The sequence below is a fragment of the Cydia pomonella genome, chromosome 2 (genome assembly GCF_033807575.1).
Source record: "Cydia pomonella isolate Wapato2018A chromosome 2, ilCydPomo1, whole genome shotgun sequence".
Taxonomy (NCBI): Eukaryota; Metazoa; Arthropoda; class Insecta; order Lepidoptera; family Tortricidae; genus Cydia; species Cydia pomonella.
Window position 1 is genome coordinate 16,093,181 of NC_084704.1, and position 68,056 is coordinate 16,161,236.

The window sequence follows — 68,056 nt, forward strand, 5'->3', positions numbered from 1 at the left end:
TCTCAACTTTTTAAGTCTAGTGTTATTTTTCTGAGCATTTTTGATCGTTTCTCACAGCGCATACACAAATTACGGACATATACGGTCTGATTCGAACTTTACGTTTCTTCAAACAAAAACGCACTTTTGAGACTGACATCCGATCCATATCGTATCGTATTGACCTATTGTTTAACGTATCTTAAAGTTCGAATCAGGCCGATAATCACTAGAACAAGTCAGGCCTTCGTATTAAAATTTAATACCACTCCAGTAGGGCTAAGATCGTCGGCTCTTTATCATTTGTCATCATGCCTGTCACGTTCTAACAAGTATGTTAGTGCGAAAGTGACGGGAATAGTGACAAACGATAAAAATGGAACCATGCTGCCACTGCAGGTGTATTGCTTGTTTAAAGGAGTTTTATACGTACAAGTTTGGACTATATTATATAAATAATTACCTATATATAGCTATTATATGTATATTATATGTCAAATATCCGTATTCGTCTCACGAGTATGATTACATCAATCTGTTCAACCTGCTTCATATTAAAGGCAGGGCACCTGCGCATGGCCCACATTTTTCCACAAACACCTGACGTTATCGATCATGTTTATTCAGCCGATAAATTAAAGTCGCAAGCTCTATGCGCCGGCGCAATATTCGCAACGTTTCTTGGAATAAGCATGTTTGCACTCTGATATTGGAAAGATATTCAATTGATCGAATATGGGTCATCTTGATTATCGAGCATGCACGGTTAGGGTGCGTCTTGGAATGCTAAATTGACTGACTCATTGGGTATTTCAAATCGAATTAAGTAGGTAGCGAATTTTTGGTTTTTGGTGTTACTAGTAGGTACTAACTTTTCCAAAATGTGTATTTGGTATTAACTTGATACTTCAATCTATTCCATAACAAATTTAAACTTACAAACATTTGGTATGTAAGGGACATTAGGATTTTTGTTTAATTAGCCTATTTAAGTAAATAAATTTTACATAGGCAGAAAAGCACAAGAATATGCATTAAAACTAGTCTAAAACAGCTTATTTAGCTTAAAAATTGCTTATTTGGCTTAGCGGCCAAGTGCGAGTCGGACTAGCCCATGAAGGGTTCCGTACCATTTATGACGTATTAAAAAAACTACTTACTAGATCTCGTTCAAACCAATTTTCGGTGGAAGTTTGCATGGTAATGTACATCATATATATTTTTTAGTTTTATCATTCTCTTATTTTAGAAGTTACAGGGGGGGGGGGACACATTTTACCACTTTGGAAGTGTCTCTCGCGCAAACTATTCAGTTTAGAAAATCATGATATTAATATTAGAAACCTAAATATAATTGACGACCTCTCCATAGAAACCCCACACGTATGTGTTTGATGAAAAAAAAATTGAGTTTCAGTTTCTAAATTTTTTTTTTCTATTTTTGTGTGAAAATCTTAATGCGGTTCATAGAATACATCTACTTACCAAGTTTGAACAGTATAGTTCTTATAGTTTCGGATAAAAGTGGCTGTGACATAAACGGACAGACAGACGGACATAACGAATCCATAAGGGTTCCGTTTTTTGCCATTTGTCTACGGAACCCTAAAAAGGGTTCTTTACATAATTGCCGAAAATTTTTCGCATAATTTCATTTTGACAAATGATCATTGATCAAGTGGCAACTCAACACAATCATTTCTTTTATTTCCAACCTAACAGTTAGCAACTGTATGTTTGGATAACAACTTAAAAAACACTTTTTAAAACGCAATGTTTTAGGTAGAATGACTTCTTAAGTCTTATACAAAACATAAAAAGTTTATTATCGTAATTTAAAATCGTTCAATGCAAAAATCGTTATTTTATTAATAAATATTTGACCAATTGTATTATTTAGCACAATAAATGTATTCCAAATGTTGTATGTTATAATAATAATCTACTTAACAATATTTCTACCAAGTAATACGTTATCATATAGAATATTTTCTACGTGTTAGCTTCGGCTCCGCGCATACCTCCCAAATGTCCGAACCACTATTGTTCCATGATGGAAAATACTAACAAATAAGTTGTGTCCTATACAACGCTTGAAACCTAATAGGTAGTTATGATTAAGACGCTAAAATCTTATTAGGAATTAGCTCGCTTGAAATTCATTAATAAATGGGTTGTTATCTAAGTATGGAGTGAGCACTCTAAGCTTACTTTTTTCTCTATGCCTTCATTGAATAACCTGCAGTCCACGACATCATTTATAGCGTGAGTGAGTCCCTAAAGTTTAAGACGTCGGTTCAATTCTAGTTAGGATCGGTCACTGAATGTCTCGGTAAAATTTTCTTTAAATTAAAGTATGTGACTCGAATTTCAGTTTTTAATTAATTCGTTATAATATGTTTTAATGAACTCCCCTTAATATCCATTATTTGACTCGGACCACCACTGCCGGGACGACAAGGTTACAGGGACTATAGGTTTATCAAAAGTTGGTTCAGAATCGTTCAGATACATTACTTACCTATGTGAAATGTTAATTTTAAATAAATAAGCATTATTGATCTAACTCAAGAAACCTACACAACGCCAGGAGTTTATACTAAGAATGTAGGTACCATAAATAATGATGTTAGTAAGATGATGCCCAGTTATGTTTGTTAAGGAAACAACTCTTTCTCAGATATTGACTCATTTGAAATTTCCAAACTACTTAATTCCATTTTATTTATAGGTAACTGAAACGCGGTAACTTTACTTGATAACATAACTTATTTATTGTGAAACACTACGGGTAGGTATCAATGAGTAACGCTATCACGCTTATCGGTGAATTGGCATTTGCATAAACAACGCTAGACGAAGGGAGTGCCAGTGTGACATCATATCATATTTAGATTTTTCTAAAATAAAAAATAAACTAGTTATTTCACAAATATTGACGCCCAAGATTAGGTATTTTTGCGAATAAATAACTAGGTACGAGTATACAAGAACAATTTCGTCCTCTGTGTGTAATAAGGCCCCTATTAACCCTTTTATTTCATTTGCCTTGTTTTGTTGAATTGGTGTCATGTACCTAGCAGGTAGATTGGATGCATAAAGCAAAACAAAGGAAATTATGAAGGTGGGAGGATACATTTCGTTGAAGATAGCAGCGAATGACTTATGATGAGTGTTAACAATATTTTATCCACCAACTTAGACAGTCAACCTTAACGAAAGTAAAGCAAAACCTTAAGAAGTACCTAAGAACCATAAATAAATTGAATTGATGAAATCAGGTGTCCCGAATTAAATAAGTAGTCCAATTCCAAAATGCAGAATATTATTAATTTTTGACTTTTATTGAAACTACTAGTGAAACCTGAGCTTCAACTAGACTAAGCAAACCTGTTCCGTCAATACCTCTACCTAGGGAAACATAAAATGCTACCTATTAATTTAAGCACACCTAATGTATTTTATCCTAATATTGTTTGGTATGGCTTGTTACTTCATGTCCTAATATATTATTCACTTACAAACCTTGTCATAAAGATAGTTATCCTGACCTTGCTGAGGTCGCAGTTGGAACCTAACCTAACCCACTTTTCTGACAACAGTTTGTTTTGGTGGGAGTCGCAGTTCTAAACCTAACCTAACCCACTTTTTTGGTACCATTTCATGTTCGCGGAACCCGCAGCAGTATTCTGAAGTTAGCTATGTATTGAATATTGCATGCAAGTCGTTGAACCACTTGAACCGTCTAAATGGGTCTTTATTAGGAATTGCGAGGTATACCTACCTAGTACAATATTACAAACCTGGAGAGGCGTGCCGGCCAAGAAATATAAAGGTAAGTAAGGATGATTCAAGAAATATTCGTTTTACGAGTGACTTTCAAAATACGATACCTATGCATGACGCATATTTGTAACTAAATGTATCATTGTTTAGGCATACCTACATACGAGTGGGTATGGAGATAATGGAATCCCTCAAGGATCCATCATGGTTTCGTAATGTGAATTCGACTTTATTTTATTCTAAAGAATGCATAGGTATTGATTAATGCTGATAACTTAAAATAAATCACATACCTAATATGCGGATTGGGCTGGTAACTACAGCTATAAATAATAACGAAATCAATACAGCAAGCTGTACCTACTCATAAATAAAATAAAAATAGGTACGTGATTTCTTTATTAATGTCATAAGAGGGTTTAACACAGTTATAGTTTTTATATTTAATTTTACACGTTTTATTTTATCAAGGCCAATCCCATGAAAGCCTTAAAAGGTTAAGTTAGCTTGATACACACAAATCACGAAAACATGTTTTATTTTCCTTTTACTTGAGTACCCTGCATACCATAACCGTATAATTTTCGTATGAAATAGCTTTGGTGATATATCCAAGGATCTGACGATCAAAAATGTAAACGGTATTACCTATATTTTCAGAGTATTTGAGATAACAGGTAAATACCTTCGCGATGGCCATCTCTTCCGTTGCAAGTTTTGCGTTGTCGGCCATATTTATGTTTCCTTCTAATTTCCTGGCTTTTAAGATCTTAAACCTTAAATCATTTGACATTTATTTCTAGTCGAATTATTAGGATAATTCTAATTAAGATAATTTTTCTTTTTTTAGGTAATTATTTTTTTATAATACAGGAGGCAAACAAATACACGAAGCCTGGGCGATTACCGCCGCCCATGGGCACCCGCAACACCTGCTAGAGGGGTTGCGAGTACGTAGCCGGACTTCGGTCCGGAAGTTAGGATATTCCAGAAGAAAGGGATTTCAGAAAGATTCTTATTGTAGGGATGCGTTTTTTATAAGTATGATGTCAAGTATGTTGCCACTATGGACGTAAAGATTTAAAGCGTACCTACTCAGAAAAACTCGTACCCTTACATTAAAAATATATCAAATTTTGGGTTTGAGAAACAATTTTTAACTTTTGAAAATTGCTTTTTTTTAATCTCGTTTTTTCAGTTATCTACCAATGTACCTATTTATTTAGTGTCGTCTTTTTAATGTGGCATTAATACTATAAAATAACTCAAATGTAATTTATCCACAACGGACACTACAAATTCGTTGATAGAGGTCGGAACCAATACGGTGTAGGTAAAGTTATTCATCAGTTTAGTGCAAAATTACGATGGTAACATACCAAAAACCTCGCCCTGAATAAATAAGTCTAAGCCTAGATATTACTCAAAAACTTGACATTACCTGACTAAGATCCATGGCCACTGTCTTCTTCCGCTACCACAAAATGTCGCCACGATTTTTTAAACGAACTTAAAACAATTAGAATCCAATCCTGATGCAATATTTATTATTTATTTCGATTGAATAACCGATACGCGTGGCGGCACCGACCGGCCCAAACGGCGTAAGTACCAACGTCCCCGCGCCTGTAGGTGCACTGGCGCGCTGAAATAGCACGCTCCTACGCACCTCGCTCGATAGGTTATCTATCAAACAAATACTGACAGCACAGCCAACTTCTTACAGCTAGTAAATCTCAACGGTGACCTATTTTTCTCCGTAATGAGGACTGTCTGGTCATTGAATCGTGACATTGAAAAAATCGCGATAATTGAGCAAGATGACATGTACATGTCGGCGGCGAATCGTAAGATCAGGCAGATCGTAAAAGTCCTAGCCATATCATGAAACCTCAAAATCTTAGTCTTGCTCCTTTAATGATTGGCGGTCGGAACATTACGATCGGCCGCCGATGTACATCATTATGACATGTATAAAACACCAGTTTTTATAATATTTTTTTAAGTAAAGCAATCGTTTAGCACTGAAAATTGATCACTTTGTAAATCATGAGCATTAATTAAGTAGCATATTTAGTAGAAAATGTATGATTGTTCAGATAATAATCAGCATAATTACATTTTATTGTAATTATTAATTGACAACTAAGTACTAGCCATAATACTTAATCTAACAGTTTCCCTAATTGAGGCCTAAAGTTAATCTCAGAATTATAATACGTAGGTTTATTACCTAATATTTCATATTTTGTAAATAAAAACTTTATTACTATGAAAAGAAATATTTTTATTTATTTTCCTAATTCAATATGTCTGAAAAGAAAAACTGATTATTATTTTCCGCCCTTAAAAAATAGATCGTGACGACAAATCCCTAAAATAGATGGTAACTAATTAGGTACTACCTATCCTGCCTAACTGACCCAGCGAGAACGAAGGTCTCCTTTTCAGCTTGGGCACACCTAAATGTATATTGGCTTGCAAGTGTATGTCTGGCTGTTCTTCTGTACGGTCGAATTTCTGAATCGATTCTCGTATATTTGGTGAGCTGATTTGAAATATAAGTACATAGATTTTTTTGCGATAAAGTTTTTGGATTTTTTTCTAAATGGCGAAGCCATTGGGGATGAGGGTTGGCCAAGTGTGCTCACAGAGCCACTGGTACACTACCCTTGAAATATGTGTTCGTATCAAATGTAAGTACTTTCTGTAGGTAGGTATACCTCTTAATACACAAAGAAGAGACTTAAATTAACATACGCATAGCAAAGTCTATGCACCAAGAGATTAGTATTTTCATAAGAATCAATCTCAAATTTGAAACATTATATCGATCAAGGTGTGCGCTGTTTGCGATATGGTATCGAGAAAGTTATCGTATCTTAAGCAAACAACTACAAGGTGTGCTTAGGCACCACTCGGTCACTATCACTTATAACGCGGTCAAACAATTTTATAAAAATTCATTATTATTATTAAATGATTAGTCCTAAATTCTGTGTTTATCTTTAATTATAAGCACAGAAGCAGTTAACAGTAAAAAGGACTAAGAGTATTTGATTATAAAATTGCTTTAAAACTTAAGAAAAAAATCGTGCTTCCTAGTTAGATAGCTGAAATAGATACCTACTGCGCTCAGACTGCACTATATAAGTACACTAGTTTTAGCCCGCGGTTTCGCCCACGTAAAGCAAAAAAAAAGGTTCTCAGTTTGACCCGTATGTTTGTATGAACGCATGTAGGTATGTATGTTTGTTCGCGACTATTAGATTTAGAATCATGTTCTGAAAAATGCACGAAGAATTCCACAACTTTATACTTGTTAAAGTACTTCCTTATGAACAACATTTTTAGCCATGTTTGAAACTGGTAGCAATAGAACCAAACTTTGAGGTAAACTTACACGGGAGCACGCCACATAGAACTGACCGTGGGAGGAACAGCCCTGTCGTAGTATCTATTACGATAACGCGGGTCTCGTTCCATACCTCTAAAGCTAAAAAAGAACCCTTATAGGATCACGTGTGGCTGTCTGTCAATTCATCTGTTACAACCGATTTGCTCCGAAACTACTGGAATTGCAATTTGGCAAAAATACTTTAAACATTTTTCATGTCCATAATATTTAATTTTAAAATCATTCAATGCCATTTTCGTAAATAACGTCCTAAATAACCATAAAACGACACCCATATTGATATTTAGTCATTTCAACCCCATCGCACCCCAACAGGGGATTTGTATTTCACGTCCACCTCGTTAGATTTTACAGCGAGATTAATAAACGACCAGATAAACCATAGAAGTAATACCCATGTTGATTTTTAGATTTTGTCACCATATTTCCCCCTTTTAGGGGTTGAATTCTCAAAAAACCTGTAACACGTGTTTACTCATTTATCGTTAGGAACACTCTTGTAAAGTTTAGAATAAAATAGTCTAACTAATCTTGTTTCCTCATACAAACTTTGGACCCCCATTTCACCCCCTTAGGGGGTGAAAATTGAAAAATCCTTTCTTAGTGCACCCCTAGACCTTGTAAAGAACCTACGTGCCAAATTTGGAATCTCTAAAATCAGCGGTTTAGGCTGTGCGTTGATATGCCAGTCAGTCAGTCAGTTTCTTCATTTATATATTTAAAATATTAAATATTAATAATATATATTTTATCGTTAGATTTTAAAATCTTTGTGATTTTTGTAATTAGCGACCCGATAAACCATAGAAGTAATACCCATGTTGATTTTTAGACTGTCACCATATTTCCCCCTTTTAGGGGCTGAATTCTCAAAAAACCTGAAACACGGAATAAAGGAATACTCTTGTAGAGTTTCGAATAAAATAGTCTGAATAATCTTGTTTCCCCATACAAACTTTGGACCCCTATTTCACCCCCATAGGGGGTGATTTTGAAAAATCCTTTCTTAGTGCACCCCTAGACCTTGTAGAGAACCTACGTGCCAAATTTGGAATCTCTAAAACCAGCGGTTTAGGCTGTGCGTTGATATGTCAGTCAGTCAATCAGTCAGTCAATTTCTTCTTTTATATTAGTTAATGATTTTGTAGTGACTGGATATCAAACGTCAACTTTAACCATCAGAGTTGCCGTATAATACGGATACGGATCTAAATCAGCTTTCAAATTCAAAGCACGATTTTGTCTTACACTCTTTATACTTATACAATATTTGATCCGAGTATTAGTCTATTAGTAGATTAATTTACGAATGAAAATTGGAAGTATCAAATGGAATTAAAAGTGTTATTGTGCGATGACTTACCTCTGCTACATGGGTATAGTGCGTTATTTTAATAACCTTTTTTGGCGGGAAAACGTATTACTTGAAAATACACACTATGAGTGAACTATTCTGCGCGATAAATCGGCCATTCTACTTTATGTTGTACATACTTACGTCTTTGACACTTTTTCGTAAAATGGTAATTTTTTAAATTAGAAGTCTTGGCCATTCTGTTTTGTGATAATTGTGATGGAGAAAGAGACTTAATTAGGCTATCAATCCCGATATTAATATATGAATTTTGATCAATAAATTCATATTATTTGATTCAGATATTACAATTTGAGTTTACAAATTTTATACACGACTATCTAAGTATGATTACTTTTTCTGATAGATTAATGTTCATAAAAAAGTAGAATGACCGAAATCATATTTCATCCTAAAAATTAACTAACAAAAAAATAATATTCTCTCCCATATATCTGTTACTGGTGATTTTCTCTCAATAGCGTGTAAAGCGAGGTTTTGGAGGTTTTTTTGTAGTTGGAAATGGCTATGAATCCGTACACTGAGCATCGTCCCACAAAAATTAAGTAGGAATTTACTATTTTTCATTTGTTTACTCCAACTTAAACCGTCGATGACGAAAGCGGCACAGTCATAACACAGTTATTAATAATTATTATCTATTGATATTCGTATTTGAATAATAATTGCCGTGAGTGTTTGATACGGCATTAGCCAGCATTGTCAATACACTTGTCAATATTTACTCGTGCTATCGGGCGACGCTCTGCGCGCGCGCTGCTCGCCTGTCAGGTGGCGGGGCACTGGTTTTTAACCTGTACGAGTATGTATGTACAATTGTATAGTGCATGTGCAAAGATGAATATTCACATTTTATTTCTAATTTTCTAATTACTTGATATCACAGGCCATGATGATTGACATGATTATCACACGTAACTAAATTTAAAGTTCTAGAGATCAACTTTAAAAAGATCATATTAAAATCTTTATGTTTTAGTATTTTAGTACCTACTTTCCTACTTAAATAACACGAAACTGATAATCTTAGAGGCTTATTCGATTATCATTAGGTAAAGGTAAAACAAACGGTCAAATGCGAGTCCGTTCTACTCCGCACCGAGGGTTCCGTACAAACTTTCAATTATCTTATGTTATGTAACAATAAACACGAAAGGCGCCATCTATCGGTAAACTGGCTAACTAATTTGCGCGACCTGTGTGTATGTTGGTTTTTAGTATGTAAACCGATTTCAACAATTTTTAATCTATTTGAACGAAGGTTTTGATGTAATCTCATAGAAATTTCAAGTATATAAAGGAGGTTAAATGAAATTAGAAAAAGCTTTTTGACAATTAAAAAAAAGTATTCCAGACAGAGCTGCGATTATATTTTTTTCTGTAATATTTATGATAATGATAAACGTGTTTATGCTTTACCTTAAGGCTGACTGGTAGAGAATGCCTTTTGGCATTAAGTCCGCCTTTTGTACGATAAGTTTACTTTTGTGCAATAAAGTTGGGCAACTTTCGTTTGAAAACTTCGGAGATAACGGAAGGAGGATTGGTAGTTTTTTTTTCACGTTTTTCTCCAAATATCTTTTTTCTTCCACTTTAAAAAATCATTTTTTTGGAAAAGTATGTATAATAGTGTGACCGCTTAAAACTACAATTTTTAATACGATGTTGATATAATTTTATTCTGATATGAATTGTATCAGCATATTTTTTTAATGAATTAAGCCTCTTACATATTTTATTTATTTATTTATTGCCTCATTTCATGTCACTTATGGTTTAGTCAACATTAGTTAACAGGAGTTCTGTGTTTTTACAAGACGATTTAATGTTTGATTTTTCTCAAAAGGCATTTGTATCAAAATAATATCAATAATAGAGACTCTCGTGTGTAACTAACTGTAGGTACACGGAGAGTCAACAATAAAAAAAAACTGTATTTTACAGAACGGTTTATTGGGTTTATGGTTATTATTTTTGAAAATAATAAATTATATATTTAAATACCTAATCATAATACCGTTACCGAAAGTTTTGTTATTAGTTACTATTGCCAAACAAATATTGATATAGATAGGTATAATCAATATTTGTTAGGTAAATTAATTGCTAACGTACCTACTAGTAACAAATACCAGGCACATACGTTTTAAATGTATTTTATCCATTACAGGAACTTGCCTGTTCGTAATTTATTACGTATACCTATTTGAAATATTGTTAATACAAGTAGTAGTAGATAATTGAAACTGTAAAATCTCAAACTACCGTTAATATGCGTCGTACCTAATTAATTATCCTACCAGCTACCCACAACCGTTGAAGTTCAATTACATAGTTCTTTGACAGCAGTAGCCGGTAGAACTACTGAGAACCGTTAGTAGGCGTGAGTAGAGCCGGCAGTCAGTAGGTGGCGGGAGGCGGTCACGAGCAACCTGGAACACGAGGAGAGGTGTGTGAAGCGCCGCGTCATCATGTCGTCGCCACTCTGCTAAACGCTGAGGTGGCCAGGGGCTACCAACATTTTCTTTTTGATATTAATTTGAAACTTTTATCTCTTATAATACAAATGCATATAGGATGTATATTGTATCAGTCGATAATGGTGAAGTTTTCGTACTGATTGTCACATTAATATTAAGAGGATATTCTCCATAGAAGCGTAGTCCCCATTTTCCTCTCTATATGTTAATATTATAGAATATAATTTTACAAAAATATAACGGAAAGTAACAGCAGTGCCTTTCCAAGGCAAGCATCTCTAATAGCCGCATTTCATATTCACTAATTAGGCTGTAATTAAATAATCCTAATCCATTTTAAAGTAAGACACAAGTAAAGTAAAACGAAATAAATAATACTAAGTGCTAGTAGAAATATACTACATATCAAAACATGCCATATTACTAACACACTGTAATCAGATAAATATGTGGTAAATGTACAAAACTGCAGGCAGGATTATTAGGATCATTTTAATGCTCCTAATTTGCTATAATTAAACAGTTAGTAATTAAATATGTTACCAAAATATACCAAACCACTGACACGTCATCTACCGTGAAAATAACAGATACATAAAAATAACATATTTTGGTTGCCCATCTCTGTATGAAGCTGCGCCCGCGCCGCTGTGGGAACATTTCGGTTAAGTGGCCCATAATCACGCGCCCCAAACTACGGCCAAACTACAAATAACATGAAATGCCATAATTGGGGGAATACCGGTATAGAACTGGTTAGCCATTAGATTGCGTTATACCAACCTATTTATGACACCTTACACGTCTGCATTGAAAGCAAAGAGTTTGTAGGTATTTAACGTATTAAAGTATTAGAGACTGGAAACGACAGTACTCGATGAAGTTAGTAGTTATGGAAAGAAAGTAGCTACTAAATAAACATCTTGTTTTGATACTTAGTTATTATAATCTCTGTGCGCTAATAGCAATCTTCGTGAAGCGAATGCAGCGATGACAAATTTATAGTGCGCACAATAAAATCGCTCGTAAAAATATTACTATCCCCTCCGCCTCCTGGCACTCCCGGCCCCGCGTTCCCCCGAGAAATAACACACTTTGTCTTAGGACATGCATGTCAGAAAGTTGCCGATCGTTGAAATATTGGATGAGTTGTAATGGGAATAACAAGGTTTACCTCGCCCGCGATGTGATTTGCTTTGGACCGAAAATAGGAAAGTTACAGGGAAAAATATGCATTAATTTAGACTAAATACGTTATCAATAAAGTTAGTAAAAACTATTACAAACTAAGCAGGGTTATCACGAAATGATTAATGAAATGGAAATGTGATAGTTTACTTTAATATCTACTCATTTCAATCGATTTAATTAGCATGCAGAAAATAGCTAGGTATCTCTTATTTCATAGGAAAAAATCTTTGTAGACCTCTAAAACCACAAAATAGCTCAAAAATCTTCGTACCTCCTGAGCCTATTTCGTTCCGATATCATGGGCTTAATCGGGCCGCGTTTACTGCTGATGCGATCGTCGCAAGGAACGGAACACGGCGTTACTGGGATTGCGCGTTATGACGGATAGGCCGTTACCAGCGCAGGCCTGGCTGGTTAGCCGACTTTGATCTCGGTTGAGCTGCCCTGGAAATAGATAACAATATTATGTTATTTTTTATAAGAATATAAGAAAACTTACACGCTTTAAACGATGTATTATTAATGCTGCTGCAGTTACAATGAAAACGTAATCTTTAATATAATATATCTTAATTTATCGATATTATTGTAACTCTAATCACAAAATACATGACAATGAATAAATAAACTATACATATATATTAATACATATAAATTGTACTATACATATAAATGCATAAACATGTAATTATTTTAATATAATTACATATATTAAATTAATAATAATTAATGTACCTAGTTGGAAGAGATCCCTCGAAGGGATAAGTTTGCTTTAAAACTAGTCCAATGTATCTCTGTTATGTGTTCATTACTTAATTACCTAATACATGTAGAGACAGTAAAGGGTGTGTCGTAGAGCTTTGGTTGGGTTGTATTTAGGTATTCTGCTCTTACAACCTCCCATGGACAGATTTTTGTTTTCTCTACAGAATACTATATTTTCTACTGCATAGAATTTAATAACTGCAGTAAAGCAATTAATATCACTACATTTATTTCACAAATCTCGCAAATTTACTTATAATTTAGAGTCGGAAAGTTGCTTGTATCTATTTGTGCTATTATTGGTGCGTTAAATTGGCGTTTGCTGTCAATTGCAGAAAACCGTTGAGTTTTAAATCTAATTATTTGTATTAATTTTCTTCAATTTTTCGTAGGCGGTTTTCTATACAAGGCGTAAAATACGTGTTATCGGCTACGCTAGTAGTGCATAGCTTGAGCTGGCAGTAAGTGTATTAGTAAATTTAGCTTAGCAGACATTCATTGACTAGCGGAACGAAGTTCGCCGTGACCGCTAGCTATGATTGAATTCTCTGTTTTCTGGTTTAGTTTAAATAAGTAGTAATTTAGTCTCCTAAACCCTTCAGACTAAGAGTGAACTGAACTAACTAAATCAGCTACTAAAGTCAATATGAGAAACAAAGATTCGTCACAATTGCTTTTAGCCAATATTTGTTGATATTCAAATAATTCAAACCGCTTTCAGATTTATGTAAGCTTGATTTCATGAACGTTGTGAAACATTTTAATTTGTCTATGAGAAACAACTCCAATTCGTAGGAATACACAAATCAAAATATTATAAATATAATTAAAGGTATTATAACATATAAATTAAAACGAAAACGATAGGTCTAATCAATATTTATATGTTACCTAATTGCATTAAAACTTTTTTATCGAACCTAAGTAATATAAAGCCTGACCAGTAATATATGTAGTAATTTCATTGGAACTAAATTTTTCATACTAAACTGAACTGTCACCCTATACATGAGAATGAAAGCGCCCTCTTGACAATGATCATATATGGTCGGGTTTTAATAGGACATATAAAACTAAAAAAAAGTTTGCCTACCTGCCTGAAATATATTTCAACATCTCAACCTAGAATGAAATAACACAAACAAACATTAGTATTCCTTTACAATTCTCAACACAACCCTCAAAGACAACAACCCCCGCACGCCATAAATACTAATTGAGGCTGATCATGCAAAATGCCGCGCACCCCGCGTGCGCTCCCCTCGGCCCGCCCTGCACCCAGCTAGGGCGCCGCTCAGTAGGGAGCCCCATAAAGACAGAAGTTCGCTGGTACTTCACGACATATGCTTAAAAATGTGTAGTACGTACTCGTTTTTTGTACAGTTCACTAGCCCGGAAAAGCGTTAGGCGTATCAAAAGAATTTTGAACGTGGCACTACACAAAGGTTACCTGGAAGAGATCGCTTTCAAGCGATACAACCGCGTATACAATATTTGATTCCCTTCTCATATTTCTTTCTACCGGTCCTGTTGTATCTGGGTTGTGTTTAAACTGTCGCGGGTGATAACTAACTGCTTTGGCTCAGAGATCCAAAAAGAATCTTGGCCTCCGAAACGAGTGAACGCCACCTGTCCCGATCCAGCACGGTTTCCTGCCATGAATTGGCATTCAGCCGACGCAGTGATAAAGAATATTATTTATCCTCACTCACCCTCCTTATTCGCGAGTGATAAAGAATATTATTTACCCTCACATCACACAGTTACTAGACGCAGTCGTTAAATGCAACGGACTCATAATAAAAGGTACTGGCAAATCTCCGGGACATCATGTAACCAGTTACTGTCATGGTTCTTCTTTAGGCGCATAGTACAACAATACCAAAATATTACCACTAAAATAGTCCATAGGCTTTTACGGCAAATGTTTGAAAATCTGAAGGTGATATATTTTTGGCCAGTACTGTAGGTAGGTACGTATGTACGTACCAAATATATAAGTCAGTTGCGACTCGCTCGATGTCGAACAACACATCTCTAAACGAGGGTAGATACAACTTGTGTAGAGGACTCAGAAATAAAATCATAATTTGTGTGTGTTTTCAAACGAGATGAGTCGTAAGCGACCCATGCCCTCAAAATCACGAACCAACAAAATCCAAAACACCTCTCCGTCAGGACTTCTAATCTACCACGAGAGGCTTCTGAAATAGGCCGCATCGCACCAGCTCCCTTTACTGGCCATATTTATGGACGGTCGTCGGACACTTCGTTTTTTACGATATACATAAAACCTGCCGTGAAAGATTTACGCGAAATATATTCCGACTAATGCTGATTGTCCCCTCGCGGATAATGTTATTGCTGCGTTCTGCGTAATCTGCCGAATGCCATGGAGAATAAATCGGTCACTATTCAAGCCAGCAAACTCTAATATTTGTGATTAGGGAACAGATATGGACTGAATTAGCCTCCATCAACGAGCGCGCGATCAATTTTTTGATACGTCAGTCACCGGCGGCGAGTCATTTCTTGCGACAACATTTGATTTGAGCCCACAAATTGAATTTGTGGCACAATGCGACCGAAATGGAAAGCAAACGGGAACCCAAATAAATATTCGCTCTGGCAACAATCGCGTCACACAATTACGATGGAAAACCTTGGATAAACAAAATCGGAAGTGCTGGGGTTTTTTTTCGCTGGAACAGAAAAAGCGGACGCAAACACGATGTAGCGAATTTGGAAAGTCCATTCGGTTTATTGACACAGGGGGGGTCAGCCCCGCCTGCCGCGATTTACAATAAATTTCAAGCCGAGAATATGTTAGCAATATGTAGGGCCGAGGTAGGGCTGTCACCCATTCATATGCCCCTAAACGTCTTTATAAAGTCCTTTCCGACACAGTTTCGCTAGTCACCAATTCATAGCTATAGTTTTTATTTTTTTAATTCCTCCCAAATTGACATCATTACTCGAAGATAAAAGACACTAAGTTGTCACTGCCAGCCCTGCAGTCTAATCACTCAACCCCCTAAGCTCACTTTAAGAACTGCCAGAAGGTCACATTTTATATCCCGGGGTGCATGTATGCATGCATGAGAAACTCACTCGGCCCCAAATGCCGTGCAATCGTGTAAAATTATCAAATTTGTGCCTTTACATTTCTTTACATTTATAGCTTGGGGTGGACTTACCACGATAATGTTTAGTTAGAAAATAGACTAAAATTTTGGAGAGCAAGCAAGAGGTTATTTACAGGCATAGTATGAGCTCACATAACATAGTCAGGAACATAATTCGCTAACTGGATTAGGTGTTTTCAGAATAATTTGCTTTCATCTTTAGATTTAATAAGGACGTGTTTAAATCATGTTTAATTTAACACCATTCGCTTTATTTGTATAATCATATGAATAGGCATAAATTCAGTTTAAAAATAAAGAGGTAACAAAAAATATTAACGGCAGCGGCACCAGTCATTGGACATTAAAGAGAAAATTTGGAGCATTTTTGATGTTTCAAGGACACCTGTAAAATTTCTACGTTAAAAGTTGAATATCCTATTCATTCCTTTTGTTTTCTATGTATTTAATAAGAGATACTGCATTTGTTTTCAATATTATTAACAAATTATTTTGTATGTATGGCGCCATTAATTTTCAAACGAACAATATCAATGAAAAAACAACGTAAGCAGATCTATATTTTTTAAGCTCTAGTTTATGGTTGGTTTGCCAGCGTTTAAAACTGATGGTAAATCCCTACTTATTTTACAGAATTTGTCTATACCATTCCATTACTGGTGCCAGTCCCATCACAGGGGTTATTAACAGGTTATTAATTTTGTTCTTTTTATAACAGCGATATGCTTAGCAGCAATCCCTTGTAGTTACCACAAAATGCCTTTATTTATTTATAACTTTTAGAAATTGCAAATTTAAAAACACACACACTTTTTTTTGTCTAAATATTTTTTTATAATTCAAAATAGTCGTTAAGGTAATCTGGGTACAAACCACGTTTGTGATTCAAGAAAATATATCAATCCTTGCCTACACAAGCAGACCAGCGGAATATGAAGTGTAACAACATTATTACGGGGGTGGTATACAGCTTTTATAAGAAAAGAGCTTAAGTGTTTTAGAAAATGCAGTGAATTAGGCTGTTCTGGATTGAAACCACGACATTTATGGCGGCTGCAGCGAGCTAGATTCGCCCCGGGAGACCGCCTGCGGGGCCATCGCTTATGCGTGGCTACTTTGTTTATTAGCATCTGGGTAGTTGGTCAAATATAAGTATTAAGTGTATTTGTGTATGTACTTAATTTTTATTCAGCGCATGTCTAATCAGCAAAAACGATTAATAAGCAATGTTCAAAATTATCAGATGTGCTGTACTCCCATGGCAGTACCAAATTATTATTGACCGAGCGGTGCGAGATATGTCCAGATGTTTTCCTCTACAGAACATATTTCTCAACCGCGTTTTGTGAAATTTTGTAAGTAAATAAAATCAATAATTGTACAGTTTTAAGAACTTCGGTCGCTTAGTTACTTGACTCTGCTGTTGACTGTAACTAACTACCTCTAATATTTACCACCCGGTGCTTACCCTAGACATTTAAATTCGACAATTCATTCAAAAATGTATCCTCTAACGTAAACTGAATGACTTAAACTAATACTTGGGAACCGCACTTATTAGCTACTTACTAACTGACTAACTGTAGTTTTAAATAAACATATGTACTTATTATTTCCCCCTTTCAGCTACATATATTACAAATACATAAATAGACAGGTAGTTAAGAATATAAATGACAAAGGCAAATTGCACATAGGATAAAATAATTTAAGTAATAAAAAAAAAAACGAGTTGTTTGTAAAGAAAGAGCACGAATATGAACAAGAAATACAGAACAAAAGTAGCGGAGCTTACGTAGCCCGCTCATTACGCGAGCAGCAAAATTCCACTCTTTATTTATGAAATAAAAATGAAAACATTTCTACGGAGAGACGAATGGCCGCCGGCCCCGGGCCTCCCCGGGCCGCCGCCCAGCCCGCCGGGGGCCCCCCCAGGGCGGGCGCAAAGTGACAGTGTTATATCATTTGAAAGTGCTAGATTGTGTGGGTTTAAATAATGGGATGGTTTGAGATGAATATTTACGAATAGAAAACGTTTTTATCGACTTTTATTATAATGAAATAGTTAATTATGCAATTGTGTTGTACAGGGGTGATTTCTAATAAACATGAAGAGGTTCACTTATGACACGATTAATCGCTTCGATCAATCTGACGAGAACCGTGACGATCGGTCGATTCTAAAAAGCCAGCCAACACACGGAGAAATTGGTCGTTACTCGATGCACGATCGAGGGATGCAGCAGTCATATACGGAGCAATTAGTCGTTACGATCGATGCGCGATCGAGGGAACCGATGTAATGCGTGCGGCGCCTGCATCAAGACTGAGACAAAAATCAAATCGTAGATCGCAAAGAGCCATACAATGTCGATTCATCGTTACGATATTCATGATTGCACGGGTTTTCGTTGCAATTTCCGAAATCGTCTTCGATTAAGTAAATCGTTAACGATAGTAACTTACGGCCCGACTCGAAGAATGATTAAGACACGTTTAAGATCTTGGAAAGATCTTTAAAAGATCGATAACTAAACGACATGTCAAAATTGACGTTTATTTCGATTCCACTGTGATCCCAATAAAGTGACATTGGTTGCCCGAATCGAGCTGCTTCTGTCAATTATACGAAAACAAACGAAATGTAAATGAGAAATTATCTAAACCGGAACTTATAGTTGTCGTATGTTATTCTTCGAATCGGGCCGATAGACTATATCAATCCGTCGGTTTGATCGGTCTGTAACGAACGGATTGATCGTACCATGAGTGAACCCCTTTACAGTTACGATACGTTACGCGCTTGCTTCACGTTCTCAAAACAAATGTTGAATATACCTGTAGGCGCTTCTTCAATCAGAAACGTCACTTTGGATACTGACAGACTATATATGTAACAAATTCAGATCAAATTCATAACCTCATATTACAATCAAAATACGCCAAGTGGGATTTTAATATCGTTGTTTAAGAAAAGTCTACCCATTTTGTAAACGTGTTCTAGATTAGACACTTAGGTACGTACTTTTCTGTATGTGTAAGGCTAATACAATCGGCACTCTTGTAGAGACGTAATTATAGTGTAGTTTAATTTCGCTACAGCCAAGGGTGGGGGGACCGGAAAGATTTTTCAATTACCAACTTTGTGCCGCTCGCTCCAATCTCGAGTTACAGAGTACAAAGAAGATATAGATGTTTTCTGTTTCAAATGATATTGATGAGATATTGCTTTTTTAATGATTTAGAAGAGTTATGATACCACGACACTTCAATAATCAAGGTGAGAAAAATAGTTGTGCTCGTTACAGCCGAACTAAATAACCGGCAAGGAACGGCATAGCATCATGAATCATCGCTAATGACACACATACATCTCCGAATAGTTTTCGCTATACAAATTATTTTATTTTGTTCTTGTTCTGATACGTTGTCTTGTTATGGCAATGTGCATGACACGCAGCACCAATAAATGCGAACGAGATGCCCAATGATAGCGCATTTCACTTTCACGTGCATCAATCTACGTGAGGGTGACAATCTATCATCGTCGTATTATAACAAGAACAAAATCTTAATATTTAATTAAGTCATAATCAGCCAGCAGTGCAAGAAAAATACATTTTCTCAAACATGCAATGAAATATTGATGTTATGTTCCTTATAATAGGCTGCGAAGTATGACGTTTCAGGTGCGGCTAGGACAAGAGGTGGTTAATGGAATTTCATACAAATCTTGCAGGCCTAGGCCGGCAAAGTCCTCTTTTTTAATTTCCATTCCACATAAATTTGTGGCACAGGCATCATGACATTCTGCCACTATACGTATTTAAAAAAAACAATAAACGATTTGGTATGTACTTAGTGCAGTTTTATTTACATAATAAATCCACATGAACATAACAAATAAGACATTATTATCCCATAATTATTTTCTTAACTATACATATACACATTGAAATATTAATATTTCATCTAAATATTGACATCTAGTATGCTTAGAATAGCGGGCGCCAGGAGAGGTAACTGGTTATCACAAACTCTGAGACTGCTAAGGGAATCAGTACACGATATTCCTGTTCTTGGGATGCCTTCCGACACGGTGGCACCCAAATTTTGTCCACACAAACTTTACTCAGTGGAACTCCCCGAAAGAGAGGACTATTCAAACAGTCAAATCAAGTGAAAAGAAGGAAACCTGAGGTGGTACACTGATGGCTCCAAATCCGGATCTGAATTAGGCTGCGGTGTGTATGGCCTAGGAAGGGCATTAGCTTAAACCTAGGACGTTACTCCTCTATATTCCAGGCAGAGGTATACGCCATCCTAGTATGTGTGTCGATCAACTTGCAACGCAACTACGGCAAAAATACAATCTATATCCATTCGGATAGCCAGGCGGCACTCTTGGCCCTAACCTCTGATGTTAATACATCAAGGCTGGTCGACAACTGCAGGCAGCTACTGAACAACCTTGGAGCCAGGAACATGGTTGTTCTACGTTGGTCTCGGGGCAAACGGGTATCGCAGGAAACGAAAAGGCTGACGAACTCGCGCGAGCAGGGGAAGAACTTCAGTCCTGAGCCTTTTTGTGGTATTCCCAAAAGCCTAACGCGGCTCACCCTAAAGACCTAATGTCACTACAAAACCATTCAACTCTGGAGAGAAACTACAGGCTTGAATCATTCCAAGGCGCTTATGAAGACAATCAGCTAAAAGGTGGCCTCGAACGCCTTAGCGCTATCTAGAAACCAACTGCGCAACTTGGTAAGGGTGTTTACTGGGTACTGCGGCATAAATAAGCACATGCTCACTATGGAGAAACGTGACATGGGGCGGTGTAGACTCTGCATGGAGGCAGAGGAGACGCCTTTGTATATCCTCGCAGAGTGCCCTTGCCTAATGCGCACTCGTGACTCAATCCTGGGCAAACACATATTACGTCCGGAGGAGTTAAGGTTTCTCAAGATCAATAAGATCCTGCAGCTGTTTGAAGTTGCAGGTTTGGATCGAGAATTGTAGTAGGTGGCGATCACAATAGATCAGGAATGGTCGGAGTGATATATATAGGCTGTAGAGCCTTACATAGCCCCTGACAAAGAAGAAGAAGAAATATTGATAACAATGGCAAGTGTCAATTCTAAAGGTTCGTCTCTGAAACGTGCTTTCGTACTTTTTTGAAGTAACATGATAATAAATATAAATATATGAAGTATCTGTTTTCTATTAAATTATTAGTTTTTGTTTTGTTTACTTATAATTTCTTTAAAAATAAAACTTTGATTTTTTTGTTGTTTATTACCTTGGCATAATTTTACTTCGTAATTTTTTTATATCGCTACATTTTTATATTGCAAAATTTTATTACGTCAAATTTTATGTGATAAATAATTGTGTAACAAATGATTTTCTAAGGCAAATAACATTATTATAGGTAGGTTAGGTTTTTTTTTATGACCCTAAAAACGGACGGAGCATGCTTATTTTGGCACGTTTTATTGGATACATTAATAAAAATTTAAAAGAGATTCTTACCTGTAGATAATAACTCAAAAATGAAATGCTATTTTGAGCCACAAAGTATGTAAACAAAAGTACCCTCTTAATTTAGCTGAATGGTGCATCACCCTACCCGCAATAAAATCATACTGCAATTTGAACCTTGCATTCTAACAAACTAGGTTAGATTTCATAATGCCATTCAATATGTTGCTAAGTCAACGTATGCCAATCAATACGTTTGACGAAAACATAATTGACATCTTTAAAAAATCCCATATAATAATTTGTGTAACAATAATTTATCAAATCATTAGTTGGGGAATGATATCAGTGCGAAACGTTGAGTTGGGAAATAATAATTTGACCAAATAAAAATATGGGATACTTAGTTCGGGGAGTTAAAAGTTTGCTAAATAATTTTCGTTGAAACATTAGTGAACCATTTAAAATTTATCTAGTTTTATGTTGGTTGCAGTAAATTTCGCGCCATACTTACCTGTATTGATTCACGTGAGCTGGCGGCATTATTACTTAAAAACAGTTCTGTTAATTTTCATAAATACTTTATGTTATTATTTGCTCTTATTTATTAGCTTTTAGAAGCAGTTGTTAATACTCGAAGAGTACTCAAATCAATATCAATATATACCTAAGTACCGCAAATATTCTTAATGCTATGCTCTATTTATTGTATATTCTGTGTACCTACTGGTTGGCTTTTACCCATCATCGGTCCGATCTAAACGAGGCAATGCCGCATTCCGTAGCTACTCTGTGCGTCTTGGAATTCTTAATATCTGTGCGCTAACTACGGACGGTATAATATCGCTACCCCCACTCCCACCCCCGCAACACCCTTAGCTTAAGCTAAAACTGAGATTACGGGGACACAGTTTAAGTTAGATTGAATTTTAAAGTCAAGAATTATAATTTAACGGGACTCATGTATGACGATTGGTGCGCATGGTTTTGGTTTGGTATTATGTAATACCTACTCGTACTCTGCATGTTTGAAATTATGATGATGTTTACCAGATTTTTACTAATACTTAATCACGCGATAAGATAGCCAGCTGATAGTGTTCAGGGTTTTAAAGGGTCGGCAACGCAAATGTAATACCTATAATGCATTGTTAATATTGTTATTCCTTTATTCCATTACAATTTTTATCAAATATATGCGAGATTTTCAAAATTGTTAGCTATTGACAGTTTAACGTTATCGCAACTGATACTAGAATAGAGGTCAATGCTTTTTTTCCTCAGAGATGATCTAAATTTGAATGCCATAAGCAAATCGATTTCGATGTTATTATTACGCAATAATAATATTTTCACAGATAAGAAACTTTTTGTAAGAAACAGTTTATCTTAATGCAGGCCTTTATTTGTGGTTTTTGAACGCATGATAGAGAGTTTATAATACATGTATGTATGTAGATAAAAATTATTATAAACGAGGACCACTTTAACACTTAGTACCCTGCCAATAGTAGTGTCATTATCATTAGCATTACTTAATGCTTGCGGTTCAATTGTTACTGGCGATAACGATTAAAACAATAATGAAAAATAACTGAAGGTATTCTTCTACCAAGATGGTTATCTAAGAGAGAAATTACCGTAACTAGAACGGCAATCCACGTGCAAAAAAAGCTAACATGGCCACAACCAATCTAATATGTAGGCACAGATAAAAACCGAATCACAATAACGAATGATACAACTAGGCTTGGATTTGATTCCGAAACCCACTAAATGAAATCCCGCAAAAAATCAAGAGCAGTAACAAGCGTCGTAAACGTCCCGCCAGCGCGAGCGAACATGTACAGTCGCCATCAGATATTTCGAAGCAGCCAAGGTGTCCAAATATTTCTGAGCAAGACTAAATTTCAATACATTCTGCACACTGAAAATGCCATTTATATCATAACTATTGCAATGGCAATCAAATCTGAGCACGGTTTTTTTCAATAACTTCTTTGCACACGTCCAGTCGAAAATATCTGATCGCACAAAATGTCAAACGTATCTAAAATTTCACAAAAATCTGCTCATTTGAGGACATTATACTGTATGTGTTTACTATTCGTCCTATAATTAACTAGCTAATAGTGTGGAACAGTCACGTCTGAAAATATCGATACGCAAAATATGCCAAAAATATGTATACACTACCTTAATTTATGGGCATTAAAGTCATGTATACATATTTTTGGCATTTTTTCGTATCGATATTTTCAGACGTGACCGTACGTGTAAAGATAAGACTAGGTAACATTAAGTCTCAATCACTTATGTATTCCTAGTACCCGTACAAATACTCTACTTACCGTCTTTTAAAATTTCTTGAAGGAAATGTTTTTATTATTTAAGCACCTATATTGTACTTTATGTTCTTACATTTATACGTGTTTTTGCATTGCTTATAAATGCAACTATGTGGAAAATGGACATCAAAACAGTGACTCAAATACTCGTGCTTGTATACTTAGTATTCTCACAAAATCAACGAAAGACGCGTAAAGAGGGACACATATATATCCTTTGACGTTACGTTACTCTTCTCGTGAATTGTCAAAATTTAAAATACGAAATTCACTTTATAGTTTGTTCAGGCTACCTTATCTTATTTAACCTTAATGCAAAAGCTAAGGCATTATCACCTGTATGCCGACGACCTTCAAATTTACTCGCAGGGTAAAACTGATGATCTTCATACTGTCATTAACACCATAAATAATGATTTAGTGAAAATATTGGACTGGAGTGTTGCTTTTGGCCTCAAAGTGAATCCTTCAAAAACGCAAGAGTATTATTTTTGGAAGTCCAAAATTGCTATCGAAGATAGACTTCAATATACTATCCCCAATTTATTTTGATGGCGTTCTGATCCCGTATTCGAAGCAAATAAAGAATTTGGGACTTCTCATGGATAGTACCCTATCATGGGTGCCTCAAGTTGGCGAAGTAAGCAGGTAGTTTGCAGTGAGCTCTCTTAAAAGGCTACGAAATCTTCTACCAATACCGACCAAAATTGCGCTTGCCCAAACCCTCCTTCTCCCCATTTTGGACTATGCTGACGTTTTATATCCTGATCTAACGGAGGAGCAACTTAATAAACTTGAGCGCATCCAAAATATCTGCATCCGGTTCATATTTGGGTTACGCAAGTATAACCATGTTTCTCTTTTCCGCTCACAGCTTAAGTGGTTGCCTATTCGTTTTCGTCGTAACTTTCATATTGTGTCTCTCCTATATTCTATTCTTTTCCTTCCAGCAACTCCCCGCTACCTCAAGGAGCGTTTTAACTATCTAAATTCTGTGAGGCTGTCGCGCAGCCTGCTTCTCTCCGTCCCATCTTCTTCTACAAAATTTTACAACACTTCATTTTCTTTCAAAACTCCTTACCCGTTGGCATTAGACGCGCTCAATCTCTTGCTGTGTTAAAAAAATCACTCAAAGAACATTATTTAGTGTTTATATTATAGTACATAGTTATTTTTACTCTGTGGCTGACATGCTGCTGTCATATTTAGCTATGTTTTGGTTAATTTTATATATATGTTTATTTATGTCTATTTGTATTCCTTATATGTGTACGTTTATTCACTGTAATTGTTTGTGTGAATGTAGGCTTCATAACAGTTTAGCAACACCTACTTTTTCGATTAACTTCTCTATTTCCGCTACCCAAAGGTTGTCTGGAAGAGATCGCTTTTTAGCGATAAGACCGCCTGTTATCTGCCTCTACATTTAATCAATTGTTTATTTTTCTTGTATTTTTTTACTGAGGTGTGCCAATAAAGAGTATTCTATCTATCTATCTAAAGGTATATTTTACTTTAATGTGCAGATCTTTGTGAACGCCCTAATTACTTAGATACGTTTGACATTTTGTGCGATCAGATATTTCCGACTGGACGTGTGCAAAGAAATTATTGAAAAAAAACGTGCTCAAAAATTTTGTCTTGCTCAGAAATATTTGGACACCTTGGCTGCTTCGAAATATCTTATGGCGACTGTACAGTTAAGAGTAAATCAGAGCACTTTTACCGTGTGATGATATTTTTGCTTTATAACCAATTATTTTTTACAGTATAATGCGTATTAAAATGTGTGCATATTATAAAATTACTCAGCTCGTGATTTATTTTTTAAAATTAATCGCTTGCATGTGTTTTTACCCTAATCTCTGTTTGTAGGTAATTGTCGCTAGCGAGTGAAAGCATTGCATTGATTGAGATAATTAGTAAGTGAACGACTGTTTTTTAGGGTTCCGTAGTCAACTAGGAACCCTTATAGTTTCGCCATGTCCGTCTGTCTGTCTGTCTGTCTGTCCGAGGCTTTGCTCCATGGTCGTTAGTGCTAGAAAGCTGAAATTCGGCATGGATATATAAATCAATAAAGCCGACAAAGTCGTACAATAAAATATAAAACTTTAATTTTTTTGAGGGTACCTCCCCTACACGTAAAGTGGGGGTGAATTTTTTTTGCTTCAACCCTGCAGGGTATCGTTGGAAAGGTCTTTCAAAACTAATAGGGGTCTTCAACAAACATTTTTTGATAAAGTGAGTATATGAACAGTTTAGCTGTTTTTGAGTTATCGCAAAAAGTTTCTCCCATAGTAAAAAGACTTACTTTAATTAGGTACTGATTATGCAAATTTGCCTATTTGTTTAACTCGCGTGAAAGGTACCGTTTCATCCCTTGGTTAACAATTGACTATACTTTAAGCTCCAGTTTAGCTTATTGTGACGGAAGAGTAACTACGGAACCCTACACTGAGCGTGGCCCGACATGCTCTTGGCTGGTTTTTTATTCATAATTGGGAAACAAACAGCTTTACAATAAAACAAAGTATGAACTATGAAATGACAAACAATGACTAAAACATATTTTGTATATCTTTTCCTTCTAAGAGTCAAAGTTGATAAAATATTCCCTGTGCATTATTTTTTACAGTTCGATAGGAAAAAATAAACTCATATAACGAGGACATTCTCACCTAGTGATGTTTTAACGGCCTTGTGGAAAGCCAGATATGTCACTACGAGTATCACAACTTATCACTATCACAACTCTCGGTATACCTAATAACAATTAACCATTTAAAAAAAAGTTGCTGCCGGTTTGTATTGGTTCTCGTTTTATTGCCTTTTATCATATTGTAAGCAAAGGTAGGTACAAACTTTATGTTGAGGTACGCTGTTAAAACCTGACGGAATGTCCGATTTAGTTTTTAAATTGGATTGCGCGGAGCTCTCGAGCGTACGTTCAAAGGCGTTTGAACAGCTTTACAGCTTTTACAAAGCGAGCTTTATTGCCGCACGCAGCAACACGTAACGAGCGAGCTTTGATCAAAGACGAAGCAAAAGTCGAAATATACGATTTAAACAATTGGCTTTGTTTGTGAAAAAATTAGGTCAAAAGTATTTATTAGGTACGTATGATTTATAGCTATTGTAATAAAAATCTTCATTGTTTCACATATTAGGATCGAAGTTGTTTTCTTGGGATAATAGATTTAAGGTGGATTCTGGAAAAAGGTTCAATTTCCATAAAAAAATCATTTCCTTTTTGTGTATGTATTGCATAATATTATGTATTTGCACATGTTGCAAGAGGAGTTTGTTATACTATGCCGCTAATATTTAATATTTTTATAGGTTATAATATGCCAACGAATAAACAGTCAACAAAATTGCACATCATATAACTGACAAAGGAAAATAATATATATAATATGACATATGTTGTCAGCTCGTTTGTTGACTATCACATAAAAAATAATGAAATTATTTAGCAAAAATACGACAAAAAGCTGTAAAATATTTTTATTTATAAAACCCGAGAGCAACCACGGCTACTTGATTGATATGATACAATTCTTATTGGCAACCTTGTAGATTTTTCCCTCAAATGAATTCTTTATTGTTTAAGATTTTTTTTTTTATACCTACCAGACAGATTTTCTTAACAAAAGTTTTTTGCGGAAACAGCAAAACCGTTCACAGGGTGAAGTATAAGTAGGTTTTATAATTTCCTATCTTTTTATAGCAAGTGATAGGTAATAGTGTCACGTCTAATAAAGTGTAGGTGGTCCGAAGGTGGAGTAAAGACGGGCGGGCCGAGTGCATGCTGTAAAATGCACTTAATTGAGTTAGTTTTATGAAGCGCCGTTACGTGGCCTTTATGGCTCCGGTTGATATTACTCATCCATAATAACTTTGTAAAGGACACTACAATTTTAATTATAATGGTATTAAAAATTAATTAAACTAACGATAATAATTCAGAAAAGTTCGTTCCAATTTACCATGTTTATTAACTAACATTATCTACATAAGTACAGACTAGACTCGTATGCTCTCGATTTCTTAAAATTGAAATCTATGTACCTGTTTCTTGGAATTATTATTTTTACTGAGCGTCGCAAATGAGTATGGCGTTTATATCTAAACATTTTTAAAACATATATGTAAACATAATTAAAAATACACATTCAGAGTCTATTGCGCAGCCACGAGATTTTGTGTCGTGTATTCATTTAAACAGATATTTCGAGGAAATGTTTAAATTATACATACATATTGAAGCTTTGGATTTATCTTGCTTTTGATTTGTTTAATTTTTAGTTAAAATATCTAGTTTCTATAAATATCTATATGTACCTATAATTAATGCAGCATCCACATGCATCCCCTATGCAAATAGCGGCTTAGCGCCTGAGGGGTGCATTATCGACCTGCGGTACATTAACGCGTTTCTCTGCAGACTTTTAACTACAGACCAATCAAAACAGGTCCTTATGTATAGATGAGTACGGATAGTTGTGGAGTGGTTTGAAAGTAAATAGGTTTGTGAACATGCTACGCCGTTGCATGCATAATGAATGTTCTCCCTAGTGAGCAGTAAGATTGCAATTGCAAGTGCAGTTTTGTTTTGGTATGTTCCAGTAGAATGCATATAATATTACGTACATTTAGTTAGATTAGGATGAATAAGTGAAATTAGCTAAATTAAAATGGTAGGCTTAAATATTTTTAGTAGTAGCTTAGTAGTAAACTCTTTATTGTAGAAAAATGAAAACAAAACAGGAAATAAAACACTTATCATTAGTACAAAGACGAACTTATCCCTTTAAGGGATCTCTTCCAGTTAACCTTTCAGCAATTGAGGGAGAATTGGCGACGGTAGACATCCGTACTGAACAAAGTGGCGCAAAAAAATTAAATAAAAAAGAAAATAATGCTTATTTAAGTCAGTGAATAATAAGCATTAAAGTACTAACGAAAAATTTCCACTTAACTTTAGTAATCCATGGCGCAAAGACTTATTACAATTTAAAAACTCAGCTGATTCCATCACAGATTTATTACGTGAGTCAGTTTTAGACGTTTTTACGTCAAAACAAATAACAGCGAGTAATTTTCAAAAACAGTTCTGAAATTTATTTATTGGGTGTATAATTTAATTAAACTAACGATAAAACTTAAGGTTGGACTGCACCTACCAAAATTGTGTATTTCGACGACGGTGCCAAAAACAATAGGTAGATATTATAATTCGGTTTGTATACCTACATTACCCTTTTTTTGCATACCTATTGTAATGTAAATCTTATTTTATCTCAGCTTTGAGTAAATTACCATTTACATCACTATCGAGACCTTACAATACTTAGAAACGCATTGCAATATTTTCATTCTGCGCATAGTGTACTTCATGCGGTCGATTCTTCTTCCACTCATCAGTGGCCAGTAATTTATAATATAAGCGAAGATCTCTTGTGAAATTTTTAGTTTAGGTAAGCCTCGTGATTGCAAATCGCAGTCAACCCAAGTCTGGAAGAGAAAAACAATGGGCACTAAAGTTAGTTGCCTGAAGCACTTTCAAAGAATTATACCCAATTGGCAATACCTGTCTCGTTCATTACCTAAACTGCCTGCGCCCGCGCCGTAATCAGTGCGATTGTCTCAAAAACGGTAGCCCTCCAGTTTCAACTTAATTTGCGCCAGCTAATCCTCACCCTAATTATATCCCCCCACACCTAACCAAATCTTAATGACCTGCTCTTACGAGACTGTGTCGTAAGGGCAGAGCTCTTGGCGCTTGGCTTTCGAGCTCAGTTGGTAAATTGATTCCGCCAGCCTCCCCGCTTAATAAATGTGATTTTTAAAAGTTAAAGTTTCTATTTGGGTTATTTCATTAGGTTGTAATTCGATACTATAGAGATCGACTCAATATAAATTGTTAATTATGTAATTCTAAAAGACTCTCATATATTATTCATTGGTAGAATTAAACTTAGGCACACTTATTTATGCTACGTTCTGAATTAAAAAATAATTGCAAGAATGGATTCTACGAGTACGATCAAACATTGTTTTGTTCCGATTTATTTTCGTGATTAAGTATAATTCGTGTTAAAATGCTAAAAACAGAATACTTTTACTACTATATGTATATGCTACGAGTATATAGAACAATATTACATGCGTGATTAAAAGCATATTTATTTACATATGCTGATGATAAATATCAACTTAAAACTTCGGTTACCTAACATTTTGCCCAGTCTCTTACAGTAGTACATTAACTCTAAGAGTAACATGCGCCAACATTCTCTTTGCATATAAATATATGTAGAAAGCAACCCCAAGACTGGACCTACCGTAACGAGGAGTGAAGTGTCGCCAACCTTAATTACGATAAGGGGGTGTATGAGGGAGATATGGGAGTGTGGAGGCTGGACAAACGAAGACAGACACATACTGGATATATAGGTACATATATGTTTATGATTTATTAGTATGTTATCGTATTACAAATAACCTATCAAGCAAAGAATCTACATAGACATACTTTAAATTAAAATTATTTTGAACGTACTAGTATCGAATCAATTGATTTATTGGCCGAGCGAAGCGAAAGTCTCCGTTTCAGCTGTGCACAAATTTTATTTCGACTGTCCGGATATTCTCCTCTACAGGTCACATTTTTTAGTACGTCAGTAGCAAACAAGCCTATGGCTCGCCTAATGGTAAGGAGTTAACGTAGCCTATGGATGCCTGCAAGTCCGGTGTTACATGCGCGTTGCTGACCCTAACACACCGCACCCTCGTTGTGAAGTTTTGAGCACGTTCTATAATTTAAAAAATATCGATTCACGGGCCGATTCGAATAATGATTAAGACACGTTTAAGATCTTGGAAAGATCAAGATCTATTACTAAACGACATGTCTTAATTGACGTTTATTTCGATTCCGCTGTGATCCCAATAAGATCTATCTACGATATTTCTAACGTCAAACTGACATTGGTTGCCCGAATCGAGGTGCTTCTGTCAATTATACGACATACAAACGATATCTAAATGAGAACTTATCTAAAACAGAACTTATCGTTATCGTATTTCATTCTTCTTTCATTCTTGAATGTTGAAAACATCGTTTATAATGAGAGCTAATTGTTCCAACCTCAAGCTGAATTTATCTGTAAAATTCAAGTGAGTGAATTTAATCAAATGGCCAGTCTTCGCTAACAGTTGTTGGGCACTTAATCGAATGAATATAAGCGTAAATATTGTATCAACACGTCTCCCTCGCCGGCGGCGGAGACGGGGGCTTCGGGGGCAACACAATGCATATCCGAACTACAACTTTTCTAGTTCGATTAGTAGGTAATACTTATTCTGACCGACATTAAAGTGGAGTTCCATATAAATTGCAAATAATCTAAATAAATATGACAGAATTCGTTAGCATTTGACATATAAACTAACTTTTTACGAAGGTTAATATTTTAAGTAATAATTGATATAATCACAATATTTAAGTATATAGCCTGTTGATATAAGATCATGGTTGTTCTTAAAAAGAGGGAGATTACGAAGTAATGCAGGTAAAATGGTTTGCTTAAATTATTTGCAATTTCTATTGAACTTCACTTTAAAGAACCTATGAATAGCCAGTACAGTGTGTATTTGCTTTGTATTGATAGTTAATCGACTTACGCAGCGGCTTACGTAAGCGAATAACTCACGAATGCGACGTGGCGCGGCGCGGCGGCCCAACGGCATTCGCGTTCACAACGAGATCGCCCACGTAGGACACTTCCATAGGTGTCAAAGGATTGATTTCACCCGCGCCGCGCCGCGTCGTTTCGCGTTCGCGAGTTATTCGCTCACGTAAGCCGCTGCGTTATTCTTCCTTATACCTACTGAAAAAGTATAGGCTACGGAACCCTGCAGTGGGAATGAAAAACCAACATACACTAAGAAAATCTACGGTCTAGTTAGCTATTGATATATTTATGGCTTTACAGTATTGTTATTAGTTAAGAGAATACCTTAAATGGAAAAAACAACTTCATACATATTTTTGCGCTTATGATGACTTATAAACAGGAGGCTTATTCTAATTGTAATAAAAGGTTATGAATGAATTTGATTTAGACTTCAATGGCAAAAGTGAAGTTATTTAGTTGAAAAAAGGTCTATTTTGACTTTGATAAAGTATATCATTAACGAATCCAGATCCAATTGATAAACTGTTATGACAATTAGAATAAGTCACTAGGTAAAAAAAAAACAAATGAAAATAAGTAGTTGGAATAGTTGAATATATTTTTACCACAGTAACAAGCGTTTTGATGTTTCATAAAAAGTGATTCGTTATTAAATTAGTCTACTTATTATTATACTGCCAAGATTTCACAAAAAAAGTGGTCCATAAACAACACCGCATCTTAACTCACTCGAACGTCGAAACGTGTCCATGTGTACACACACTCATGACTTATGAGGGGGTGAGGCCGCCGACTCGGGCGCAGGGGGAGGGCCGGTGCAGTCGCCATAGCAACCGCCCCCGTCTAATCAATTGCAGAAATATGTATGGAAACAAACCACCCTAACTTGAGCTGTATGCCCCCGCCATAATGCGAGATTTAAGGACAGAAATGGGGGATTAGAATGTAGGTTGAGAGGGCAAAATAGGACGGTTTACCGTTACACACACTTGGATGCGGCAAGAAGACGTATAGAGTTGGAGTTATTATTGTAATCGGTTATAATAGAAAGGCTATTGAAAGTGTGTGCAGTTTGCTTAAATGGTATAATTATTTAAATTTTTAAACGAAGTTTTATACCAGATACCTGACTTTTAAGAACACATTTGGGTATTTACTTTTTACTATACAGTGTGGTGTGGTATGGTAAACCGATCCGATCTAATATTAAAATTAAAATATTGGTTATCGAATACCCTGAAGAATTAATTAAGATATGTTGCCCTATTTTTACATGCATATACTTACGATATAATAGTTCAAAGCACATACTAAAAAAAATAACTATCTACCTTCTAAACGAACTACTGAATCTAATAAACAAGTAAATGTTCTACTTTGTATAACTATAATTTAGGTACTTACCTTGTACATTACATTGTGGTAATCCAATGTGATCTAATATTCAAATAGTGGTTAGCGTTTATCTTGAATAACGCCCGCGTTACGGCCCGATTCGAAGAATAAGATACGATAACGATAAGTTCTGGTTTAGATAAGTTCTCATTTAGATATCGTTTGTATGTCGTATAATTGACAGAAGCAGCTCGATTCGGCCAACCAGTCACTTTGACGTTAGAAATATCGTAGATAGATCTTATTGAGATCACAACGGAATCGAAATAAACGTCAATTTTGACATGTCGTTTAGTTATCATTCTTTTAAAGATCTTTCCAAGATCTTAAACGTGTCTTAATCATTCTTTGAATCGGGCCGTCACTCATTAAGACAACTTTAAATGAAATTTCATTAAAAATATGCCTTCTGCGTAACGCAAAATACCCAGACAGTTGTTGATAGTTTCTTGTGAGCTATGATTTCAGATTTTAGTCGGCTGGCTATGCTTAGGATTTCTTGAATTTAGCGCTATGCTGCTCGTTAAAATTTCTACATCGGTCTCACAAGCCAATTCTAACGTACACTGATATCAAAATGACATTTACATGACGTCATTCATTATCGTGCATTTCACTCGTACTTGTACGTACATGTATTGGCGCGAGCAAGACGCACGATAACTAAATGACATCATTCAGATATCGCATTAGTGTCAGGGTACGTTCATCACTGAAACCTATATTTGGCTTAACATGTGTTTGATCGTATTAAAAGCACAATATAACTAGAATTGGACAAGAAGCAGGTGTTGGTAAAATAAAAATGCACTAAATAATATTACAATAAAAAATATATTACACACAGTAAAGCCACACAATAAAATCAAACGCAAGCTTCTGAAATGGAGCCAATCCCACCTGCCTCGTAGCCGCGTAGCGCGTAGCAATGCTACGATGTAGCTGCTACGAACGAGCTGAAAAAAGTTTACAAGATTGTGAAGTTTGTACTATTTTGTATTAGAATTTCAAGCACTTATTGTTACAACAATATATTAATAACAAGACTTGACTGTACTTTGCTTTGAGCACACATTTGGAGGCGTATCTAGCGTATTCTTGTTGAAATACCAGGTTATGAATTTAATTTGGATTTGTTATGGGTATGATCTGTCATTGTCAAAAGCGATGTTTCTGATGGTTGAATAAATTGTTATTGCAACCAGAATACGCCTCTTGATGAGGCTGCCTTAATTTTTTACAGAGTTCCTATGGCAGCCTAAGTCTCCTACATCAGACCAGCTTGAAGTTACCATCGCGTTGGCGCCGTGTAGTTACGAATATATTCTTGATTTTAATTTAATCTAATACCAAGAAGTGGTTGTATTTCTAATTTACTAGATTGTATTGCAAATAACAAAAAGAAATGCTAAAAATATTTTTATTATTGAAAAAATATTTACAAGATACCCTAATTTGAATTATAATTTACTTACTTAAAACTCTACCATTGATTCAAAAGGGTTGTCAATTGACAATGAAAAGGATGTACGCGTTGAATAATAATCTACTTACATTGAAAACCGAAAATTTGTTTTATTCGTCTCTCCTTTCTGTGATAGCGAATCTGCACACTCCACTCTCGTACAGATCTGTATCCAACCAATATAGTTAATCATTAATCACTTTTGACATTATTTCCAAATATATTTTATATTTATGAGTACTTCAATCTATCATTTTTAAAAATTCAAATTTGTTGTAATATCTATAACTTAACCAGGCACTTATTTATAAAGACCTACCTCGACCATAATCCATAGGTTTTGAATGGCGTCATCAGACAAAATATCTGTGAACAAAAAAGGTAAAGATAACAAATATCCAAAGGTATTTACAGGATTTAAGGAGCTACTCTTAGAATCATTAAAGCTCGTATCCGTACGCCTCGCTAGAGCATTAATATCACACACATCTACATAACGGGAGTGCACATGACAACCAGGGGAGGAGCAATTATTCCCCCCCTTCCCCACAAGTCCTGCTGCAGTCTAATGATATTTGGGGGTTATTAATTGATAGCACCTGCGGCCGAAGGCTCGCATTATCGATGTTTATCGTGCCAGTAATAGGTTTGCTGAAGCAATGGCTTGTGAAATGCCGTAATTATGTTTCAGCAACATTCATAAGTTGAGAGAGACGGTAAGTTGGATGTAGAACTGTGATGAGATGTTTGTCAACGTATTGACTTATTACGAGAACGCTGAGCATACTAAGCACTTATAATTTAAAGTCATTCCCTTCTAATGAATAACGCCGTAAATTAAGTCACATTTACTAAATAAATGTTCCGTGCCCGAAGGATTTTATCAATCAATCGTTTATTTGTAGATAAAAACATAGCATATGCATGCAAATACAATTTATATTGAACATTACCCCACCGGTAATGTCAAAATTATATAATTACAAAAAACAAAATAATAAAAATCCATTACAATTAAAAATAGTGTGAAAATTAATTATACCTACGTATTCAAATATATGGTTAGTACTTTAAAAAAAATTAGCTAAAAATAAAAAATAAATAAATAATGTTAAATGAGATAAAAAGTGTCGCCTTACCCGTTTTTATAGTTCTGTCGTAAATTTCTAGAAACTTCAGTAACTTGTCAAATTGCTACCTATATTATCCTTTAGAAGACATATGAGCATATGACAGAACAAGAAAAGGGAAGTACAGTACGATTCAAGGCGTGTGGCGGTGATTGGCTTTGAAACGTTTACATAGATGACGAGTTATTTACCACAGACAAGTTAATGTTTTATATGCTCAGTGACAGTAAATATCATCTCGTTTAACGGCCGGATGCGAAGAATGAGAGACGATAACGATAAGTTTTGGTTTAGATAACGTTTGTATGTATGTATGTCGTATAATTGACAGAAGCAATTCGGGCAACCAATGTCACTTTGTCGTTAGAAATATCGTAGATAGATATAATTGGGATCACAGCGCGGAATCGAAATGAACGTCAATTTTGACATGTCGTTTAGTTATCGATCTTTCCAATATCTTATACGTGTCTGAATCATTCTTCGAATCGGGCCGTAAGAATTTAACATTCAATAAGTGATACTAATGTACAGTTTTTAGTAGGAATGTTCATTATACTCAAAAACAGATTCCGGACAGGGCACGAGAGTAGTAATTTGAGCCTTTAAGTTTTTATAAGTGTTGCCCTAGAAACAAATTTTTCAGTGAATTAACATTGACCTCGGTGTGGAAGTGTGCCTTCTCATAACTTGCAATTTCACGTAGTCAGACACATATTTGCAGAAATATGCCTAGTGACCAACCAAACACCGTAGTCTAAAAACATAAAAAGTTACCGTACCGTAATTTAGTCGAGCCAAAATCTATTCGAAATTCAAACGTCGTAAAAAAGGTTCATAAATTGCTTCATCATAATAAAAATATATTCACAAGGTTATGCGTGAATCATTTTATTGCTAGGGTCCTCTTCACTCCAATCACTCCATTACTCCTATTATTCGATTTAAAACCGATATTCAAACTCCCTCCCCAAGTTTCTGTAAAGTAATAACAATAAAAAAACTCTCTAGTTGGTCGCGTGCGAGAGACGTGCGGTCACGGTCTCGACACCCTCTCCCTTCTAGAATATAGTATGCATTATGCGAAATCCGTAACTCTTATAGCGCCTTCGGAATACCTTAAACTTTATCACTACCCAAACAACCATACACTTTATTCGTAACCTGTTAAGGCTTATTTTGATATGCTTTTGTTGGGATCGTAAGACGCTGGTAGGAAGGGAAAAGGGGGGTAGTTCCGAGCCTGCACGGTGCAGATAACGCTGGGTATTAATCATAGTATTATCGGCCGGTGGCGCGCCTTTGTTACATGTTATTGCAGTTTTTTCTACTACCCTCTCAAGAGTGAATTTTCCGGGACAGATGTTTTAGTAATCCACAAGATATCGGTAATAAAACATTCTATTATTATACTCGTTGAGATGATGAGAGGAAACCTGAATGCAGAATATTGTTAGCTGGAAAATCCGAATGCAGATAAAACATTGGTAAAATGACTTGTGGCATGTTATTGACTTTTTTGTTTGGTAGAATTATGAATACTTAATACTATCAAATATTATAAAACGAACTAGTTACATAAGTAAAAAAAAACTGGTTATTTCAGTGTTGTTGTTGAGATATCTACAGTCCGAACTCAGTTACAATCTCTATATTTTGAGATTATCTTAACTAAGTTTAGCCTCAACTATATAGATAGTAATATTGCTTTAAGCGACGAAGAATTAACATCATCATCTATAACATAATTATATGGAAATATCTCCAAAAATATTTTGCACAATAAAAAAAATAGTAACATTATTTTTAAAATCATAGATAAAATAACTTGTAAAACTCGTGTAGAGTTTGATTTATGTACAAAAAATATTCTATTTATGACATCCTTAAGACGCATGCTTTAATTATATAATTTTATAAAGTTTCATTAATTAATAAGTATTGTCTTGTATTCTTCTACTCCCTTGCGAGTTCAGCTTCTCTCTTACGTGGAATTACCCTTTACCATTAACTTGAGACTTGAGTTTATTATCTATTTCCTATAAAGTACCGAGTGACAAAACAATTTATTCCCAAGTGAAATGTCTAGCGGTAAGCCAACACCAGTGGAAACGTTAGACAAAGTCACAGTTAAAGTTAAACCTCCCTCCTGGATCATCAATCATCTTACACAAATTGATGCAGTTGGAGTCGCGGCCTTTGGGCTTCAGTGTAGCTGGTATGAAAACCATGATGGATGGATTTATTAAAGACATACGCCGTCACAAAGTGGCTTCACTACATTAACTTTCTTAAAAATAATTCTTATGGGAATAAAACACCACACCTGAAACGGAGCGTAGCCACAACCGTTTATATTTTTCGCGATAATGAAACAACAACAATAACCGAATCCAATGGTGAAAGCATTCAGCAATGTAATTACAATTATCTACAGATTAAAAGAATACCTGGACTCGGGTACGTCCTTAAAATACGTCCAAAAGAGAGGTATGGGCATTGTGAATGTCATCTCGCTTTGTGTGGTAGGGCACAGCACAGCGGATGTCATTCCATATCTAGAGCAGAGCCCAACTGGGGAAGTCTAACCTCCACCGTACAGAAAACCGCAGCCAAATAACACTAGACCCTACTCATAGTGTTGTGTTCCTGCCGCTGAGTAAGGTTGCCAGAGCTCAACGAGGGGGGGAGGGGTTTAGGGTCGGCAACGCGCTTGTAACTCCTCTGGAGTTGCAAGCGTACATTGGCTACGGAGCCTGCTTACCATCAGGCGGGCCGTATGCTTGTTTGCCACCGACGTAGTATAAAATAAAATACCTATTAAGTAATATTTTACAGATTTGTAGGTAAAACACAAAATCGTATCGTCAGATTTCGTTCCATTAGTTTTTTGATTGCTTTCCGTACTCAGGGGCATAGGTGTCGTTAATAATTATTTTATTTTGTTAAAAGATTTTTCATAATGTTAATATCCAGAGAGGAAAATGAGTCCACTTTCCTCTTAATAATGAACCACTAAATATTTTACTGAACATAACTTATTACAAATAAAGTAGGGTAAAAATATACAAAAACGCGATGTTAAACATCGCCTGAACGCCCTTTCCCACTCCTATAGTATGCTATGGTTACGGTACGAGTACTTATAGTATAACACAGCGTGATAGTGTGAGTGCCCGCTCTGGGATCATTTTTCACGTTTCATGAACTGGGTGGATTAAAATACATTTGCGCTGTGATGGATGGTCCGGAGAGGAAAGGGTTTCCCCCTGTCCGGCAAAATGAACGCTATTTTTATTGTACATTATTATGCGATTAGTTTTGTATGTTGTTGTCAACATACTAACTGTTTGTAGGTGCCTACTCACAGCTGGTACTATAGATTACAAAACGTTACGTTATTAATATTGTAGGTAAAAGACACTATCTGGATCTAGACTAACATGCATTTAAAGAGCGTTTAAAGCTGTAGAAATTTTCGGTAAATCTAACAGCTCCTTCAAGTCCTTAATAACTTTCTCAATGAACGCAGTAGTACCTAATTTGCTAAATGTTCAAGTATTTAAGTGCCGCGAAACTATCGGCCCATAAGACACGTTTAAGATCTTGGAAAGATCTTTAAAAGATCGATAACTAAACGATATGTCAAAATTGACGTTTATTGTGATTCCGCTGTGATCCCAATAAGATCTATCTACGATATTTCTAACGTCAAAGTGACATTAGTTGCCCTTATCGATTTCATTTAAAGTTGTCTTAATGAGTGACGGCCCGATTCGAAGAATGATTAAGGCACTTTAAGATCTTGGAAAGATCTTTAAAAGAATGATAACTAAACGACATGTCAAAATTGACGTTTATTTCGATTCCGCTGTGATCTCAATAAGATCTATCTACGATAATTCTAACGTAAAAGTGACTTTGGTTGGCCGAATCGAGCTGCTTCTGTCAATTATACGACATACAAACGATATCTAAATGAGAACTTATCTAAACCAGAACGTATAGTTATCGTATTTCATTCTGCGAATCGGGCCGCTTAGTTATTTGCTCACTCTAATATTGACAAAGTTGTATTGAGTAGGTCTTCCTTTTCTTACAATTTTATTTTTTCCTTGAAACATAATCACGTGAACCGGTTATTTTAAGATCACCTTCGTGGTGTCTCTGTTTTACGAACAATCATAGGGTAGAGAGCTAGATAGCTGAATTTTTTTTTTTAAAGAGGAAGTATACATATTATTCAAAACGTCTACCGAACTTAATTATTATTATTACGATATTAGGAAACACGAAATGCTAAGTACGTATAGTATATTTCCTAGAAATATGAGCTTTCAGGAAATACATAAAACTAGACAAAATGTACGTTTGTCTCCAAACATCCGAAACCCGAACTGAAAAAACAGACCAGAGTGAAAGCAAATATGGCAAAAAACGTTTACTCGACATGTTTGGCGAGCGATCATGTTTGGACATGTAGGGACTGTTTACGTTAATGCTACATGGTAACACAGGAATATGCCAGCGTTTCCTACAGCTATATTTGTTCAAAAACGTTGCGTCTAATCCAAACAGTCGCGCTCGCGTTGGGACTTAGTTTGCAAACTATCTTTCAGAGTAAAAAGACATAAAAACATAATCCAAACGGGTAGGTTTGTTACGTACCTATTATACATCTATAAATCGGTACATGTTCAGTATTCATATTCTTCATAACGTATTAAACCCGACAAATTTTAACCATGCATTCCTGAGGTCAAAAGGAGCAAAAAATTTAATATAAGTTTTGCTCAAATTCGCAAAATCATATTTTTTCAACCCAAAAAATTTTTTTTTTACGTTTTTTGCAAACGACTCGTTATTAATTTTTATTATTTGCGAAAAAAAAACATTACAACGAATAAGTAATCTTTTTAGGGTTCCGTAGCCAAATGGCAAAAAACGGAGCCCTTATAGATTCGTCATGTCCGTCTGTCTGTCCGATTATTTTTATTTACAGATAAAATTTGCAAGTATCCCTTTATTAATTTTTTATTTTTGGTTTAAATAAATATTTTGATTATTCTAAATTTAAAGTCTAAGTGGGTCAAAATAAATGAATTTAATATTTATTTATTAAAAACTTTAATGTCTGTCAGTAGATATGTCTAAACCAAATCACATAGTGGCAGCGTCGCAGCTAAAAAGGCGTTTTTCACTAAGTTATTACAAAAACAAATTTTCACGATAATTGTCATTATTTCTAGAACAAGACCGATTTCAGAAAATTTTGAATGACATTTTAATCTCTGAATGCGGTCAAGAATACACGTATAAAATCTGTCTGGTTTTACCAGCTCACGGTGTATAGTACGCGAAAATATGGGTCATCATGTGCGTGTAAAAAGCCATCAAATAATGATGTCAAATATAATTGTTAAGTACATTATTTCAGAGGCCGGGAAAGGGCAATTCGTGGATGAGTTTAGATTTTGTAGGACGATGCGAAGTAGAATCACACATGTCAAAACAGCGGTTACAAACAATCCATATTTAAAGAAAATGAAGAGAAGACTAATATAAAAATAAGATAATAAGATAAAATAAAATGAGCATACCATATATTTTTTTAATATAAGGGATAATCTATTCTTCTCAATATGGCAATACCAGACTCACACCGGACAGGTATTTTTGTAAGAATAAGTCATTTTAATGAGGAGGGTTGAATGCCATATATCCAAAAGAATGTTACGAATGAATGTTGATGGACGGAGAGCGGATGGTAGACCCAAAAAACGATGTATGGATTATGTGAAAGAGAATGGAAGAGAAGAACATGTTGTGCCGACCCCACATAACGTGGGATAAGGGCAGGAGGAAGAAGAAGAAGAAGAATAAGTCATTTTAATTGATTTGGTGACAGGTGAAATGCTGACGGTCAGGTAAGCGTTTAGTCAGAGATATTTACTGGTACGACCTGATTAAAATTAGGGAAAATTTTCTACCTGCATCATCGTAATTAAAATCAAACATAGACAGTAGATATTACAAAACAAACGCACCATCCCCACTTTTCCCATGTAGGTACGCGACATTAGCTGATTGCCTTGTGACAAGCGACGCGGCTATGAGCAAACCTGTCGCGTGGCTGTTTACCTGCCGCGCCCTGGGGTATGCTAGCCATATAGCACACTGAGCCCAGTTCATATTTAGCAACATGTTAAGGTCTTAAACTGCTTTTGATACGACCTGAAGGTCGCTCACGCTAATGGTGAAGGGTGGATATGATCTGTCAGTGTTAAAAGTGATATTTCCTTCACTAAAAACGTCACTTTAGACACTGACAGATCATATCTATAACAAGTCCAGATCAAACTTATAACCTGAGGTCCTGCCAGAAAAACGAAATTCTGTATTTCTTTATCTGCTTCTCTATTCCTATACAAAAGTGAAATGTCTCAGGTAACACGTATAAAAAGTATTAATTAATCGTACCTACTTAGCACCTATGCACTTTGAATTGTCAGCACATCAGCATCTCAGACGTCGCATTTCCATTTTGCTGCCTAAGGTAACTAATCGACCACAAGCACCTTTCACATTCACTTATAAATAAAACAATTATGCCTATTCAAGCATATTTGCGAGTAACATGACAGTATTCAGCGCTGTTTAATGCAGATGTTAGCTTTAAATATTGTTACTTCTATTACAATCAAAGGGTACAAAAAACACGTTCTAACGCAACGCGTGCTTAAAGTGTGACTAAAAAAGGGTTGAGCAAGGGTTGCAACCCTTGCAGTTCCCCGGTAGGGGACACGTGCTCAGTAAAAAACCCTTTATGCAAAGCACCAATAAAAAACGCCGAAGCGTGCATGCGCGCTCTGATTTTAAACTGATTTGAATATATCACATTTACATAGAGCGTTGAGCCTCGTGATTGGTCATCATTTGCGTACGAGCGTGCGCAATGGGACCCAAATACGTTTTTTAGAGTATCATTTTTATACGGCTTTTGATTCGCTGCCAGGAGTGCCAGGTTGCTGGCTGTTGGTCGTTATGATATGGAAATGTACGTAGATATGCGTATAGTTCACATTGTACGTTTAGTCTCCCCAGTTTAATTTAAACCGACCCTTCAATGTAAAACGTAGTGTTAGCAAGATTGTAAATTTAAGGGACGTTCCTTGGAGGGTTACTGTCAGTGGGGAATGTTTCACTGTGCAAAGCATTTTTAACGGCAACAATAGATAGTTGTCTTCTATTTAAGAAAGGAATAACAACATGGTACCTATTTTTCTACTATTAAATATTATTGTACGTATCGTTAAATAAAATACATACCTGTACCTGTACCTGTTAATAGTTAGAGTATACTAACACTCATTACTACAAGTACATTTTTTTCACATAGCTTAGATACGGTGACAGTTTCCATCTCCATACAATGTATAACCTTAAAAGGCAAAAAAATATTAAGATTACAGCTGTCACCGTACGTTAGCTACGTTAAAAATACTATAGTGATATGGATGTTGTATGATAACAGTTGCAATGCCCTATCTAATTTCACATCCATTCAACATTATTACATCTACATCAATGTCATAGAAACTTGGTTATTTTCTATGAACTCCAAACAACGTTATTTTGTCAAGTTCAATGGAAGCAGTAGATACGTCTCTTTTTCCTTATGTCCCTTGGGTCGACACCAGAACGTCATACCGTCACGATAAAGGAACTCCTGAATAAAACTTAGTCGTGCATACTTCTCTTTTCGCAAGCTTGACTTGGCATGTCAAATAAGGCTCCTTAATTGGCGAAGGCGAGTGGTCAGCCAGTTCCCGCAACTGTTTGTTCTTCAAGTTTGTTCTCCCCGCCTTCTGGCTGCTAGGGGGGTCAATTTAATTACCAAATGGATAGTTTTTTGCTCCCGCGCAAACAACGAAAGGTACTGTCAGCGTTATGTTAAATATTTGGCATCTCTAAACTACCTAACTAGTGTCGTCGCAACCCAAAACAAAATTCAGATAGATTGTTTGTGATTATATGTGGTCGGTATGTAGGTTAGGTAGCATTGGTGAATGTGTATTTTAATTTATGAGCACATTTGCTAGCACGTACTTGCATACAACGTATTTCAAATGTGCCAAAGCCACTTACAAATTACAGTATCAATCGATTTTTTTTAAATTTATGGTTTATGTATCCTACTAAATATACATATTTACATGTTGGTATGCCGTTAATCTGCAAAGTCAATGTATTTTCATTTTAGGAGAAAACAAATGAACACTTTCAGTAAGCCTGAATTTGAGTGTCTTATGAAACACACTTATGGTACACAAAGAACAATTAAGGACTCTTCGTCATTTTACTTATATCTAAGTATAACAGGGGTCAAAGATTTGATCCCCATTTGTTTCAAATCGTGTACAAAATCCGAAACAAACCTAACGAGCTGCTGCATGCGCCCTCGTTATTTTAAACAATTCGATAATGACCCCCGCCTATCCCGGCGACCCTCCCTAATGAGGTACAGTTGGAGGCATGTTTGCTTGAGGCGACTTTGCTGAGCATATAACGTACGCTCTAATTACGTACAAGACTTTTAATGTAATCCTGAAATTCGTTAGTCATCAAAATAGTCCTTACTAAACACGATATAAATTGTGATTTTCAATGAGACGTAGATAAGATACATACATACGTAACACAGTACGATTGATTCAATTTCGATCGATGTGTAAGATGTGTCATTGTTTTTTTTTTCTTGATAGTCCTCGATTTACTTGTTGTTTTTTTAAACTCCGTTAACTTCGGGGTATGGCTGTGTACATTTTAAGGAAACTGAACGACGTAGTTAATTTCCAAAAAAAAAACTTTTTTTCGTAAAAAGTAATTAAATGCTGCATATAGTGTTGTTGTAATATGGGCATGCAATTTAACTTAATCAAACAATTGAAAACTTTGACATATCAATATCATTTTAAACATCGATTGTCCGAGATAGTATAGAAGCAAATGCATAAACTCATGCTAAATACTAATCAATATGTAAACAAGGCCTAAGGCAAGTGTACACATTCAAATTAGTAAATAAACTTTAGTTTATCTCAGAAATTGAGTTAATTACTGAGATACTGGTGTCGTTGAGAAAGTAACTTAATGCACCCTTAAAATTAAAGGAGTTTAAAAAACACTGTGTTTACAAAAAAACTAAAATACTGGTGTCTTTGACAAAGTAACTTAATGCACCCTTAAAATTAAAGGAGTTTAAAAAACACTGAGTTTACAAAAACTAAATATAAGAAGCAAGTAAGAATACCTATATCAAAGAAAACAGCAGTTTAATAAAAGTTTTATCCAAAGACGGCCCTGGTCACAGACAACGCTTAAGGAAGGGAAGTATGTTTTGCGTCGCATGCATAGCCCCAGCATCCGACGTGCAACAATCGATCGAGGGTCCCCCTCGGCGTCCGGCTTTGACGAAATTGTACAATGCAAAATGTAGCGGTTCTTATACTCGTACTAGCATGAAAAGCTAAAAAGTTTCGTAGCGATAAGTAACTTTTTTAAATTTGGGACGGCAGCGACGTCGCAGTTCCGGCGATAACATCCAGTAAAATTGAAATTTGATATAAATGAGCAAGATATTATGGCTTTATTAGGACAACACGCCGTGAAACGGGTGTCTCCCATCATGGGGCTTTTAAAGCAGGACTCGATTCTAATCGCTACACTGAGCTACTTTTATTCTATACAGTATGTCTATACAATGAAGCTAAAGTACTCACAGTGCGTCAACTTTTTATTTTTAAAATATTACTACGAAAATACAAATCTGTACAACTATGCACTTATGCTACAAAAAAGACTGTATCGTACACAAACGTCGGAAGTACATAGTGTTTTTGCTAGTCGTTTTGACCCATATATCTCAAGTTTCATTTACAACAGAGTCGTGAAAAAGTGTCAAATAAAGAACAGCTCAGTTTATGAGGTTAAGCGGCTTTTGAAGAACTGGCTGACTGGATTTCTGTACGATGAAACGGAGGAGTTACTAAAGTAAATTCACGCAATGGAGTTAACACACGTCACTTAACCTGGTTATCAATTATCTAGTTTAATTTCTACTCCCATATGCTTCTTTATCGTTTCATTTGTAGTTAATTAAAAGTTAATAGTAACATATTTAACATTTTCCATTATTTCCCAGCTCACATTTAATTATTTTCCAAAATACAAGTTTTTTCACTTGACTGTTGTCAACCGACCTTCCATTATCTGTACCACACCAAGGCCTCCGCGATACAGGCTTGCCTAGTGCGGGGACCGCCGATACCGATTTTGCATCGCACGTTAAGATAAGTTTCTTACATAATAAATTAGTGAATAAGTTTATATATATAGATTACTTGAGTTAATTGTACCTACTTATCTTAAATAAATATTTTTCATTTTCATTTTTTTTTTTCATTTTTATTATGGGACTAATAAATACTAGGTAAATTGCGAGCTCAGCAACATTATGTACGCATAGTGCTGCTAGCAAAATGGGCTTTAGAGTAAAATCAGGTTCTTCATGATCTTTCTCTCTGACTCTGATGATATCTACTGCGGGTTCTCAAATATGGTCCCATGCAGACCATAGTAGGTAAAAAGTCGCAGTAAGTTTTGTTTTTAACGCGATTCCAAAAATACCATAACTGTAATATATATTCCCGCCCTTGAACTTCTAAATAGTCCTGTTGGACACGCACAACGCTAATTGCGCCTGCGCACCGTTACCCTTTGTTCCAAAGTAAAGGTCACAGATCCATAATTAAAGGCTATTTTACCAAGTCTTCCTGCCTGGTGATAGAGTACAATATCTTTTATAAGTCTTTGGAGAAAGTAGAGTGTGCCGCAAAAAATAGCTCGTCTACCTACTGGAATAAATAATAATATCCCACGGGCACTGCACGGAAAGGGCAAGTCCTGCGAATTGTAACACTCTTTCACCGTGAATTATTCATAAGAATTAAGTTAGGCGACTTTGTGCAATTTGAGAAAGAAGAATATATGGTTTAAAAAAGCGTAACTTTAGGCATTCGTTCAATTAATTTGGATAGTGGCTCTTGCTGCATAGTTGAAGCCGTACTTTCTCCCCTCCGCATACTATTAGGATAACCTTAAGGAAAGGTGAAAGTATAACAGCTTACAAAGGTCGCTTGAACGCCGAAATAATTACCGTAATGGCGGCCATTAAAGCGAGTAAAGCAAGTAAGCAGGTGTTGATGGATTATGCAAAGAGCGCGACATGGAGTTCAATAGCCTACAATATTTTTTTGCTCTTTTATAAACAAATTAGAGTTAAGAGTTAGGCTTTCGACTGAGCCCTTTAGGCATACCTACAGCAATAATATACTTTTCACGTCAGCAGCTCGAACAAGGGTAATTTGCTGCTTAAAAACAGTGAGCAAAATCGCATTTTGCTCACTGAGTGAGACAAAATAACATTCATGTGACCTTTATATTCGAATGTCATTTCAACGTGTGGGGCCTAATACAAGTTCGAAATATTTGGATTCTATTGTCCTTGTCCCTTTCACTTCATTTGCAAAAAGAAAAAGACAAAAAAAGTGCATACGTAATTCAACGGTATATTGACGGTTTATAATAGACCCCCGAAATAAGTCAGACCGCATCGTTCCAAAACACACTACGAGTCTCCATTCGTAATAATTAATTTAATGAAATAAAATATTAAAATTTAATAAAAACACCATATTATTTCAACACACTTTCTCAAAACGACGTTTTTAATCCACCGATTTTTGGCTCATAATCCTAGATATTAAACACGCGTGCTTTTTCAGTATATTATCCGACTGAGTTAAGAAGGTAAGTCATTGCTAATAATAATATGCATGGAAACAGACCCTTCTTAATTTGGTCGAGTAATACTTTTTTAACCAACTATAAGGTTCAAATGTTAGTTCAAAGAGGTTTTATCAGACCAAACATAATTTATAGATTAGATTATCTCGTAAATTACATTAATGAATAAACATAACATTTTATCGATTTGACCTCCATCCGTCGAATAAAAATACGAAAGTATCAGGTTTAAAAAAAATTGTCTGTTTGTCGACTTCGTTCGCGCCTTTGCCTTGCGCGCGCATTGGTATCGTGCGTAAAAAAAAAACGCTAAATATATATTGACGAAAATGTCATTTTCAAGCATTGAAAATTAAGAGCACATAAAATCGACGCTGCCAGTAATACTAATAGAGGCAAGAGCCGAGAACGATAGCCTTTTATCATCAAAATCGGGTGAAAAATAATTGGCGGCATATTAAACTTTTATTCAATGGAAAATCAGCAAACTTCCAGTCTTTCTTGAAAAACGTGTTGGTAGCTTACTTCAATAAACTGGCGAATAAGTACCTACAAGCCCAACACGCTTTGGTGCAATTATTCGATATTAAAACTGTAAGCCACCATTTTGAAAATTGTACTTTTACGGTTTTGACAAAAAAAAATGTAATTTATAAGTTTTGTTTTTTCCTCGCAAGTGTGTTGTAAAACATCGTATGAAATGCATGTGCTATGGTCATTACATACATCGGCTTTCTTATTGCGCGCTCGCTTACAGCTCGCGCGCACAATATTGCCTCGGGTGTATTGACCAACTTAGCACACTTGTATCATAATGTACTATTATAATTTATGTTAATTTTTAGCGATTCTTTTAATTCCAATGTTGTATTTTTTTACTTAACGACGCAACGAAAACCCGTTGAAAAATAATATATATGTTGTAAAATGATGTAGACACCTTTAGGTACTCAAGCCAAACGAAATACCGAAACGAAAACGAAAACGAACGAAATAAACGAAATAAATATTGTTTTTATTATTTATAGGAAAATATTTAGTAAAGTGACATGTTTTAAATTGGATCCTGAATTTGATCCATTTGTTTACAAAACATGTTTAAAAACATTACCTACTTAATTAATTGCAAGTAGGGTCTGTGCGGAAAGAGAAGAGTCGAGGAATGTATGGGGCCCAATACATTTCACGACTCTTCTCTTTGCGAACAGACTCTATGAGCTGCAGTGACATCAATCTGGGCACACTACCGTGCCCCCGCCAAGACGAGCAAAGCGAAAAGCACATTGGCGCTACCTACCTTTCCTCGAAGCGCTTGGTCTTTTTTGAACCCTCATAACTTGGGTATGGATTATACCAGATAAACAAATTCTCGGCATATAATGTCAATATTTACAAAGTAATTTAACATGTTCTTATAATCCAAATGAATTTATTGGGATACAATTCTGCCCTAAGATTTGTACATGGAAACAACCCTATTCTTTTTCGCCACATTTCGGTAGAATTACCTTTTAAATGATGATTTTTAATGATAAATGTTTAATGGCGTTGATTTGTATTTGATTTTGTTTGATATCTTACAGTTAATATTTTTTTCAAATTGGTGTGATTAAAAAATGTTGGGTTTCACTCGGGGGGGCAAAATTAGTTTAACCCTCGTGCGTTGAAACCCTCGCAGCGCTCAAGATTACATTTTTCTAACCACTCGTTATGCTCGTGGTTCAATGTTAAAATCTTTCGCTAGCTCGGGCATCAATCACGAGCGGTTAAACTACAACTTTCCCCCTGTAATACAAATAATTAGTATTTTCTCCAAAATAAATAGGGAAAGAGAGTAATGGGGGGGAGCTATTTTTTTTCTTATACTACATCAGTGATGATAATACTTTACAAATGTTAAATTACTTAGAACGAACTGGTATCGAATTATACATTTGTTGTTGACCGAGCGAAGCGAGTCTTCGTTTCAGCTGTGCACAAAAAATATTTTGTATGTCCGGATATTCCTTTACAGGTCGCATTTTTTTTATATGCTACGTCGGTAGCAAACAAGCATACGGCCCGCCTGATGGCAAACAGTCTCCATGTGCGTTGCCGACCCTAACACTCCGCACCCTCGTTGAACTCTGGCAACCTTACTCACCGGCAGGAACACAATACTATGGGGTATAGTGTTATTAGGCTGCGGTTTTCTGTAAGGTGGAGGTACTGTCCCAGTTAGGCTCTGCTCTACATCTGAAATGACATCTGCTAGCCCATACCTCTCTTACTGTAAATTGTAAAACAACTTGTCAGCAGACAAAATCATAAGCAGTGTGAATATATTTTTCTCCAATATGCTCGAAAATGTTCACCTTATTGTAGCAAAAACAGTACGGGAAGTTCTTCGTTATGTCAAAGTCAAATAAAAAAAAATCAAACCACTATTGTCGTGTTTTAGCGGGCGGGAAGTTATTACTGTATTATTTTTTACTTTTTAACAACATGTATCCACTACGAAAAACGCAAACAGCCAAATAATATAGCCGCGAGTTGCGTCTACACGACCCGATTAGCATCATTTCAAGCTATAGGATAGAGTCGTGTAAGATCGTGCGAATACTGCTTAAAAAAATCAAAGGCTATATAACTTTTATATATTTTTTAAGGTTCTCATGCGTGCAAATACAGCTTTTATTGCACAATTATATTTTGCTGAGCCAATATTGAATGGTACTGAATGGCAGAATAGTTGTGCCTTTAACTTTTTAAAAATAATTAAAGAAGAAAATTATTTTTGATGTGAAGGTTCGATTTGAGTGTTGGTTGTTGCTTCGCGTCGTCCGACAAAATCGGAGCGCATCCACGAATTTCCCTTTCCCGGCCTCTGCAATAATGTACTAATAACTAAAGCATACATTGTAATTCACATGTGTCGTTATATAAAGAGCACTTGTTCTCATGGAATTACTAGTCCGTAGAACGTTCTGTTGTGCGAAAGCGGTAATTTTTCATAATTATTTCAACTTCTCATAATTTACTTGAAGGAAACTCCTAGTTAATGGGCGTAGTTCTAAGTAATCGATACCTACTCAAGAGTGTGGAAATTCCATAAATACCTGTTATTACTACAGCAAGAATTCGCAATTAGCCGGTATAAAAACACATTTTACAAAACCAGAACGTTGGGTGATCAATTCAAGGAGTTAATGCAAAGCAGCATGCAAAATAACACTTTAACATGCAAAAGATCATTAAATTATCAGGAAATCTGTGCCACGGCCATTCGCCTCGTGATCGCTGTAGAATCTCTAATGCCGAGTTTTTTCCAGACTTAATCATAAGTGTCTTCATTAAACAACGGATGTTTTCCTGAACGAGAATTGTTTAAACTCCATCCGTTCATCGTAATGACGGCTGACACGTGTATAAATTATTAACTTGTTTATATAGATAGACGCTAACTAGCTGCACTAATGGTATGTTTTTTAAAAGGAACCGATGGAACGAGATCAATCAGAACTGTTTTCAAGTGACATAATAATGTCGGCTTAATGAAGCCGTGTTGTTAACGAGACTCACAATATCATCATCTAATGCTGATTCCTAGAAATCTTCAACACAGCACTGTCTCACGGTCAGTATAATGTGCTTGAAAAATTTGCCTTCGCGATCAATTTGCGTCCATTACACCGGTTCAGAGTTCGGCGGCTGACAGTCATAAAATCTACACTCTTGTAAGCCAACTACGTTACATTTAACGGCCTAAAATACAACAGAATAGATTCCTAATTTCTTTGGCAATGTTTAACGCCGTCTTTTTAGTGTAAAAATGCAATAATGAGCTTTAAAGTCGGTTGTTTAGGTTACGTTTGGGTTGATGGCGGCATTTCGTTTGATGTAGCGGTACAAGCGAATTCGGCGGCGCCTGCGCTAAGTATGCTAATTCGGCAATTGGGCTGCGGTACGGCGGCACATACTGATGTCGCGGGTACAAAGAACATGCGAAACGTAAATTACTTATCGCAAACATGGCGTCCCAAATAATAGCAATACGTAATATATACAAAATAATATAGGGCATTTCCCACAATATGGAAATAATTATACTTTGATAATTTAAATTTAATTAACTAAAGGGATTAATTTTATATATTGATTGGTGCAGTTTAAAGTAAATATTTTTCACGTCAGCAGCTGGAACAAGGGTAATTTGCTGCTTAAAAACAGTGAGCAAAATCGCATTTTTCTGTGAGACAAAATAACATTCAAGTGACCTTCATATTCGAATGTCATTTCAACGTGCGGGGCCTACTACAAGTTCGAAGAATTTGGATTATATTGTCTTTGTCCCTTTCACGTCATTAGCAAAAAGAAAGAGACAAAAAAGTGCATACGTAATTCAACGATATATTGACGGTTTATAATAGACCCCCGAAATAAGTCTGACCGTATCGTTCCAAAACACCCTACGAGTCTTCATTCGTAATAATTAATTAATGAAATAAAAGTTTAAAATTTAATAAAAATACCATATTTTACATATTTTATTATACAATCAAAACAATGCACTTATTCAAATTTACGCAATTGTTACGCAGTAAATAATTCTACTTAACGACTTTTAACGATCTCTATTATAGTTGACAAATAGTAGTATCCGCAATTCGGACCGTATCTTTTTTAACAAAAAAAGTTGGCGATTGAACTGTCAATTGATGTTCGTTAATTCATTATTTTCATATCATTTTATTGAAATTTCTTTCGTTTTGTTTTATTGCGGTAATTAAAGTTAATTGTTAGAATACCTTCAGAAAACATGAGTGAAATAGTGATGAAGACGGATTACATTTTTTCAGGTTGTATTTTTTGATGGCTGACTGACGTGAAAATTTTTGTGTACTACACGAGATCAAAGTTATTTACATCTCGTGTGCTTTTGAGTCCCTTACTACGCTCAAGATTGTAAATTAGATTCACGAGCGTAGCGAGTCTATTATAGAATCTTTCGCTTGCACGGGACTCAAAACAAGCACTCGAAGAAATATCAAACTTTGCTCTCTTGTTATACAAATAACTATATTCTATTTCACATAAATCACTTAACCATATCATGGCAATATCATCAAATTGTCCACATTGTCGGCAGCATTTAATAAACGGTGTCATTTAATCGATCTGCAAAATATTCCTATTTCGATGAACAGAAATGTACAGGGTGTTTATTTAATCATCTGCAATAATGTACAGGCTGAATATATATAGGTTATACTGAGCAACTTTAACTATGAGAACAACCCCGAAATCGCGAAAAAAATAGCTGTTTCATACATTTTGGCTGTCTAACATTGACATTTTCTATGGGAGAGTAATTTTTTTGCGATTTCGGTGTTGGTCCCATAGTAAAAGTTGCTCAGTAATCTCAGTATGACTTATATATTCAGCCCGTAAATTATTGCAGGCGTCTTTATAAACATCCTGTTTATTTGGTCAGCTAAAATGTATACTTGGTCAGCATAAATCATAAATCATTTATTTTGCTTGAAACATGGTACAAAAGATGGTCAATATATTAGGGAAACACACACACACACACACACACACAGCAACTTAAGGTTAGCAAGTACTATTTCTAAACCAGTTCGCAAGTAATACTGAGCTGCTCGAAATTGTTTTGGTTGGCAAATTCATTATTTGATCGGCAGTCAGCGATTCACAATTAATCGAATTTAGTTAAGCAATCAGTGGTTAAACGGATTATTTCATTTTGGATTACAATTTACCTGATCCGCAAAAATTGGTAAGCTTTATAAATTGATTATGTATCTTTACTACCAGACATAATAGGTCACGGGTACCTCAGGGGAGTATACTGGGGCCATTATTATTCCTCCTCTACATAAACGATTTGCCTCGGGCAATACGATACCCAACGATTTTATTTGCTGACGATACCACTATATTAGTTGAATGTAATGACCTGTCAACATATGAAAATGATATAAACACAGCTTTGGCGGACGCTGTGACGTGGTTAACTGTTAAGAACTTAAGAATTAACATGGACAAAACAAACTATACCCAATTTCGTACCAAGCAAAGTAAAGGAAGACAGTTGAACATAATGCACAATGAAAAGCATAGGTATAAAGCAAGTTGATACTACTATTTTCTTAGGTATAACGGTTGATGAAAATTGTGATTGGGAAGTACATGTCAACACAGTATGCTTGAAAATCAATAGATTTAATTATGCACTAAAGAAAATTAAACTTATTTTATCACATGAAACTGCATTGTTAGTATACTATAGCTACGTGAGTTCAGCACTAAGATAGGGGCTAGTTTTATGGGGCAACTCAACACATGCCTATAAAGCCTTTATAGCGCAAAAAGGTGCATAAGAGCAATATGGGGGCCTTCGTCAAATGGATTCTTGCAAGCCAATATTTAGTAAAATTACAGGTCTTACGCTTCCATGTATGTATATTTTAGAGGCATGTAAATTCATGAGAAAAAACATGGATTTTTTAATCAAAAGGGATAATGACAACAAACGCACGATTACACATAAACCATTAAATTTACCAGTAGCAAAAATGCAACTTTTTAAGAAAAAAGCATATTATATACTTAGTTAATAAAATTTACAACAACGTACCTAAGGAAATTGAGAAATTACCAACAAAAAGTTTCATGAAATAATTAAAAAAAATGGCTACTTAATCCATGTTTTTACTCAGTTGACGAATTCTATAAACATGACCAATTAGAAAATAATTAATTGAATGTACCAATATAGTATCTAATTGTTTTGATTTTATTTATTTATGTTGTAATAATGTTTATTAATTTATTTTTATTAGGTTTTACGTTAGTTTTATTTGCTTTGAACATTGTATATATATATTTGTTTCTAGACCTTTTATGTTTTATCTTTTCATTTCTATTTTGCACTGACATTTGTATTTATTAGTAGTAATGCGCATTTTATTATAATGATACCTTATTAATTAGTGTAATTTAAAAAAATAATTGTATATAGATTAAGACCATATTCATTTGCATGTCAGTATGCGACGAGCTAGTTGATTCCTATTATGTGTAAACCTGTATGAACCTACATGTACACTATTTTATGCAAATAAATAAATGAAATGAAATGAAAAAATCAGTTGATCAGCAAATGTCTAACCAGCCTAACTTACCCTTTGCTGATCAGACGATTTTTAAGCAAAAATAATATTGGCCATCATTTGATTACTTCCCTTTCATTTTGTCCTTATACATTCACAAAATGGGCGCAACTAACTCTTTGTTGGAGAGGGTGTATTCAAGGGTAAACATTTACAGTATGGACCGTATGGTGAGGGGGTGAGGGGGCTGCGACGCAACTGCGGCGCGGTGAAGCTGTTGGATCTGGAGGCCTACCGCGAACCACGTTCGACGTGTTGCCTCTCTGTCACATTTATGTACGAATTTACAAGTGCGACAGAGAGGCAACACGTCGAACGTGGTTCGCGGTAGGCCTTCTGGGTAGCTCTGGCGCTGCGGAAGAGCAGCCCTTCCGTCCTCGCCTCCGTTCTTAAAATTGCTCTCTAGGAGTAGGACAGACAAGGGTAGTGGGGTGCTTGAGAATTTGGTGACCTTGAGAATGGTGGTGTGGTATCGTGTCACGTGGGCTGATTTCGCTCCGCCTGCAGCCCTGCCGATTTTTCAAATCAAACGTTAGCCACCTTATTATATCAGATTACCATTGCTTTGATATGTATACGTCTCAATTAAACTGCTTAGAAACATGTTTTTTTTACCAATCAATTTTTAAATCTTGCTGACCAAATAATAATTTTGCAGCTCAACTATTTATTAAGCAGATAAATTATAATATGTCCTTATTATTATGTTGACAGTTTGTGAATTATTAGCTGAACTAAAGAGTTGTAGCTCGAATTTTATTTATTGACAGCAAAATAATGGGTACGAGTATTATGATATTTGATGTAGGAAGTGTTGAAAGAAGCGATGAGAGGTAGGTGTGAGAGGTGAAGGAAGACGGTAGTGGTGAAGGTAGACGGGGGGTCTGAGATTGGGGGTTGGGGATTGAGGGGTTGTGGCTTGATGAGTCAGGGTTTGACAGGTTAGGGGGTTGAGGGGGCGGTGAGTTGATGGGTCGGGGACTGAGGGGTTGGGAGTTGAGGGATCAGGGGTTAGGAGTTGAGCGATCGGGAATTGGAACTTTAGGGATTGGGGGTTAGGATTAGGAGTTAAAAAGTCTGGGATTGAGGGGTCGGATAATGGCGGTTGAAGGTTTGGTAAGTTCAGAGTAGAGGGTTTCAGTGACCAGGGGTCGATGTGCTGTGAGGTTGAGTGATTGGAGTGTTGAGGGATTGGGTCAGTGGCGGGGTAGAGGATACTCGTAGATTTAGTAGTGGCAGGAATGATTACCCAGACGGACTCGAGGAAAATCCTGATTATTTATTAAAGTTAACGAATTTAGAGTTAAACATAATTGTGTTTTTCATACATGCGTGATAAGCTCTTAACAATGCCTTAAAACTAAAAATTGAAAAATAATAACGGTTTACAAAAAAAAGTAAACCGACTTCAAAAAGGATAAAATAAAAAAAGTTAAGTAAGTACTTTTTTAAGTATATGCCTTACCAACTGATATGTTTGAAGTCTGTGCCGAGCCAAATAATAACAATACCAGTCAAAAAAAATCAGCGTTATGTCTATAAATCACAATACAACTGTATTATAAACGTGGAATTAATCTCTTTGTTACTTTTCACGGCTAAACATTTCAACCGATTCGGATGAAATTTTGCATGAAGGTAAAAAGTTTAATCCCTGAAGACAGTCCTTGAATTGTTTTATATTTTGAAATGAAGATGACTAAAAATAACTCGGTCTCAATTTGACACTTACGTGCTATGGACAGTTCGAACATTATTAAAAATAGCTCTTTATAAAATACGACGACAAATAATCGCATTGGATTTATACTAATATACCTACCGACAAACATAGAATATACTAATATTCTTACCGACGGACTGCGCTAAGAAGGTTCGACCGTCTACACTACGTACCTACCTACTGAAAGTATGTTCATTTCTGTCGTGTAAGGCAATCTAACGTATTGCACGGGTGCACTACATTATTTATAATTACTTTTAATATATGTATTATAATTTGATATATCGTTATTTTGAATAACGTAATAAATGGCATACTACCCTAATACCTAATTAACGGCATAACTAATGTTATTATTGGTATAATGGTCATCATAAGGTATATTTACACTTCGTCTAATATACATTGCCATAATTATTACAAACTCTAAAGCATGTTATCTGTTCTAATTCTAACAACATAATTATTTATGTGTCATAATTAGTTTCATGACATAAATGCGTTAGGTCAGGTTGGAACTGCATCTCCGCACAAACGAATAACTGGGTCAAAATTCTTTTTGTTGTCTTGTTTTTGTCCCCAAAAAATGTGACGTAGTGGAGCTTTTTGTATGAGATGAAATTTTGTTCTTAATTCTTACCATGTAAAATATAATCTACCGCTAGAAAGACATACAATAGCACTCGACTTTTTTATTTATTTGATAGAAGATATAGATACAAACGTAACAGAGTGGTCATAAACAAGACAACGGAAAGAATTTTGACTCAACTACCTAGCAAAGGAGGGTTAGGTTAGGTTAGAACTACGACCCCCCCGTAGAATAAAACACCTAGCAAAAAAGAGGTGTTAGAAATATAAGATAATTTAAATCATTATTATTGGCAAAACATCTTTTGCTATCAAACTATTTCTATTTTGATACTAGCTGTTAATATTAAATCAAATACGGTCATTGCTTAGCCTTTTACCATAGTATTGCATTGATGCATCCGGTGTAATATTCCACCTTATGTTATAATACTAATTACTTAACCTAATAAATAGCTTTATGTAAGATAAACATATATCATAATTAATTAATTAATAACAAAAGAATTTACAAACGTTTAAAAGTGGTTATATATGTAATCTTTGATAAATAGTCGTTACACCAAAAATGTTAATAAAAAGGAGGGTTTCATAGCGGTCAAGATGGCGGCACCTGTGGAAAATCGAGGTGTGTTCCTAGTATTTGTTTGATAATAGTGATTACATAAATACTCTACACTTGTAACAGTTGTTTAATGTAATAGAGGTAACGTGTGAACTGCGGCCCCCGTAGAATCAAAAACCTTGAAAAAATAGGTTAAGTTGGGTTAGGTGGTATGATAATCTGTACTTAATTATACGGCCTGCGTACTACTTGTTAAAAAATTAGGTAAAACTTAACGTTTTCATTAATTAAATATGACAAAAGATGTTATACAATATATGTATTTATACGTGATAACATTGTATAAAGTATTACGTTACACAAAAATATAATATAACTAAAGTAATTATAAAACATATCTATCTATCTACTTAAAAACTATATTAGAATAGGCATTATATCAATGACTGTTTAGATGAAATCACAATATACCAAAAGAAACGTATAATAAAAACTACATTATAACATATAATATTATATCAAATGGCATTATAACAAATGTATGATAGTTTTTTTTTATGATTATATCAAGCATTACACACCCGTATTGTACATACTTAGGTACATATAGAGCCGCATCCTTATCGAACGGACCAAAATCATGGTATGCGTCAAAATGTGGTTTCCCTCAAGAAATAAGTACTACAAAAAATATAAATGAGTCATGATTTTAAAATAGATACATGTATTTTACTTTCCTCGTCTTCGAAATGAAAAGTAGTGTTTAACTCGGGTGAAAGAATTTCAGTCTCAGACTATTGGCGTCGACAGAAATGAGTGCCTTTCATCCCTTGGTTAACAATTTACCTACTATTTTACTTCGGAGCGAATATTTCCAAAATAATTCACTTAATCAAAAAACTATGTCATGTTTTTTTTTACTTGTATGGAGTATCCCCATTTTAAATAAATTTTTATATTTTATTACTAAACTATGTAACGGCTCACAAAATACACTACTTACATCCAAAATGTTATTAGGTAAAATACATCAAACACTTTCCGATTAAAATGGCTGTGACATACGGAGAGATAGATAGAGCAGACAGGCAGACGGACATGAAGAAACTATGAAGGTTCCGTATTTAAGATTATGTCTACAGAACCCTAAAAACAGAATCATGTTCATTAAAAATCCGTGGTTTGATGAATGATTGAAATGTGACTGGCCGGTTCTAGACGCATTTAAATTAAATCCGAACGAACGGAACGTTTACGACCATGCAAAATAGACTGCCTTTCTTCTCCACCGAAGAATTTTAGATATTAATTCCGCGGCCGCTATCTCGTATAAGTGGACCATTATCAATAGCATGTTATTGTATGTCCAGCCCTTTTTTGTCGCGGTAGTCAATGGTCTGGAACAACCCGACCCGCGGAATGTCAGCCACGTCTTGTTGCATTCCGCTAACATTGTACCGTTAAATTTGAATTTGCTTATAGAGCATGTGTGCGTGGCCTTGTGTGTGGTGAGCATGCGCGTCGCCCGCGACTGATGGATGACAGCTGACGTCGGCGCCGCAAAGAGCCAGGGCCGCGCCCGCGCACCGAATAAATATCAACTAGAAACTGAAGAATGTTGCATTGCGGTTAATTATCCGCTTCAAAGACCTGCGCCTGATAATGAATGATCTGATATACGCGGATTGTGGACTAGAAGAGTTATTGAGGTGCGTGACCGATTAGAAGGTTTAACGTATTGCTAGACGACCGGCAGCAAGAAGGCTACTTGGGAAAGAAATCGAATCAGACCTATTTTAGTAATAATTAATAGTCGTACTTATTGATCGATTGTGTACCAAGTCAGAGACAACACTGTTATTTATTGATCTTTTAATAATACTAGAGATTATTGTAGACGCGGACTGCTAAACGAGTGTTACGGGTTCGAATCTCACCCGGTGACTAACTTTTGTTTTTTTTTTATATGTTCAAGTTTATATATAATTTTTTAATTTTTATTGTTTTAGACAAGTTTAATTTAGTAAAAAAAATGTAGTTAAGATTATCACCTATACACCACCATATTACAATAAATAGTTATAACCGAGCAAAGCTCGGTCGCCCAGGTACTAAAATATTATGATAACTACTGCTCTGCCCTAACACATACAATTGCTAATTGAGCACATACAATTATAATACGCGCTTTAATATTATAGAATGGAAGTATTACTTATCATTTAAAATTAAGTATTTCCGAAATGGTCAAGTTGTACAAGCCCTAGCTCTCATTAGGTATTCGCATCTCAGTCTCCGCCACGGAAGGGCAAGGGGGGGTAGTACAGATCTTGCGGTGGAGTCAAAGACGCCGCAACCACTGCCTAATGGGCAGCATTAGGTAGGACCACACTGTACCGAGTTCGTACTGGTCACTAAGATTTACATTTATTTCAGATATTTCAATGAAGATGCATACCACAGAAGAAAGACATTCACTTAAGGTAGGTACGAGTATGTTTGTTATACTATAGCTACTAGGTATAAGTGATACGAAGCTAGTAATATATACTAGTAGTGGGTACCTACTCTACTCGGAATTACAAAGAGCACGTTAACGTTTGCGGGAGCGTAGTGCTCATATGATGAAATGATCATATTATGTTATAAATCAAATACATTTTGTTAAAGGTGACATTTGGATGGCAACTGCAGCTTGATTACTTCTGCGGCCTTGACGCAGGTACTGTCACTGTTAATTTACGTGATATAATTTTTAAGAAAAAAAAACCTACTTCAATGAGGGAGACCGGTGAAAGAAAGATTATTATATTATATTAAAAAATGTCCTGAAAATCTAATTTAATTAACAAACACAGCGAAGAGGACAAATCGCGAATAGTGAACTATGCGTCGTTGTAGAGTTATATTCTGATCATCATCAGCAGTCCCATTTCATCTAATGTCACTTTTTTTAAATGTAAATGCTTGATTTGTAAAAGAAAATACAAAAATCACTATATGTATGCCTATCAAATTTGAAGAGTTCCCTCGATTCCTTATAGATAAATCGCCATGCGGGAACTATAAATGCGTCGTTGAAGAGATCCATTCTGATCAGTATCAGCAGTTCCACTTCACCAAATGTCACTTTTTAAATGTAAATGCTTGATTTGGTGATGACGTTTGAAGAGTTCCCTCGATTCCTCATGGATCCCATCATCAGAACTGAGTTTTGACAAAAACGGGACCAATCTTTATATATATAGATTCAATCAAATAATAATTTTCGGAATCGGTCCAGAAATGACGGAGTTATGAAGTAACAAACATTTAAAAAAAAAACATCCGAATTGATAACCTCCTCCTTTTGAAATCTTGAAGTCGGTTAAAAATGAAGGACGTTCGGAGGCGCATTACTGCTTCGATTAGAACATTCAATTTGTCAGTCATTTTATCAAGGAAACTGACAGTGACAGCATAGAGAAATAAGAAGTAATAGAGTGCTCACTCCATACATCAGTTTTGGTACCAAAATGATTATTATATTCGCAGTCGACATCTAGCATCAAGTAGCGGAACTCTCAGTACTGCTACTCGACAATAGATTTCACGGCAAACAAAAAGTCTCATGCTCAAGGATTTTCAGCTAGAGTAAGTGTAGGAGTTGAAAATAGAGTTTCGGTTACTCTGATTATAATATAACTTCTTATTTCTCAGTGACAGCGTCCGCGACAAATAATGAAAAAGTCAAACATAAACTAACTGTATCATGAATGATCAAATCTAAAATGACGTTTCATGAATTGATCAAATTAAATAATCTTGCTACGACATATATAAATATATACCTTTATACTATTATAAAGGTATATACTGCTATCAGTATATATTATATATATATCTATATATATATGTTTTTACGGAAATAATATGACAATGTAATTATCACAAAATGTCATTATAATTATCACAAAATATTTGTAGAACTTCCGTTAGTTTATTCTATCTACTAAATTCTGAATATGATTTTAACTACACATACTTACATACAGAAGCAGAAGAATACAATATTATCAAGTCACGTAAAATTGATACCATTAGACATGATTGTATAATGAAAATCAATAGGATTCTTAAATCAATATGCGTTCCGGATGACTGATAGGAGTTGTCTCTTAGGTAGATTTATTACCGTTATCAAGCCTTTGACATAATGGTAATCTTGTAATTCTATCCATAATCATTTAATAATTAAATAAAATTAGCCCAAGGAATTTTCGCATAACGGATTCCCTTATTATTCTGACTTGATTGACGATTCTATAATTACAGGATGTCACCTAATTAATTATTGTGCGCGAATCAATTAAAATACAAAAGCAATAAATTCTACTGCTTACTGCAAACAAGTATCATGTCATTCATGTCTATAAACAAACGAACCTAACTTATATTTAGTTAATTAAGTGATACACTACGTTGGATGTGACTTTCATCTACCTAAATGAATTTTTAGTATTATTTTAAATGGTATCATCATAGCTGGTTTTGTATGAATATTTCAATGATGATATTGATGATTGACGTTTAAATTTTATACCTTTAAACGAGCAATTCTTGTATATTTTTATATTTCGGGGATCTAGGAAACGGCTCTAACGATTTCGATGAAATTTGCTATATGGGGGGTTTTCGAAGGCGAAAAATCGATCTAGGTCTTATCTCTGAAAAAACGTGCATGTTTGAGTTTTTATATGTTTTCCGAGCAAAGATCGGTCTCCCAAATATTAATAGATTATTTTCACTATTATTAGGCACCTCCTAATGAGGAACTGACCTTTTATCCACAATAGAGGCAAAGTAATCTAAGATGCAAATTATGAGTTTTTGTCCCAAATTAGCTGGTAGAATGGACTATAAAGTGATGTGTTTGAGTGATAAATATATAATAACTTATTAGTAAAGTTTGACAGTAGGTAAATATTTTTCTCGCATTTGTGTGGTGAAAAATGTTATTTCACTCGGGAACTTTGTTAACCCTCGCAACACTCAAGATTTCACTTTTCGAACCACTCGCTACGATCGTGGTTCTATTTTGGAGTCTTTCGCTTGCTTGGGTATCAATAATTAGCTTTGTCCCCTTGTAAAACAAATAACTATTTTACATTATTTCGTCACTATATGCCTGAGACGCCTGCTGAATGCTATTTCGGGCCCACATAGGTACAAAAATAGGATTAATTATAAAACTCTACACACGAATAAATTACATTATTTTCATAAATTGCCCAACTCTCCCTAAGTGGCAATCGATGGTTCGAGTAGCTAATTCTAAAGACGTCCATTCGAAAGTTCAATAACGCATTCCACTGGGTTTTACCCACGACAAGCGTCCCACAACCACCCTTATTGCAACGCAATACGAGAGGGTTCTGAGGAGTTAGAAGAACATGAGCCTGAAGAGTCTCTTGTAAATAACATTGAGTGAAAAACAGTAACTCAATAAGTGGGGTACGCTTTCGAATTATCCACTCCTGCGAATCATGTTTGGTTCGATGCCTAATAGATCGGGTGAGGTTCATTCAAAATGTAAGTAAAACCAGGTAACTAATTACTCATGATCTTATTAAAATGTTGTTCAATTCTGCTTTAAACTTATTGGACAAGATTTCATCAAATTAGAAAAATGACTCGTTTGGGTCGAACTAATCAGTCTTGGCACTACTTTTAATGGCAAACGAGTGTGCTGGGGTAAAAGAGACTTTAACTTGCACCTAATAACGTATCATCATTTCAAACACAAGACGTAGGTAGGTATTACTTAATCAAACGGTCTATCAACAATATTTTAATTGCTTTTATTATAATCTTTGTATTTGTACAACTTTTCAGTCAAGTTTATGATTAAGTAAATATATTGATCCTTCTTCAAGTAAATACTTTAACGTAATTATGTTATGTTTAACGTATCGATTTGATTATTAACAATTATTTTTTAAATTACATGCAGATAAAAATGACAAAAATTCAGTACTTACCTGAATGTTTTCATTGGTTCAGGTTATTGCCAGTAGTTACCACCACATTGTTACCAGATACTAGGATTTTTTCACGTCAGCAGCTCGAACAAGGGTAATTTGCTACTTAAAAACAGTGAGCAAAATCGCATTTTGCTCACTGAGTGAGACAAAATAACATTCAAGTGACCTTTATATCCGAATGTCATTTCAACGTGCGGGGCCTAATACAAGTATTTGGATTCTATCTCGTATTGACGGTTTATAATAGACCCCCGAAATAAGTCAGACCGCATCGTTCCAAAATACCCTACGAGTCTCCCTTCGTAATAATTAATTAATGAAATACACGTTTAAAATTTAATAAAAACACCATATTTTACGTATTTTATTATACAATCAAAACAATGAACGTATACAAATTTACGGAATTGTTACGCAGTAAATAATTCTACTTAACTACTTTTAACGATCTCTACTATAGTTGACAAATAGTAGTATCCGCAATTCCGACCGTATCTTACAAAGTTTTTTTTTTTACAAAAAAAAAGTTGTCGATTGAACTGTCAATTGATGTTCGTTAATTCACTATTTTCGTATTATTGTATTGAAATTTCTTTCGTTTTGTTTTATTGTGGTAATTCAAGTTAATTGTTAGAATACCTTCAAAAAACATGAGTGAAATAGTGATGAAGACGGATTACATTTCTTCAGGTTGTATTTTTTGATGGCTGACTGACGTGAAAAATTTTGATTACTACACGAGATCAAAGTTATTTACATCTCGTGCGCTTTTGAGTCCCTTACTACGCTCAAGATTCTGAATTAGATTATAGAATCTATCTATTATAGAATCTTTCGGTTGCATGGGACTCAAAACAAGCACTCGGAGAAATATCAAACTTTGCTCTCTTGTTGTACAAATAACTATTTCCACTTTTTACCACAAAATAAATTCCCAGTAGTTACCACCAACTAGGTTTGGTAGTTACTACTAACTATTTATCTTATATATCACTTTTAAGCAGTTCACTGAAACACTAATCGCTTAATTATATTGACTTAATTATAATTATTTATTAAAACACTCTTTATTTATACTACTTAGGTATACTATTTCTGGTGTTTTTATTAGTATCGAACTCTAACAAAATTTTGGTGGTAACTACTGGGAAAAAAATCCCACTGGTAACAACTTGGTGGTAACTAGTGGGAATAACCCATTTATTCGGGAAATGTATTAACTGCAAAACGAGTTGTTTTTAACCGACTTTGTTTCTAACGAAAACTTCGGAGGAGTAGGAGGTTCTGAATTCGTTTGTTTTTTTTTTGTTTTTCTGATTTTTCGGACACGGCTTTGAACCAGTTTTGAGATTTTTTTTGTAGGGTAGGGTTTCACAGCTGTTCTGATTGTCGTCAAGTCAGGATGTGGTGATGGGAAGAATATAAAATATAATATTATAAAAATAAATACCTACGCAGTAAAATACCGCGTAAAATAAGTTTAATACTTTGAACATTATTCTTCGCAGATCTCACTAAGGCACACGGGACGTTAGTTTCCCATCAAACTAACTAGCGTAACTGCGTTAACTCACAACCGTGATATCGAGCGGGGTAAAGGGAGAGGCTTCTAAGAAACGCGTGCGCACCTCGGGATAATAAATCGCAGCCAGGAATCTGAGGACACGGCGTCGCAGAATCCTGCAGATGTAATGAACGAATGGTGGTATAATTATCCTATTAGAGCGGTAAAAAGTCGCTTAATGCGAGACTGATTAAAAGAGAGCAAAGTCGCACGGGAATAGCTGATGGTAATGATCTAATTCCTCGAGGATGGAACATTGCACGTAATTATAAGAACATCCTGTTTAATATCATACAAGAAGTGTTTTTGCTAATTACATATATAATTAATGCAAAGGAAGGCTCGCATGCTTCTCACGAGATTAAAGTAAGTCATCGTGAGCGTCAGGATTTTAACGAAATATTTATAAACATATTGTACCTGCAGTGTACCTCAGTGTACCTTTAAAGGAAATCATTTCTCTCCCTATAACGAGCTATTTAAAAAAAATCCATGCGCCATCATCAGGTTCACATAATTGTTACTAATTTGGTGATGGAAATTTGGAGACCGTTTTGATAAAGAAGCTTTTCCGCTATCTGGACATATATGACACTGTGGTTAATAATCGTTAGTTAAGAGTGTAAACCTGCTAAATCAAATTTGTAATTAATTTATTTTTAACTTTAATATCTATCACAGTAGGTAAGAAATTCTCTATTTTCAAAAATAGATTTAGCAGGTTTACATTCATTAACATGGAATCGATAAGTTGAAATTTCCCGCAGTCAGAATTGCCCCGCTACACCTTATTCAGAATATTGTTATTGGAGCATAGTATGACTAACGAAGGTGTTAAATTACTCTAAAAGCTTTAAAGTGCAACTTTTGAAATAAATTAAAGTTATACATTACAACTATATCACAACCTCATTTAAGTGTTTAAACGTGATGACGTAGGCGTAGTGATGGATGGATTTCTACAAACTTGCAAATATATCAATATACCAAACTATACTAAATTTAAAAGGAAACCAATGATTTCAAATTTTGGAGCAAATTCTAAAGCAAAGTAGGCTCATTTTACGATAACTCACAAAACTTTCCAACGTACCGTAAAAAGTTAAATAAAGGATAACAAACAACATTAAATTAACCCTAACTTCCTGCTATTTCATTGTCTTCGATTACCACTCATGAAATAAATTTTTTTTTACTCGTCGACTGTAATAATGGTTGAATTAAGATTTCGTATACCTACCTAACTATAATTGCGTACTTTTCATGACACAACCGTTTCGAAATAAATATTATAGTTGAGTTGGGAGCCCATACATGAAAAGTATCCAATAACAATTTGGTATACAAAATCTTAATTGACTTCAGTCGACGAGTAGGTTCACTTCCATAGAACGGGGGACGGGCGAGCGGGGGCTCGCGCGTTTATGTCTTTTATACTACATTTTGTCTACTTAGATATTTAACAATTTTCAGTACTTATTTAAGTTTTATATAAAAAGAAATATTATTTTTGATGACTCGTAGAAAAAGTATTCTATACAATAGTGATATAATCACACTTTTCAATCTCGTACCTCTGCCTAAACACGGTACGAGTACTCGACTGAAAAGCTTTCTATTATATCACGATTGTATAAAATACTATTTCCTTTTTATTCCAATTTGATTTTTTGACAAAATATTTATTAAATTCCTTCGAAAATGATTTAAATAGAGTAAGAGAGAGAATGTCACATCTTCATGTTTTTCTGCTTCTGTCAGAAAATTAGAGTTGATAATAAAAACGAAACTCACTTTTAACTCACGGACTGTAGGTATACTAGTGATGCGTTCCGTGTTTTCCTTGAGGTACAGATCCCTAATGAGACTAATCAACACTAACAGGCTCGAGGTGAGGCAGAAATCTTGTTGACGACAAATAAACTGGACGAAATGATTATTTAATCAAGTTGTTATAAGTCCGCCATAAAATATATAGACAGACATCCCAAAGGAGACACTAAAACACAAGTACAAATTGAGAGCGATGGCAACTTCTAATGTGAGAGTCAAAATGGTGGGTGTACCTAAATAAAATAAAATTAAAACCATACCATATTTTTGTACGTAATTTGTACTATTTAGTACCTCCTTTAAAAAAAATTGTAACTCACGGTACTTAAAGTTATCACCAAAAAACAGTACACCCGCCATCCTGACAGTCAGAATACTTTATTACGCTATATTCCCCTGGTTATTGATAAATTCTATAAAAGCCATATTTTTGTACCTTTTTTGTATCTTGATATTCAATTATAATATGAGCCATTTTATTTGTGGTTTCCAAGTTTTACTCATTTTATATTTTGCTTGCTATTACACTTTTGCAGGTGTTATAATTTTTCAAGTTATCGATCTCATTTTTAAGAAAAAAAACGCTAAGATACAATTATTTTTATTACGCCAGGAATTAGTACCTTTAATGTTTCTGTTAAGTTCAAATAACTCAGAAAATCATGTCATGTCCGAAGTACACCCGCCATTCTGACTGTCAGGATGGCGGGTATACTATACTGTTTTTTGATGATAACTTTATGTACCACAATTTTTTTTAACGGAGGTACTAAATAGTACAAATTAGGTACAAAGATATGGTATGCCTTTCATTTATTTTTATTTAGGTACACCCTCTATTCTGACTCTCACCTTCTAATCACAATCGTTCACTTTATCATACTAAGGAACTCCATAACGTCGCAAAAAGCTTCCGTGAATTGGCATCATTTAGGCTTGCGCCCTGGTTAGCGGCAGTGCAAGCCAGTGCGTGCGCAGATACACAAAATACAATGTAACTGTACTTAGAATGAGCTTTGAACACTTATTAAGATTAAATGTACGAATACCAA

General features: G+C 35.2%; 1 long non-coding RNA gene across 2 annotated transcripts; it reads right to left on the minus strand.

Moving 5' to 3' along the window:
• Window positions 1–10,913: 10,913 nt before the first annotated feature.
• Window positions 10,914–37,440, minus strand: LOC133534505 (uncharacterized). 2 transcript variants are annotated; one of them, XR_009802042.1, is made up of 4 exons: window positions 34,852–37,440; window positions 34,622–34,698; window positions 33,968–34,023; window positions 10,914–12,673 (listed from the first exon to the last, which is right to left on the minus strand). It is a non-coding gene; the product is annotated as an uncharacterized LOC133534505 (long non-coding RNA). The 2 variants fall into 2 exon arrangements; XR_009802041.1 differs by having other exon boundaries at window positions 34,622–37,440.
• Window positions 37,441–68,056: the final 30,616 nt, after the last annotated feature.